Source organism: Leuciscus leuciscus, assembly GCF_965113295.1.
Source record: "Leuciscus leuciscus genome assembly, chromosome: 11".
Classification (NCBI taxonomy): Eukaryota; Metazoa; Chordata; class Actinopteri; order Cypriniformes; family Leuciscidae; genus Leuciscus; species Leuciscus leuciscus.
The window spans coordinates 29,986,625-30,058,713 of record NC_138735.1 but is presented as its reverse complement, the minus strand read 5'-3'; the positions used below and the strand labels follow the sequence as shown (position 1 = coordinate 30,058,713).

The 72,089-nt window shown below is 38.7% G+C and overlaps 4 protein-coding genes and 1 long non-coding RNA gene across 9 annotated transcripts in view; 1 reads left to right on the top strand and 4 right to left on the bottom strand.

Annotated features, from left to right (window-relative positions):
* The window catches only part of slc6a16b (solute carrier family 6 member 16b), a 16,160-nt gene extending 13,276 nt beyond the window's left edge, over positions 1 to 2,884 (bottom strand). The window contains 2 exon segments of the mRNA XM_082183292.1: positions 1,475 to 1,854; positions 2,751 to 2,884. Coding sequence (XP_082039418.1) covers positions 1,475 to 1,477 — 3 coding nt within the window. The 5' untranslated portion in view covers positions 1,478 to 1,854; positions 2,751 to 2,884.
* Positions 2,885 to 2,932: 48 nt separating this feature from the next.
* eps8l1b (EPS8 signaling adaptor L1b) lies at positions 2,933 to 15,118 on the top strand. Of its 3 annotated transcripts, none has more exons than XM_082183456.1 (18): positions 2,933 to 3,812; positions 4,806 to 4,964; positions 5,352 to 5,501; positions 5,618 to 5,679; positions 6,643 to 6,749; positions 6,892 to 6,950; positions 7,736 to 7,865; positions 8,250 to 8,338; positions 8,975 to 9,049; positions 9,217 to 9,365; positions 9,443 to 9,581; positions 10,285 to 10,343; positions 10,818 to 10,914; positions 11,611 to 11,736; positions 11,814 to 11,934; positions 12,666 to 12,828; positions 13,490 to 13,622; positions 14,782 to 15,118. In XM_082183456.1, the coding sequence occupies exons 1-18, from the start codon at positions 3,789 to 3,791 to the stop codon at positions 14,866 to 14,868; spliced, it is 1,929 nt and encodes a 642-aa protein (XP_082039582.1). In that variant the 5' UTR covers positions 2,933 to 3,788; the 3' UTR covers positions 14,869 to 15,118. The 3 variants fall into 3 exon arrangements, with proteins under 3 accessions (XP_082039582.1, XP_082039581.1, XP_082039583.1); XM_082183455.1 differs by having other exon boundaries at positions 2,934 to 3,812; positions 10,818 to 10,926; XM_082183457.1 differs by lacking the exons at positions 2,933 to 3,812; positions 4,806 to 4,964 and having other exon boundaries at positions 5,427 to 5,487; positions 10,818 to 10,926.
* LOC309508987 lies at positions 4,568 to 5,480 on the bottom strand. Its single transcript, XR_014209749.1, has 2 exons — positions 5,342 to 5,480; positions 4,568 to 4,943 (listed from the first exon to the last, which is right to left on the bottom strand). It is a non-coding gene; the product is annotated as an uncharacterized lncRNA (long non-coding RNA).
* A 12,621-nt stretch (positions 15,119 to 27,739) lies between the features above and the next one.
* Positions 27,740 to 59,752, bottom strand: ntn2 (netrin 2). 3 transcript variants are annotated; one of them, XM_082183459.1, is made up of 11 exons: positions 59,315 to 59,752; positions 58,223 to 58,400; positions 56,758 to 56,783; positions 54,762 to 54,882; positions 51,681 to 51,850; positions 49,320 to 50,551; positions 40,213 to 40,401; positions 35,093 to 35,242; positions 34,648 to 34,701; positions 33,528 to 33,602; positions 27,740 to 33,322 (listed from the first exon to the last, which is right to left on the bottom strand). In XM_082183459.1, the coding sequence occupies exons 6-11, from the start codon at positions 50,335 to 50,337 to the stop codon at positions 32,988 to 32,990; spliced, it is 1,821 nt and encodes a 606-aa protein (XP_082039585.1). In that variant the 5' UTR covers positions 50,338 to 50,551; positions 51,681 to 51,850; positions 54,762 to 54,882; positions 56,758 to 56,783; positions 58,223 to 58,400; positions 59,315 to 59,752; the 3' UTR covers positions 27,740 to 32,987. The 3 variants fall into 3 exon arrangements, with proteins under 3 accessions (XP_082039585.1, XP_082039584.1, XP_082039586.1); XM_082183458.1 differs by lacking the exon at positions 54,762 to 54,882; XM_082183460.1 differs by lacking the exons at positions 54,762 to 54,882; positions 56,758 to 56,783.
* A 7,852-nt stretch (positions 59,753 to 67,604) lies between these two features.
* Positions 67,605 to 69,749, bottom strand: nog2 (noggin 2). Its single transcript, XM_082183505.1, has 2 exons — positions 68,224 to 69,749; positions 67,605 to 68,165 (listed from the first exon to the last, which is right to left on the bottom strand). The coding sequence occupies exon 1, from the start codon at positions 68,973 to 68,975 to the stop codon at positions 68,340 to 68,342; it is 636 nt and encodes a 211-aa protein (XP_082039631.1). The 5' UTR covers positions 68,976 to 69,749; the 3' UTR covers positions 67,605 to 68,165; positions 68,224 to 68,339.
* Between the last annotated feature and the right edge of the window lie 2,340 nt (positions 69,750 to 72,089).

Here is a 72,089-nt window from a genome sequence, read left to right as displayed (position 1 = left end):
AACATTCCCTGACATTAAGATAACCATGGTGTGGGTGGGCGAGCGCATGCGCAGTTGACAACAGGAAACATTGCCTAACTGTAGCTTTAAAACCACTCTAAAACAAGTATTCAATTGAATATGTGCATAAATAAGCTCTTTATTGTAATAAGAATCAAAAACCAAACGCTCTGTTTGGTGAGATCTAACACCGCAGAGCCAATAAAGCAGTTTAACCAGTCAAAGATCAGCTGGTGCATCTCATATGCAACTAAAATGAAATAGTTATAAATATATGCGTCCATATTAGCATGTAAATCAATTAAACTTAGTATGAATGTCCTTCATGAATATATAGTAAATATGTGCATTAAATAAATTCTCACCGCTGCTGTTTCGTTCTTTCGGGCTCTCAAACACACGCGCACGTGTCAATGAGTTATGGCGCGCGCTATTGTCACCGGCACACGCGTGCGGCTCAAATCCGTTTATATACTGTCTATGCTCAAATCCTCTTTGAAGAAATCATTTCACAGCTTCGCTAACCGAACCGTACACATACAAACTACTGGAATAATGATTTGGCGTATCGAGAAACGAAGAACAACGCTTATTTTTGCCCGCGTTTTACTCTTCCGTAGTGGTTGTGGGTTTACGGAACCTCAGGCAACGCCCCTTCTCCGCGCGCGCGCCCGCTATAAGGCCCCGCCCACTTGACGCTCGCGGCTTTGTGAGCGCGCGTGCTTTAGCCTCAAATATCACCTCTTTAGTTTTTAGAGAAAGCAAGAGAAAGTATACAAAGTTTTTGAATGTATAGTTGTAAAGTTATAAGATATAAAAATGTATTATAGTTAATCAATTAATACTAAAACTTGTAAAAAGTTTTAGTATTAATCGCGTAAGATTACAAAAATACTTTAGTGTTACTCTTAGTTATTTTTATTTCGTTAGTTATTTCTACACATTTCTCCTGTATCTTCTATCTAATGCACACAACAAAGTTGCATCGAAACAGTTTACCATCAGTCAGATGTTTCTATAGAGTAACCATCTACATCTATAATAGCTGAATTGTTTATTTATATATTTTATTATGGTTTTCCATATGCTAGACCGTTGACATGCGGCTCTGCGTTTCCTTCAGGAAGTTTCACTGATGACTGATGCAATAAACCAGGAAAATTACACCGAGATTTAAAGCACCAACACGTGGCGCTGTCAGCTCATGACGCGCTTAACATCTTATTTCACTGTCAAAGTGACCCAACTGACTCAAAACTATTCTCATATAATGCAAAGAAGCCTTGCCAGGGTAAATAATAGCCTTCAATTATTTCAAATTATTCATAAGACTCATAAGCAACATACAAACTACATAGATATTGTCTGACAATTTTTTACATTTTAAAACTGCGTTTGGCTGCTATGTAGGCCTAAATGTAATACGATTTAATAAGTGAATCACAATAATCAAACCGTCTTTGTTATAACATACCATCCTGTGACTGATAATCTAGCAGATTCCTCTACGAGAACCTCCTCGTTGACCTCTGAAGATCAGACATACAAAGCAAAGAAATTATCCAAGACTTTTAAATTCAGCTGAAATGTCAGGACCCAATGGATCAGTAAAGCAATCAAAATGAGTCGGGACTAAACGATCGTTTACATTTTAAAGTACACTTGCTGTTTCAGCCCAGTAGATAAAGTCCATTCCTCCTCTGGAGTTTATTTTGCCACGTTGTTGAATCCTTCCACATTCCAGCTGTCAATCTCAAGTAAGAACCGCCCAACACCAGACCAAAACACAGCCAGGCCCCGCCCACACTTGTGTGTGCTTCAGGACTCATGCACGGAAAAAGCATGGGGAACAAACTGCACAGAGGTGGGCAGATATGATCTCAAAGCTAACAAACAGACTACAATTTCATTGACTATTTCAACTAAAGGGGATATATAGTAAAACGCAGTGTTAGGGAAAGTTACTGTAAAAAGTAATGCATTACCATTTTGGGTCACTGCCTAAAAAGGTAACATTGCGTTACTTAGTTATTTATGGACAGTAATGCATTTGCTATATTACTTTTCCTCCTGGGCTTGGCTTGCTTGTTTGTTTTTAATAACAAAAAAAGTTATATTTTTGCAAATGTAAAGGCCCTTTCACACCAAAAGTGAAATGAATAAGAATCAGGCTGACGGAAATGCAAATTCACGTCTGTACAGTAGACTAACCTTTCAGTAAGTTCAAAACTTACTTCAGACAGCAAATGTGATGTTCATCTAAAGTCATTTTTGCTTATTCGTATGGTTGAATTGGATCATCGAAGGTCAGCAGCAAATGCATTGCTTAATAAAGTGAGATTAAATACATAAAGTATATTTAATGTAAACATATTTAATTATTGCAGGTTTGCCCAATAAGCTATTCCGAGTTTGCATTTAACTTTTTATTCATTTTGACGAATTATGAATCAGTTTTTGTGCAAGTAAGATGAGTTAATGCATGGCTACAATAACTGTAAAGTTGATACACGATTTCTCTAAACATGGCCAATCAGAGTAACTTGCATTACTTCTTTGAAAAGTAACTCAGATATGTGGCTGTAGATTAAAAAGTAATGTGTTACTTTACTAGTTGCTTGAAAAAAGTAATCTGATTACGTAATGTTACTTGTAATGCATTACCCCAAACACTGGTAAAATGAGAATAAATGAGCCAATAATAATGAATATAAGTTTAGAAATAAAGACGGGCCAGTCAGATCACTTACCCAAGACATTTTTTCCATCTCAGATAACATTCATCTCTTCTGTGATATCTGTGAGAGGAATGTCCGGGCGGGCGGTTAACACACTGTCAAAATACTACTAGTTTTGAGAATACTTGACAGAAGACAGCCGACTAGGAATCAGCTGCAGGTGAGTGTAAGAGCATTTTCCTGTATTATATTTGTTTAAAGGATATTACACATGGATGAAATGATCAGACATGATTTGTTTTGTGAAATTCTTCAATGGAAACATTCATGTGTGTCTCGTTCATGCCACTCCTCTTCTGCCTGTTGGGAGCTGTTCACTTAAAAATGAAAATTCTGTCATCATTTACTCATACATGCCTTCATACTTTCTTCCTCCTATGAATGTAAAAGGAGATGCTGTGAAAAATGTTCATGCTGCATATATACTCACTTAAAATTATTGATTTAGTTTATGCATTTAGTTTGAATATGAACATTCACAATTGGTGGAGGGTGACATTTTTAGCATATATGATCTTCAATTTGGGTCGTTTAATCACATAAAGCTGTCATTGGAATATTGCACATTGATTTTGAGGTGCTTTTTGTAAAAGAGCAGCTTGAACTGTGGATGAACTTCCAATTTTATTATCTCCTCAATATCTCCTTTTGTGTTCCATGGAAGTCATACAGGTTTTGAATAACATTAGGGTGAGTAAACAACGACATGATATTAATTATTGCCTGACCTGTTCCTTAAATGAGTCAGAGTTTCTGTTTATTAAATTTTTTTTATCTGTCTCAATACTTAAAGAGATGCTCATTGTATTTAATTTATTCCTCATAATAAAGATCTGAGATACGGTCTCTGTGCATCAATGTAAAAGTGAAGGTCAGTGCTCACAGACAGGTCGAACAGGAGGAGAAAGACAGGGAAGGTGTAAAAATTACATTCTGAAGCTATTATTGAAACGTCATCAGTCACATGCATTTGAACACCAGCGTCACATATGCACGTTTCATCTGTGATCTGTTTGAGTCTCCACAGGTGTGTGACAGTCGCTGGTCTTGATGGGGGAGCAATACCTGCTTACTGTGAGTGTCATCAAGGGTTGAGTAGTGTTTCCCTATAGAGGTTAGGATGGTTTCGTCCTGTCTGGCGTGAGTCCTTCATGCAAAGTCCAAGTCCAAGAATTTGAGGAACCATTCATGTCTTAGTTTAATACTTGACATTAATGGTTTGTTCAAATCACTATTTTAAAGTGTGAGCAACAGCAATAGTAACTTAAACCCTCTTACCACTATTTCATTTAGCAGTTGCTCTTATCCAGATTGATATGACATTGATGAAATGAGGTGAACAGATCAGTGAGTTATCATGCTGGCTAAAGACATGCGAGATAAACCAATGCAAATATGCACTACCTAATAGGAATGAACAAGTCAATGCAAGACTTTTTCTATGATTGTTCAAACTTCTTGATACAGAGGAGTCTTGAGTCACACCTATAATTCGAGAGGTTGTTTTTACATGCATTTGAAGTGGATTCTTTCATATGGGTGTACAGACAGAAAGTGCTTAATGTGTAGGGGAAACAGGGTGTGTATAGTAGGTATTTAAAGGTGCTCTAAGCGATGTCACACGTTTTTTAGGCCAAATTTTTTTTGTCACAATCAGCAAATATCTCCTCACTATCCGCTAGCTGCCTGTCCCCTGAACACACTGTAAAAAAACACGATCTCTGTAAACAGCCCAGGCTCCACAAACGGCAAGAAAAACAAACTGGCCCAGCCTGGACCACGAAACATAACAAACAGTGTTAAAGCCAATAACCAACAAGAATGATTAGTTGACTTAAATGTGTTATTTATGTGCATAATGGTTCCAGAAAGGGCAATTATCAGTTAAAGCGAATTATCTATAATTAAAGCAATTAAACAACTAGGAAAGTTGTAGAAAAGGCAGTTAAAGAGGTGATTCATGCGTGCTGATGATAACTGTGTGTGCGTTGCCATGTTTTATGTTGATCTTTTTTACAGCCTGATATCAGTGATGCTAATTTTTTTGTTCTTCCTCTATTTATCCAGCAGCTGGTGAGTTTTTCTCTGGGAGATGAGGGTGTGGACACTGTTGAAGAGGCTCTTTCACAGATTGCACTACTTGTTGATTATTATCGGCTGTCCAGTGCCGAGGTGATGCTAGAGGTCCAGACCAACAAAGTCATCCTGAGAGACAGACACAACCAGGTAAGAATGCAACATGGAACAGAGAAACTGATGGCAAAGAACACAAAATAAAGAAACAAGCATGGTCCAAAAGTCTTTAGGGCTTTAGTTGTGCATGCATTTATCATATGCAACAGATAATATGTATTAACTTGAATGGAATGCGATGCAAGTCTCTTTGGGTAAAAGTATCTGCCAAATGCATAAATGTAAAATGTTCTTGCAAATGCACTAAAAAACACCAGCTGATTAAAAGACTGAGATTTCAAAAATGAGACACACATGATCTAATGCGACAAAATTGAGTGTCACTCAATAGCCTAAGGATCATTGAATATTTGTGAAGCATTGCACATTGTACAACTAATGATGAATGTGTTGATTGTTCCATGACTGACCATTGATGAGGAACTGGAGGAGTTTGCCATGTGGTCTCTTCTCCGCTGTGACTGCATAAATTCCCCATCTCTCCGTGATCCAGCTCTTCTCCTGCTGGTGTGTCAGAGCTGCGCCCAGAAGAGGCCGAGTGTGTATTTCTTCAGCTGTGCGTCTGTCAGAGTGAGACATGTTTCAATCCAGCAGCCAATCCTTGATTCAGGTGATACTGTTGTGTTTCTCCAAGCAGAGCTCCACCTCTATGATGACATCACTGTCTACCTGTTTGCACATTTCAGGCGGAACACATAAGAGATTACATCAAACGAGTAGTGTCGCATTACTCAATAAGAGCAAACAGGTACGGATCTTTACAGTCGGGTAATGTTGTCATTTCCACTGTGCTCGCAACCAAGACAGAGAGAGAGAGACAAGAACCTGTTATCGGGCAGATAAACCGGTTTAACCAGTTTCTGCATAGCTTACGAAGGTGTGACTGAGAGTACAGGAGAGACAGGGTTTCCAAGGGAAATAAAGATTCATTCGACCTCGGCTGTTCTTTAGGACACTTACTAACAGGACTGCAGTCAGGTACAGTGTGTTATCTTTATCTGCTCTACGTGCGCTTATCAGTTTCAGAGAATGAGATCGAATGTGTGTGTGTGTGTGTGTGTGTTTCACAGCGAGAGACATGTTGAACTAACCTCAAGGCATCTCAATGTCAAACTGAATGCCAAACATATTTTCCGGTATTATTTATGAATGAGTGTGTGTTGGTTAACCTAGACTTTGTGCACAGAATTGTCACTATAAGTGAGTAAATCTGATTTTTAAAAAAATCTGACATTTTGTGGATGTCTTCTATTTTAAAAATGCAAAAGGTTTTCTTTTAAGGTTTGGGTTACCGTGTAATCAATATAATTATCTTCATATAAAAACAATTGAAGACTATGGTACGTCATAATTTAATGTACTCTGACTCTGATTTAAGTTACTCTGCTTTGTAGTTTTTTAAATACATTTGACTAACTCATTTTCATAGCTTAGTAAATTAACTTAATTCAAAATGGTGTGTAATTAAGTCTTCATTTAAAAGATAATGTCTTATTTAGAAGATAAAAAGCTTTTTTACCATGTGTGTGTTTATATGGGCGTATTGTTGGTGACTCATTATCATTGTGTGTCGGCAATTAAACCACATTTCGATTAAAGCACGTGACGCACATCAACAGCGACTGAAATACTGTACCTTTTCCGCTAGATTACAACACACACTGTCCTTCTGGATAAAGGGTGTGTTGTCATGTGAATGTGTTCGTTTCAGGTTCTCTCAGTCCCGTATGGATATTCAGGGAATTCCGAGCCCTCCGTACACACAAGCCCCAAACCCACCCTCATCCAATCCCCCTCCACCCTACCCGGGCATCAGAGGTGTGTGTGTGTGTGTGTGTGTGTGTGTGTGTGTGTGTGTGTGTGTGTGTGTGTGTGTGTGTGTGTGTGTGTGAACTGTGAATCAATACTATCTATACTTTTTATTTTAAACAGACACAGATTAACACACTCTCATTTCTAGCTAACGGACTAGAAAACGGTCAACCTGATAAGTCATTCCTGAAGGCTCAGATGGAAGTGGTGAGTACCTATAAACATATACACACACACACACACACACACACACACACACACACACACACACAACCGGTGAAATGTTCGGATAAAAAACAACTTCAGGGAAGTCTCTTATGCTCATCAAGGCTGCATTTATTTGATCAAAAATACAGTTACAAATCTGAAAAATGTGATTTATTTATCATAATGTGGTTTATTTCCTGTGATCAAAGCTGAATTTTCAGCATCATTACTCCACACTGTAAAAAATGTATCATCACAACTTGTTTTCTTTTGTCAAATCAACTTAGATAATTAATGTGGTGTAGGCTAATATAGTGAGATTCTGTTGATTAAACCAATCTCCTTCTTTGTATCAACTCAAATTTTTTATTTCAATGAACTAAAAATGTTAAGGCAACCAGGTAACTTACTTTTTTTAAGTTAAACCAAAAGTTTTTTTGTCTTCAGTGTCACATGATCCTTCAGAAATCATTCTGATATGCTGATTTGCTGCTCTAGAAACATTTATTATTATTATCAATGTGCTGCTTAATATTTTTCTGGAAACCGTGGATGCATTTGTCCCCAAAGTATGACTGAATTAGCATGTATTGCTCAGTTAGTTTAGAAGACCGCTGACCTCGAACGCTCTAGTCGACCTTCAGTTTGACCATTAGCATGAACAACACCGTCACACTGATATCACTGTTTACATTAACAACAGTTACAAAGATCAAGAACCACCAAATTAAAGAACTCGGCATGTCTTTTTATTATTAACCGCCTCTCTCTCTCTCTATTTCTAGGATGTGCTTAATCATTGTTTTGATGACATCGAACTGTTCATCGGAAAGCTGCAGCAGTCAGCAGAGGCTCAGATTATCCTCGACCAGAGAAGCAAAAAGAAGAAGAAAAGTCAGAAGAAAAGTGCAGACGGTATGAGTCTATAAGGAGAAATTAAACCTGAATGCGTATCAAAAGAAAGCAAAAAAATAATGTGAATTTCTTAAAGTGATCCCCCAAAACACAAGTGAATTGAACCGTCTGTAAATGGCCTACTGTACTGTAGTGCGCTCTTATCAGTAGATGTGGGTTTGTTATCAGTTCCTGATGGGAAAGCGTTGTGTTAAGGGCCGTCAGCAGGATTCACTCTTCATATTCTCAATCAGAACAATATACCTGCATCATCTTAAACAAATCTGCATTTGTTCCAGGAACATAATGTACTTGGAAATCTTCTCTTACACGTTTCCTTTTCTTTTGTTAATAGCGCACATGATCCGTGTCTTAGAGAGTTTGTTGTGCGTTTCTGTTTTATAGAGGATCTTCTCACGGCTAAAGCCAAACCGCCTCCTGAGAAAGAGTTCGCTGACGCTTTTCAGAAATTCAAATACACCTTGAGCCTGTTGGTGAGTCATGAATTTTTATGTCAATATAAAATAAGTTCAGAACATATTTTGCAGTGTAAATTAATTAATTAATTAATTAATTATATAAGAATACATTTTTATTATATATTTTAATGATTTTAAATTATGATTTAATGAATTATTTATTTATTTAATATTTATCATAATAGTAATAATAATTTATCATTTAATATATTAAAAAAATTATATGTTTAATTGTTTCCCAGAAAATGCTATTTACATCTCTAAAATTATTTAAATTTAAAAAAAATATGTATTACAAAAATGATTTATTATTATTATTATTATTATTGATTTCTTATCTAAAAAAGCATTAAATAAAATTGAAATTATATATATATATATATATATATATATATATATATATAACATTTTATGTATATGTAAAATTCTCTCTATCTATCTATATATCTATATATAAAATATAGTTATTATTTTTACTTTATATTTAATATTTACATTATTAAAATTATTAATGTAGTAATTAACAACATTATTTTATACAGTTATTAATTGCTATTTGAAGAGCTCAATTGTTGAGAAACTCTCATATCCAGGTCATGCAGTAGCATATCTCTCTGTCAGGTTTCAATAAGCGCACTGTTTGTTTTACAGGCACGGTTAAAATCCGTCATCACCAATCCGACGTCCGATGAGCTCGTGCATCACGTCTTCAAACCGCTCGACATGGTGAGTAACGAAGGCTGACCGTGTCTTGAGCAAACGGCAGAGCTTTTAAGGCCTTTGTTGCACTGTGTATTGTTTCAAGTGTGTTCATCAAAAGGGTTTGTACGCTATTGTGCGGAGTGTAAAGTGCACTCAAATGGAGTAATTCACCTTGATTTGTGTGTTTGCAGATCGTGAGGGCAACAGGAGGTCCTGGTTTTGCCGCGTCCGTGTCCAGCCCAGCGATGACGCAAGGAGCCGTGACTCTGCTGCAGAACAACCTGACGGCACAGGAGAATGCATTATGGGTCTCTTTAGGGCCTAACTGGACACACCAAAAGTACATGATGCAGTACTTTTAAAGAGATCTGTCCCTTTAATATGTGCACATGCTGATGTCCGGTTGACTTCATGTAGGTCTGCTCTGCGGAGTCCCGTGGCGCCGTACACACTCGTGTTTCAGGACGGCTGGAAGCCTCCGGGGTCAGACGCCGCTGGCTGGGTCGATCCTGTGGAGTCAGAACACAAACAGGACGCAGAGCTCTCAAAACTAGAGGTAATGTATTATTCACGTCCGATATGTATTATTGTGTCCAATAACGTACAAGAGTTTGGGGTTTAATTTCAATGAACTAAAAATTTTAAGGCAACCAGGTAACTTACTTTTTTTTAAGTTAAACCAACAGTTATTTTTTACAGTGCAGTCTTCAGTGTCACATGATCCTTCAGGAATCATTCTGATATGATGATTTGATGCTCAAGAAACATTTCTGATTATTATTAACGTTGAAAACCGCCTAATATTTTTGTGGAAACCGTGATAAATCTATTTTTTCAGGATTCTTTGATAGGAAGTTCAAGAGAACAGCATTTATTTAAATTAAGACATATTTTGTAACATTATACTGTCACTTTTGATCAATTTTATTTTAATGCATCCTTCCTGAATAAAATATTTAAATTCTTTAAAAAAAAAAATCATATTAACCCCAAACTTTTGATGTGTAATATACATGCTGGATAGGCTTCTTTGATTACAGTCTCTTTAAATTAAAATTGTCTAACTTTTTCTGAGCCGTTTTATTTATTTATAATTCATTTATGCTAACCAAACAGTCAGATGGTGAGGGAGAATTTAAAAACAGAATTAACCATAGGTAAAAACAAACAAATAAAAAATAATAAATGTGATTTCCTTGTCCATTATTGGGAGTTTATGTTATTTTGCTTACATGTTGAATTGTGTCTGTCACACCCAGCTGACACCGACTCACGATTCGGACCGTCACACTGCTCCTGTTCAGACTACAGAAGAACTGTAAGTTTCATTCACATCTGAAGAATCATCCTACAAACAAACACACAGACATATACATTAATACATATATCATTAGTGTATAGATTGTGACCAATCAGGGATCACCTTTCAGCTGATCATCAGAAGCTGTAGCTCTGTAGACAGTCAATCACTTTAGACAAAGATCAATTTCGGACCAATGTGAGGATAAATATAGGCCAGGGTTTGTTCACACAAATAACAAAAGGCTAACAAACGAAAGTTCATTTGTGGTGTCGACTCTCAGGAGTTTCACTTCAGTGTAAATGAAGTACAATGGCTTCAGTGTGAAACAAACCTTCATTCAGTCATTGTCTATTGTCTCTGCTCTTAATGACTCAGAGTTTCTGTCCTTTTTTATCTCAGCAATCAAACTTATTGCTTATTTTGTAACTGCATTTTAAAAATTGTATTTCGTAAAGTTTTAATGTAAACATCTCTGTCTCTCTTCCTCAGTGATGACGGCGTGGAGGAGCGCTTGTATCGATGCAGTTATGATTTTGTTGCGCGGAACAACAGTGAGCTGTCCGTACTTCAAGGAGAGACGCTAGAGGTCATCAGTGATGTCTGTTGTTTAAGCCAATTATAACACTATACAGTACATACTAACCCAATCCCTATCCTAAAGAAAACATATTGCTTTTTTTTATAGTTTTTTATTATTATTTGAAACATCTGGAGATTTTTATTTTATATATACAGTACGTTTATTTATTTTATTCTAAATATACATTTATTTCATGTATGACTTGCCAAATAAAGACATCCTCATATATATATATATTATTTGGCAAGTCATGCATGAAGATATATACACACACACATATATACACACACACACATATATATATATATAATAAATAAATATATCATTTATTCATGGAGATTTCTGGGGATTTATTCATTTATATATATATATATATATATATATATTTTTTTTTTTTTTTTTTTATATATATATTTATTTATTTCATGCATGACTTGCCAAATAAAGACATCCTCATGTATAATTTCATATATTAATAATAATAATATATTTGAATTTTTAAAAAAAAATTTATGGAGACATCTGGGATTTTTATACATTTATTTATGTAGATTTATTATTTTTATTTTATTATAAATATATATTTATTTTATTTAATGCATGACTTTGTATTTCAAGCATAAATCCCCATTATACATACATTCTAAGTAATTATAATAATACAAATAATCCCTTATTTTCCTGTTTTTCTCTGTCATACAGGTGACTGAGTCATCCAAGCGATGGTGGAAGTGTCGTAATAAGTTTAATGAAGTGGGATTCGTGCCGTTTAACATCCTGGAGCCGGTCACACACATCGACAACCCTATGCTGCATAAAACCCCAAAGGTACAAACTCACATCGGTCACTTCGACACATCTCTCTTCTTCTCCTCCTCGTTCTGACATTGACGTCTCTGTTTCAGCCTCCTGCTGCTCCACCGATATCCAACGCCCTTCCCAGCCCGTCCGCCACGACCTCTGACCCCAGACCCCCTCGGCCTCGCAGCATGATTCACGGATCACTGCCTGAGGACACAGAGAAAGGTATGAACACACTATAACAGGAGACCTCAGGCTGAGCAACCTGAACTTCTCACATCAGATCTCCAGTTTCTTCTAGATAGCATTGAGAACGTCTCCTGCTTCCCAAACCAGTGCTGTTATTATTAACTAAAACTGTTCCAAATCCAAAGAACAGCTGAAATAAAATTAAATAGACAGATTAAATTAAGTTAAAGGTTTTAAATAAAATTAAAAATTAAAAACAGAAATATTAAGTACAAAAATTACTAAAACTGAAATAAAAATAAATGAAAGCTAAATAGATTTTTTAAAATAAATATTACAATAGCACATAAAATTATTAAAACAAACTAAATTTAAAATGAGTATTAAATCTGTGTTATTTTAGCAACACTGATATAGTATTATAGTTTCTGTTCATATTTTGAATTAGAATTTATTTTCATATAAGTTTTAGTAAGTTTGTTGTATGTTCTTGTCATTTATTTATTTATTTAAAATCTCTATATAGCTTTAATTAAGTTTTAGTTTTAGTTAATTTAGTACTTCAACTTAAACAAAAATAAGAAATGTTACCTTGGCTGATAGCTGATTTTTTTTATTTGATTTATTTCACGTAATACAATGTTTTTTATGGTTTGAGTTAATAATAATAACGCTGCTAACAAATATTAATTCCAAAATATAATTCTAAATATAAATACTCTAACAGTATGTGATGCTCACGGTGTTCTCGTGCTCATATTGATCAGCGATGCAGGTGAATGATGAGTTACTGCAACGCTTGACCAGCGGGAAGAATCTGTCTCCTCGACTGACGATTCATCGTTCGACGGACACGTCCGCGCCGCTGGATTACAGCTCCCCGCCGGCAGAGGTGGAAAACTGGCTGCAGAAGAAAGGCTTCAGTGAACCGTGAGTCAGGAATCAGTCAGCTATTTACAATAACAATCAGCCTTTAACACCTGGGAAAAAACAGACCCCACGGTCATTTAGTATGATTTTATATTAAAACTATAGTATTTTGCCTATGCATTTATGTTGCATTAGTATTTAGTTATTTGTGTGAACAACAAACCCTATATTTGTCCGAAATTGATATTTGTGCAACGTCCTGACTGGTAAAATGTGATTGACTGTCTATAGAGCAACAAAAAAAGTTAAGCTGATCCCTGATTGGTCACATTCTATAGACTTATAAGTATTAATGCATTTGTCTATTTTTGGGATTTTTGTAAGAGATCTATCTCCTCTATTCTAGTTCAGGGGTTATCAACTGTGCACCTATGTCTACTTTCCTGCAGAGTTTAGCTCCAACCCTGATCAAACACACCTAAACAAGATTATCAAGGTTTTCAGGATTATTAGATAGCAACAATCAGGTGAGTTTGATCAAGGTTGAAGCTACAGTAAACTCTGCATGAAAGCATTTACTTTACTAGTTTAATCCATATTTATGTCCTCAGAGCCGCTTGTAGTCTCTGTTTTGAGGTGTTCTATATAATTGTCCAGATATACAGTAGAGTTTAGTGACTGAAGGGCTGTTGTTGGTGTGTGTGTGTGTGTGTGTGTGTAGGACTGTGCAGTGTCTGCGGGTTCTGAATGGAGCTCAGCTGTTCTCTCTGAATAAAGAAGAGCTGCGTGCTGTTATTCCTGAGGAGGGCGCTAGAGTCTACAGTCAGCTGACCGTACAAAGAGCCCAGATAGAGGTACACCAAACACACGCATTTACTTCATCTAAGTATCATACACTTCTGTTGTTTTATATGAAGCTACATATAACGGTTACGGGATAAAAAATACTACTTCTAATTATAAAACGGATAGTTCCGGTCCTTGATTCTGATTGGTTGAGCCGCATTCACCTGTGACCGGCATATTTACATTAGTATAACTGCGCAATTGCCGTATGTGATTCTTTGTTGCCGCATGTGTTGCTTGGCAACCTCTTTGGAACTACATTGCTTGGCGGAGGAATAAATGTGTAATAACGTTATATTTTTTGTTGCTGGTGTTTATTTTATGAATGAAATAAATATTAGAATGAATATTTTTATGAAGTAACCGTTTTATAAAAGCAATAAGCCCCTTAAAGACGTGTTTTACAGTGAATTTAGAACAGCTAAGGGGCGTTGTTAGGCACGACGCGGACCGAAGCTTTTATAAAACGGTTACTCCATAAAAATATTCATTCTAATATTTATTTCATTCATAAAATAAACATGTTTATTTTAAATATAAACATGTTCTGTTTAAGCATGTTCTGTTAACTGTTCTAAATTCACTGTAAATCACGGCTTTGCGGGGCTTATTGCTTTAATTTATAATGCTTTTAAATAACAACATTCTAATTCAAATGTTCTAAAAGGTCTCAAGACAAAATCCACTCACTCCTGATGTACAGCATCACTTTGGTCTATTACAATGAAAAGAATTGGTACTGAATTAAAGCCTTTAAATTCAAAGTGAAAACATTGGCACTATAGGCCTACCAATACGTTGTAATTGATATTCATCAATGCAATTTTTGAAAATCTGTTTGGTGCCACTCCTTTTGCAGAAATCACACACCATACAGTATTAATATTTATTTCATCTTCTGTATAATGCAGTCAAGATCATTTAAAAAAAAAAAAAAGTTGCCAGTATGTACTGCATAGTGTGAAGTATTGGATCACTAGGCAAAGACTTGAACAAAAGAAGAAAAAATGCATTAAGCACTTGCTTAAACATGGTTCATTACAGATGTGTTAGTCTAGTGGTAAAGTTTTCATTCAGCATGCATGAGGACCCAGATAAATATCCTAACTTAATATGCAATAATCAACCTAATTAAGAAGCATTAAACACACCGTGTGTCTCTCTCAGGACGCTCACAGGGCCACAGAACTGGAGACGGTGATGGAGAAGCAGAAGATGAAGGTGGATTTGAAACTGGAGAGTGGAACTTTATGAAGATCTATTGAATGCGCACGTAGACTAGTGTTCAAATACACACTCTCTGTCTGTATGATGTATACGTATGAGCCTACTTGCACAAGATCATTTACATTATTGTACATGCTTTGTGGCTTGTTTTATTTTCCTGTTTAGCTTTACAGCATGAAATGAGAATTGTAAATCTCCACAATGATGCCTAACATTTAAATTGTCAGTGTAATATGGGTTAATAATATATTCTCAATAAATAAATGTAATGCACAAACTATCAAATCCTCTTTCTCCCCAAGAGGGCGGCAGACACCAGTCTATGCAAGACTAACTTTCGTCTTGTCCACAGTCTGATACAGCGGATATATGGAGCAACTCTTCTAGGACTTCAACCTGCACCCTTTGGGTTACCAGGACTAAAATACACTAATAGAAACGTAATAAAACAAAAAGAGTTCAGAAGTAATCAATGTACGAAAGGTCCATCAATCTTAACATGCACTTTAACAAGAGCAGCAACAGTAACAGTGATGCTTAACTATGCAAATACCAAATACTTACGAATCTAACTAGTTTATATGGGCACATTTAGAAATAATTCAAAGTTTTGGTGTTACTTTTGTTGTTCTGGAACTTCAACCAAAAATCTTTGCCAAAGCAAATGCAAGTATTGCGCCATTGCTTAGTCTGCTATACTACACATTTACATTCATCTGTTTAGTTGCAATAACTTTAAGAACGAAAATACTCGAGTCGAGTGGAATAATTATAAATCTCTAATCTAAATGCAATCCTCAACCAAATAAGTTCACATGAACTAGTAGCCTATCTGCTGTTGTAACCACTGAAGAGTATAACAGAATCCCAACTTACTCTTTTATAAGGATATATACAATCTTGCCTTTTCCCCACATTGAACACACACAAAGATTGTGCTCTCTCTCTCTGTCTGTCTGTCTGTGTGTGTGTGTGTGTGTGTGTGTGTGTGTGTGTGTGTGTGTGTGTGTGTGTGTGTGTCAGCAGCTGCTCGGGTGTCGTGTCAGGTGAGGTGAGGAATGTGAGTTTGTATGTTTGATTAAGACAGCTGCAGAGTTTATGCGCGAGATTCATTAGCTAATTAAACCCACATTATGATTTCACACACACTGAACCTGTACAAACATGAGTTTGATGCTTTAGGCCCGAAACACGACACGAGAGTGTGATGTAGTAGATGTACCCGGAGAGAGCGGTCCGTTAGCATTCGGTCATCAATGGCTTCCTCAACTGATGATGAGCGCTTTCGAAGCTTCGAAACATTGCGAATCTTTTGTTTCGAATCATTGGTTCGGAGCTTGTTGTTTTTTTTGTGTGTGTGTTTTTTTCGGAGCTTGTACAACAATCGATGCTTCGTTACGTCATACTGATTCGAACCTTGATTTCGAAACATTTAAAAGAAAATGAAAAGAAGAAGAAAGAAACATTTAAAAAAAAAAAATCTGATGAGGCAATGAAGTTTAATACTTGCATAAAACAGAAAATAATAATAATATAGACCAAGCCCTGTCTTATAAAACACAAAACTATACATTACACAAGCACTTTACATTAATAAAACAACATACATTTTATAGAACCCCCATTTTTAATGGTATTTATTTATTTGTAGATAGTTGACATTTAATATAATTACACTTCCATGAAAACGTTTGCTATAGTTTTGTAATATAGATGTTTTTTCTGATTTTCGCTTGTCCAGCAGGTGTCGCCAGCCTGTGGTGTTTCAAACGCTTCCAAAGAGGGAAACAATTTGCAAAGCAATTAGTTCAATTGATTCAGTTTAGAAAAGCTGCCTTTCTCCTATCTCTGTAGGGTGTCGTTACAACATCTACCTGCATCTAAACATTCTGCATCTAAATCTAACCATCCTAACCTTAACTTGGGTTTCACATTTTCATTTTGTTGCTTTATGAAAAAAATTAGTTTACAGCATGATTCATAACTCATAATGCAACCAGGTATTTAACCTGAGTGCAAACTAGACAGCCCAGCAAGAAACAAAATGTTGGTCTAGTCAACATTGAACCATAAGTTGAGATAGTTCTTTCTTTATACTTTTATGAGTATATCTGAGTGAAATGGCTTCTCGAACAAGAAAAAATGTAGGGCGGGACTCTATTTTGTCCATCAGGAATTGATTGTCTGGTTGTGGTTTGCTATTGGTGGATCTCATGTGAGTGACAGGTTGTCCCGCCCTCGCGTCAGCAAACACATCATCAGAAGAGAAGCTGCAGGAGGGAGTGGAACTTATTTTGATTAAAGATTATGAGGGCACATTAATTAAAAAAACAAACAAATGATGAGTCTAATTAAAGGTATAGCGGAGGATGTTTTACTTCCTGGTGGGTAACCTATACTATTGGTCCTCCTAATTGTCAATCATTCTGATGAATCAATCAAACTTTTCAAAAAGTGGAGAGGGCGGGTCTTATCTAAAATTTGGAAAGATCCTCCGCTATACCTTTAATCAAATTAAAATCATCATAAAAATGATTCAAATTCTTTGAACTTTTTTTTAACATTTTGATTCTTCAATTAATTGATGCATGGCATGGATATATGTATATGTAAGCATTTGAGATTATGTTGATCTTAACATTTTTATTTATTTGCATTTTGTATTGAAAGTATTTAATTTGTTAAACAAGTTCTGCTCATTTCTAATGTGCAAGTTTCTATCTTGTTTTGCCTCATTTGTATTGGGGTAGCACTTTATTTTACAGTGCTGTTCCCCATGCACATACTAGGTACTTATTATAGTTATTATTTATAATAACTGGGTAATAACTAGGTACTAACCCCTAAACCCAACCTTAACCCATGTCGTTACCCAGTGCTTTCAAGTACACTGTAAATACACACGCAAGTGTACATACTGTAAATAAAGTGAAGAATGCAGCATTACATCGTTGTTATGAATTGCATTCAGACACACATTTCAGAACACGATGCATGAAATGGAGCTTGTGTAGGTAGAAGCGTTTGCTTTATATGTTCTTGAGTAGAGCGACATCCAGATATCCAGGCCTTCGCTTAGAGTTTCTCCTCACAAACTAAAGCCCCCCTCTCCCCCCCTCCCTTCATATCCTGACTGGGAGACGCTCACTGCACCTGTTCAAGATTTGTATTGGTTGATGAGAAATACTCTAGTATGTGTGTGTGTCAATATCCAGACTGGATGTTTCACATGAGAGCAAGAAGATGACCTCTGACCTCTGATCTCTGAGGAGTTCGTGTTTCTGTTGAGTCCCTCAGGTTCTCACGGCCCCTGCAGGTGAACATCATTTCAAACACATTCCAGGATCCTGCACCTGCAGCCCGCGCCGTGTGTGTGTGTGTGCGCGCGCGTCACTCAGCAAGCCGTGATAACAACACAAAGCCTCTTTGGATCCGACCGCTCACTCCGACACCAGTCACAGAGAAGATGATGAAAATTCCGTCACAACATCTTCTCTTTTCAGCCTCTCCATCTGTTTTCCTCCGACACAGAGAAAAGCGAGGGCGGAATAATGAGAAAAATATTAACGGGATAACGCACTGGATTTTGGACAGCCATCTGACACGCTCCAGAAATGTTAATTCTAGCAGAACATCACAAACATTCCACTGGAACATCAGAAACATTCCAATGGAATATCGGGAACATTTTACTGGAAATACACTGTCTTCACCTCAACATTTTCCACCAAAACATCACCAAGAGTTCATTGGAAAACTGCTAGTATTCCATATTAGAATTACTATAGTGAATGTAAAGGGAAACATGGCGCTAGCTCTCTAGAATAGACATACTAAAGTTAATGCGCTTTGTTAATGCAAATGTTTTTTTATATATAGCAAATGATTATTTCAATAGAATAACCAAAACCTTAAAAGAAAATATTTAACTTCTTTTATATGAAAATAAAACAATACATAAATAAATAAAAACCATCATAATCAATAAATAATAATACAAAAATACTTTAACTGCAAAAGTATAAACTGCAATAGTATTCCATATGAGAATTTTCACTTTGAAAGTGAAGCAAAACCCTTTATGATGAAATGCCGTAAATTCCGAGTGTTTTTATATATAAATGGGTTATTATTTTCATTTAATTTAATTATATATATTTTTTTATTTTATATATAAAATGGGTTATTATTACTAGAAACTAACTCAAATCCTAATAGAAAACTTTTTTCACTTTTATATACAAATATGCATCAAATATTAAATAGATAAATAAAGAAAAAGGTAAAATATAATATTTTTTTTTTAATTTTATTAAATTATAAAAAATGTCAAATTATGGATGTCCCTGGATCTTCCCTAAAAAAGCTTAGTTAACTTTTGGAGACAGATATATAGTTTGATCTCCTAACTATAGATAAGTAACTCCTCTCTCTCTCTCTCACACACACACACACACACACACACACTGGGTGGTCTGGACAATGAAGACAGTGTGTGTGTGCATCTTTGATCATGGTGTGTGTGTGTTTGAAAAGTTTTAGGATCATAATCAGTGAACTAAAATGCTTCTTATTTTAAATTAGGCAAGACTTAAACCCAGACTCCACCTAACAAGCCCAATGGGAATACATGAGGAATGTGTGTGTGTGTGTGTGTGTGTGTGTGTGTGTGTGTGTGTGTGTGTGTGTGTCTGGCAGACTTGCCTCTTTTCTTGGCAAAGGAAATGAGGAGCTAAAAATTGATTTCATGCTGTAGAAAGAGCGCTGTAGAGAATGATGAGAGAGGGAGAGAGCCACCTGACCGCTTGATGGATGGTGTGTATGTAGACAATGCCTCACACATACGCGCTCGGGGTTTGAACGAGCTGTCTGCCGCTCTTAAAGCCTTTTGTTGCAGTTCTTCTGTCTGTCCTTCAGATTGTCCAGATTGTTTTCCCATAGCACCGTGGAAGCTCCGCCCCCTGGGCGCCATGGAGACGCGGCTTTGCATCCCCAGAAGACTCTGAACGCACGGATGGACTTTGCTTTGTGAAGACATGAGAATGCAACTTTAAATAATTACTTCTGAAAGCACACTGGTCAGGTGTGGGCGCAGAGAAAAATAATCCCAAAAATCATCAAAACTTAATACATGTTCATAAGGTTACTGTGAACAATTCCATCAGTGCATGTTATTCTAAAGAGAAAACATAATAATTTAATAATAATGATAATAACAATTCTTCAAAATATACTTACTAAACCTCTGAAACAACTTTCCTTTTTATATCTGACGTCATCAGTCACCTTCATATGGATGCTTGTCAACATCCTGTTTTCTCATCGACCATCCTGTTTTATTCAGAAATAGTATGGAAGTCAACCGAGTTAAAAAGAACATAAAACATAAAAAAGTGATTTTAAACGCTTGAAGTTTGAAGGTTTTGAGACCATGCAGTCCATCAGACAGACAGATAGAAAGATAGATAGATAGATAGATAGATAGATAGATAGATAGATAGATAGATAGATAGATAGATAGATAGATAGATAGATAGAGACTGACAGACGGACAGATAGATAGACAGATTATTAAGGTATCCTAGGTGGTTGCTAGGGTGTTGCTATGCAGTTGCCAGGGTGTTCTAGGTGGTTGCTAGGGTGTTGCTATGCAGTTGCCAGGGTGTTCTAGGTGGTTGCTAGGGTATTGCTATGCAGTTTCCAGGGTGTTCTTTGCCAGGGTGTTCTAGGTGGTTGCTAGGCTGTTGCTATGCAGTTGCCAGGGGGTTCTAGGTGGTTGCTAGGGTGTTGGTATGCAGTTGCCAGGGTGTTCTGGGTGGTTGCTAGGGTGTTCTGGGTGGTTGTTTGGCAGTTAATGAGCACACATTCCACAACACGAAATACGTAAAAACAGAGTAAATCTCAAACGTAATCAAACTGTATCTCTCTATCTCAAACTGAATTTCAGACTGCAATCAGAGTTGTGAGTCTCCTCGGGTTTGTCTCGGTGTTTAGTTCATTCTTCTTGGCAGAATGAAAAACTCTCCATCAGGTTGGAAGGAAACTTAAGTTCTTCTACAGATGCTCAGTTGGACTGAACTCAGCGCTGGGACATTAATCTTTTGGTTTTGAGCGACTCTCACGCAAGTTTTATGGCATGTTGTGGGTCATTGTCATGTTGAAAGATCATCTCAGTCCCATGGACGGCATGTTACAGCTTCAATCTTTTTTCCTGCTGTCTTTATGAGTTTTCCAGTGCTTGCCACAGTAAAGAATGTTACCACCACCAGGTCTGACTGTATAGAAGGTTTTCCTGCTGTTATCCTGCGGTCGGCTTGCGCCAAACATCGTGCTAAACATCGAGAACCAAATTTGGTCTTATCGGAGCGTAGAATCTTCCTCCGAACTGTCCAAAAGAGTGTTTCGCGTGCATTTGGGCCGAACACCAGCTGAGATGTGATACAAGTCTGTTTGAAACAAATTCCTTCAAACGTGCCGAGCAAATTGAAAAAAGAAGAAATGGAAGGTTCTGGAATTGCCAAGTCAAATCCCAGACGCTGTGGGGGAAACTGAGGCAGGCAGAACACGCAAGCAAACCTCTAACACAGCACAGCACTTCAAAGCAACACACAACACACAGCGCATCTCGGAGAAACACACACACACACCGTAAAAAAAAAAAGACTTGCTTTAATTTGAAGCACCTGTGAGCTGTTTAATCGCTCACCGCAAGACTCTCTCTTTTACCAGTGTGACCCATGTACCGTAGCGGGTATTTTTAAGAAATATTCCAGTTTAAACAGAACTTAAGCTCTAGATAATGTTGACTCGATCCCTGAGTTTGTAAAAACAAAGAAAAAATAAAGCACTTGCAATGGAAGCCTATAAAGCAAATAAACGGGAGGGTTTAAAAGCAGGATATATACAAAAAAACAATTAACTTTTGTTTAAATTTAGTCCTGAATTCATTTTTTTGTATAGCTTTTTTGGAAGGGTTGGGCTTCCGTATGTTAAAGCCCAATTTTATGTTAAACAACGTAAGGAAATTTCGGAAAGGCCAGCAATAGCAAGCTAGCTTTGTCTCCAAAGCCACACCTCCTCCAGAACACACAAACACACACACAGCAGAGTCTGCAAAGCGTCACGAGAGGTCTCAAAGCACATAACATTACATAACATTACAATAATAATGAATGGAAACAACTTCCAGAGCTCTGACCTGTCCCACCTGACTGCTGCAGTTTCATTTGGGCGAAACAGAGAGAAACAGCTCAAGAACGTTACAGGTTGCCATTTTCTAATTACAGTTATGATGGCGGTGAAAGGGTGTTCTTTAATGCTTTAGTCTCATATGTCTATTGATATAGTTTTAATATCATACATTTAAGGCAATTGTTTAAAATCTGTGCATGTTGTGTTTTGTAAGGCTATTAGAGTGTGATAATCAAGTTCACTAATCGTTCTAATAAAGTTCATTGGCTGTTACTGTCGTTATATTGCTTCATAATTCAGCACATCCGTTTACCTCAAAGGAGGGGGTTGGGCAGAAAATAGAAAATAACATATCTGGAGCTGAATTGAATTGAACCAATTTTGTGATTGGCTGTTATGTGGTGTGGGGCCAGGGTGGGCCAAGCTTCTGATTGGGTGGGCAAAGCAAAGGGAGATATTTGCTTTTAAAGAAATTGCTTTTTAAGGACTACAACAAACGGCTGGTAGAGACTACACAACATTCCTCCCGGGTTAGTGACATCACCAACCCTAGGATTTACATAAACCCCGCCCCCTGAACACGACTTATAGATATTATCATGACAGAATATGCTAATCAATGACTAGAAGATAACTAGACATACGCTACATAAATTCATCAACTAACCATTCAGAAATGTCCTGTTGCTTCTTCATGTTGTCACTTCTTCTTGAGTCTCTCCATCTTTCTGACTTCGGTTTGAACATAAAAGGCTAAAAGTTTTTGAAATTTTCAGTGCATGTGTGTGTGAGGTAAAATGACACAAGCTGTTGAAGCTCCGCCCACTGTGCCGGGAGCAGCAGCTCATTTGCATTTAAAGGAACAGACACAAAACGGTGCGTTTTGACAACTTTAACATGCTATATACAAATATCTGTGGGGTATTTTGAGCTAAAACTTCACATACACACTCTGGGGACATCAGAGACTTATTTTACATCTTGTGAAAAGGGCATTACACCACCCCTTTAAACTGGGATACAAGAAAATGTGTCCTCAAATCTTTAAGTTTAACATGGGGCCAGTTGCATAGACTAAAAATAGCCATTATGTTACGACTGTGTCTTTGGTACTAGTATGACCAACTACTAGAGATTAGTCAGTCTTACTTTTTGGTTTCAAATTAGACCAATCTTCTTTTTATGTAGCCTAACTGACTTATGAACAGTCTTAAAGAAAAAAATATGATGACTAACTTGTAAGACTACTAGCAGTGTATGCAACTGGCCCCTTATGTAATGTAAATCTTTGTTTCTGTAATTCAACTACTTTAAAAAACTTTTTAAAAGTACACAGATTTGAGCTCCTTGCCTACTTTTGTTTGATCTAAAGCCAGAACAAAACATGAAAACGGTGAGTAAAATAGCTACACATGCGAGACATGGTTTCAAGGGTCCTCGCGTCTCTTTCACTAAAAGTGTTGAGGTGATTAGAGCCGCATGCTGTCTCTCTTCACCAGCTAATGAGATACGCAAACTCGGGATGGAGAGAGACTAAATTTCTAATTGTAGTGCCTCAGTGTTAGTGTGTGTGTGCTTTGGTAATCCTCAAGACGTGGTTTAATTGATTTGTGTTGAAATAAAGGATGAAGTTTCCAATTTAAACCCGGTAACTTGAGAGAGAGAGAGAGAGAGAGAGAGAGAGAGAGAGAGAGAGAGAGAGAGAGAGAGAGAGATTGGGTTGGTATGTGTGGAAGTTCTTGTATCACAACCCCAAAAACTGTCTGTGTGTAATGACAGAGGTTAAAGAAGAGAGAAGCGTGTTAAGAGAAAAACCCTAAAAATACATGAGTGGAAATTTGCTGCCGTCGTCTTCATGCTTCAGACCTTTGTGTTCTCATTCAACTCCAGCAAACTCAGACTAATGAATTTACTGAGATGATGTTACAGCACTTTGAGGGGCTATTTCACCTTAAATGCTTGGCTTTTAGCAGGCGCTTTGTATCTTAAATGACCTACAGTACGCTAATTGCAGGTTCTGTCCCTCTGGAGCGGCCTGGAGTTAAATGTCTTGCTGAAGGGTACAATGGTGACAGAGAGCGATTGTAATCTATGTTACTCTCCAGGTCCTGGGTCGCCCCTGTATACTTGGATGTGAAACCGCAACCTTTGTGTTTGCAGCCCAGATCCTGAACTTGGCACACATATACTGTACACTCTTCAAAAGAAAGGCTCCAAGCAGATTTGCATTTCCTCAAGGAAATAGCAGTGGACGCAGCGTAGAAAAAGAACAGTGTTGTGGCATTAGGTTTTAGGCTTTGGTTCTGTGCAAATGAAACGAGCGCATCGGAGCGACCTCAGGCCTGAAACATGCGCTACATATGAATACAAATGCACCGGCTCTATTTGACGTGTACATGACGTGCTCATAATGCTATTCAATTCAACCATGGCTCCAGCAGGCGTAATAATATGACGCAGCGCCTGAAAATAGGACTAATAGGTTAGACAAACTTAGTCCCGGTCACGTTGGAAGTTACCGAGCTGGGGACTATTTTCAGGCGCTGCGTCATATCATTACGCCTGCTGGACTCATGGTACGGCAGCAAAGTTTCTTGATTATTACGCAGGAATGAGAGTATAGTTCCTAGCCATATCAGCCTAGAAAATCGCAACTTTTCATTTTCCGTCGGTCTTAGTACACGATGTAACTACAGAAGAGTCAAGTTTTAAATAGGAAAAATATCGAAACTCTTTGGTCATTTTTTTTGAGAGAGATGCTAATGGTCCTGTCCGATTCAATGATCTATGCTAAGCTATGCTAAAAGTGGTACCGCCAGACCCGGAGTTCGGCTGAATGGATTCGAAAACGGTAAAACTCAACTGTTTAACTCTGGGGGAGTTGTAAAATGAGCCTATTTCCAAAAAAAAGTGGAGTATCCCTTTAAACTTGCAGTTGTCACAACACTCAACATGCATCTTGTTTTCCGTTAGTATCCAAATAATGCAAGACACAATACCAACCACAATACTATAAAAATAAACAAAACAATCAAATTAATTAATTTGATAAAATATTACATTATATAAAAAATATTCTTAATGAGTATTTTCTAGTTTATTTCAGTTTAAATAAAAATCCTTAAAAAATATAAATAATTGGCTTGCCATTTATATAAACGAGCCAAAAACAAGTGATGTTAGATGTTAAAAACAAGTGATTTTAAGACCAAATGCAATTATATTAAAAAGATACATTCTCTGAAATCAGGTGTAAATATCTTCTGCAGTGTTTCATATTTTTTCAGGTTTTTTTAGATATATTTACTGGGAAACAAGTAAAAATCCACAAAAGTTCCACAAATAACTGAACCTATGTTCTGATGTTTTAAAGCCAAAACACTAATTTGAGCAAAAAAAATAAAAAAATCTCTTCCAAGCAGCCGAAAAGTGTTTTTGATAATATGATTCAGTGCTGAATATAAAAAGCTTCACAGATCCTTTGAAGAGTTTAGCATTCTTATGAAGCTTACAGATTCTTAACAAGCTATTTTAAGTCATTAATTAATCATCAGCTGGTTGCTGAAACACACAGGAAGTGTCAGATGAGTTTCCTCTCCGCTGGTGTAAAGCCAGAGCGGTGTGTGTGTTTGTGTTGTACAGAGCGCTCAGCCAGTCTAAGCAGAGTCATTCTCTAAGATCAACAGCGAAAACACCTGAGAAAACACAGTAATAGCACCTAAATTCTCCAAACTCCCCGTACGCACTGGTGTATAAATATTAAGACATGTCAGTCTAATGTATACAGCCCAACAGAAACCTGCTCGTGTTTATATACATTTGAACCTGTGTGTTATTAAGCGGCTCGTTCTGTGTGTGCGTGTGCCAGAAGCGACTCGAGTCACGATGTGTCCCCAATGCACCTTTACACACGATCAGGTTATTTAGTTTGAACCCAACCTGAGCGAATAATGTCTAAGATCTGTTATAGATTGATTTAGAAGTCATCAGAACAACCCATAGAAATGCAGTGAGCAATAATGACACGAGCTGATCTCAATTAAAGAGCATTTTGCAATGGTTCTGTTTGTTTTCTTCATCTTCTTTCTAACTGACTCTGAAAGGATTCTGCCAGTGTAGATGTAGCTTTATTTCTCTCTCACATGTGCTTTTTATTATTCTACATCTGCTTTGACCCTCCAAACCATGTCGGAAAGTTACCAAAAATCACTCACTCTGGCTTTACAGAACACATACACATGCACAAACACACAAGCTCAGAGCTGTTCAGAGAATGGGAATCTTCTCTTTCTTGTGGTTCTTTTTGCAGCTTCCATAGCCAACGTTCTGGCAAGGTTATCTCAATGTTATGAACAAATCTTCGACCAGTAATGTTAATAGAATACCAGTTTGTTAAAAGTTATATGGTCTTTAAAGGGGTGGCGTAATGCCCTTTTCACAAGATGTAAAATAAGTCTCTGATGTCCCCAGAGTGTGTGTGTGTGTGAAGTTTTAGCTCAGAATACCCCACAGATATTTATATATAGCATGTTAAAGTTCTCACTTTTTGAGGGTGAGCAAAAACACACAGTTTTGTGTCTGTTCCTTTAAATGCAAATGAGCTGCTGCTCCCGGCACAGGGGGCGGAGCTACAACAGCTTGCACTCACACAGACATGCACTGAAAATTTCAAAAACTTTTAGCCTTTTATGTTCAAACCGGAGTCAGACAATGATGGAGAGACTCAAGAAGAAGTGACAACATGTAGAGCAACAGGACATTTCTGAATGGTTAGTTGATGAATTTATGTAGCGTATGTGTAGTTATCTTCTAGTCATTGATTAGCATATTCTGTCATGATAATCTATAAATCGTGTTCAGGGGGCGGGGTTTATGTAAATTCTAGGGTTGGTGATGTCACTAACCCGGGAGGAATGTGGTGTAGTCTCTACCAGTCGTTTGTTGTAGTCCTTAAAAAGCCATTTCTTTAAAAGCAAATATCTCCCTTTGCTTTGAACTCTGAGCTTCATAACTTTGCAGATGTTGTTTATGTTCAAACAGCAACATTACACACTAACTAAAGTTAGAAAAGTCAAATCATAATCAACCACCCCTTTAATAATGTTCTCAAAATGATAGCAAAAAAAGAACATTCTTTTTTCAGAATGTTCAGAGAAAAAAGTAACAATGTTTGAAGAATGGAAGTGAGTCCATGTGTTAAAAAACTGGATGTTTTGAACTTTGAGAGAACATTCAGGAAAAACTTTTTATAACTTAAAGGGAATGTTAATAATACATTCTATATTTTTTGTTGCATGGATTTATGTGATTCACAGAGAATTGAAGAATTGGCTCCTTTTCAACTGAATTGGCCACAACACACAGGAAGTTGAACTTGAATGACAGGAAGAGGAATTTTTCTGAACTGCAATTCAAAGAAATGCAACACATGTGATGAATTCTGGGAAAATGAATATGTGAATAATATATGACATGGTTCAGTTTTCAGGAAATGCATGAACTGATTAAATGAATGCAATGTCACTTTGAATAAAAGCATCTGCCAAATGCATGACTGTAAATAAAAACTAAATATACATTTCTATAGGTTTCAAACTTCTATCTATCCAAAAAGCATTCTCTATTCAATTCTGAATGTCATTTGACACCATTAGACATCAATTAAAGTGATACAGAATTACAGCTGATAAATACCAGGACAAAGACATACATCAACTAATAATTTATTTGTATATTTGATTAATTCAGTGGTCATTGCAGTTACAGAGACAGCAAATAAAACGGGTGATGAGAAGGAGAGAAACTCTCCCAGTACGTTAGACGGAAGAATATTCCTCACGTGGAAACAAAGTCCATCATCAAACTGCACATTTACTCATGTATGTACATCTTCATACAGACACACATCACATTCAGTCTAATGGATGTACAAATACATACACATATTCATTCATACACAGATATGAAAAATATACAGTCGTGTGCAAATGCCTGTGGCTAATCTAAACGTTCGGTTTATTTCTGCTCATTTTAATGCAGAAAAGCTGTTTATTTGCTGCAAGTCTTCAAAGCTGGTTTAGCACACGCTCAGTCGGGATGGCAGTAAAATGTTCTTGCCAAAATGAATCAACCAAACATGAATTGTGGGAACTGTGCCCTAACTTTTGCACACAACTATAAACACAAATACATTCGCACAAGCAGAAACATTCTGCACACGTCTGCCGAATCCCTCCAGAAACAGAATTCAGTCTTTTTCTAAAATTGTTCATTTATTTAATGACATCAGGGTCATTAAAATCTGTAATCTGCACCGCTCATGCAGCAGGAAAGCTTTTATATGTTTATAGTCTCTCATCCAAACCACGTCCAGGAGTAAAATGAAAATGGAAATTGCTGTGGAAATGGCATTTCCTTCTGCATCTCCACAGCCTCGGCTAAGTTCAGGAGGGAATAATAGCGTACTAGTCAATGTTTGCACTACTTGAGTTGTTGTATTACTCTGATTTGCCACTTATATAAAATATTCAGCTTTTTAAAAATAGTATGTGAAACATTATGCAACAATAAGCATTTAGTATGCAAAGACATGATCATCACATGACCCCATAAAGTTGCATGTTTAACTCGTCCCGTCTTGTAAATATGGTTGTTTTGCAATTTCAATCCAATTTTGTGCAAAAAGTTCTTAACTTTTGGCAGTCAGATCACAAAAAAAAAACCTGTTGATAGTAATTCCTGTGCATTTGTCACACTGCAAATGGAAGGTCAAGTCGAGTGCATTGCATTGTGGGATACAGTGTTGCACGCAGAGCACTTGGCAACGTTTGGAATGGAGTATTATCATATTGCTTATCATGCAGTAAACACTGCATACTGTTTATTAATAAGAAAAGTATGTGAAATAGTATGCAGTATGGATGATAAACCATACGCTAGTATGCTAATAGTATTCCATTCCGTACATATCCCCAGTCCAAGATTCTGAAGTATGTGAATATAATGATTTATTTGCCACGTTCTGTGGTCGGTGTGCGTCATGATGTGTGTGAGAGTTTACCATAGTGTATCCACGGATGCTGGTAAAAAGTATTAACATTTTAACACTACTTCAGTTAACTCTCCTGTTAGTTTAACAAAAAAGCAAACATTGGCATACAAAAGACTAGTTATGGCATAAACACAGACATCTATCAACATAAAATACTCAAACAATAGAAATCATGTTATAAACATTCTGTCATCATTCACTCATTCATTTCTCTCTTCCGTGGAACAGAATATGAGACGTTGGTTAGGGCGGTGATTTGTTTTTTGACCAATAAAAGGGTTGTTTACTTCTTTAATGTGGCAAAGAGACAGTGTAAAACAAACGTTTGGACTGAAATTCATTTCAACATGATCAGAGCTATTTCATCTCAATTTAATCCTTCACTGTGATTCCTTCATTTCACTGAAAAATGAATGATATTTGACAAAGCAGATACACTGAGGTCCCAAAGTTTGAAAGCCTGAAAATCTGCTATTTTTATTTATTTGTTTTAAAGCTAGAAACAAACAAAGAAGTTTTAAGTGTAAAAATAACATATAGAGCCAAGTTATGGTGTAAAATGTTGCCGCTATTTCTAGTGATAGACTGATATTTGGGGCCATTATTAGTCAAATAATACTGGGAACATGATCTTGGTTGTTCATGTCAACTGCTGCACCAAATACCACCAAACTTTAAAGTGCCCCTATTATGCTTTTTCAGATGTTACATTTGATGTAGAGTGTAATAGAGCTGTTTGTGAATGTAAAAGGTCTGCAAAGTGTCAAAGATAAATGGAGTTATTGTCTCCCGAAAGAAAAAATTGATTCTGAATCTGAACCGCCTGAAACGAGTCGTCAGTAATTCCAGTCTCACTTCCTGCTCGAACCTACGAAGAGTTGTAACACATTTGCATAATGTCAGCCTGTGGTCATTAACTGCCCGCGAACAACATCTACTTTTTGTAGCTGAGACCAGAAGAGTTTGGTTCGTGTTATCGTCATATCGAGAAGATGCTGTTTTTTGCGCTATGAAAGCAAATCAACTTTGATGCACTTCCTAAGAATGAGGACTCAGGCTCAAATTGATATGGTAAAACCGACGCCATCGTTACAGTTCGTATTACTGTGTATCAAGTGCTGAGGAAGAGTAGAAATTCAGATATGGTAATGGATGTTTGGTTTCCGATGTTTTGGTAGACCAATCACAACAGACTGAGCCGTCTGACCAATCAGAGCAGAGTAGACCAATCACAACAGACTGAGCCGTCTGACCAATCAGAGCAGAGTAGACCAATCACAACAGACTGAGCCATCTGACCGATCAGAGCAGAGTAGACCAATCACAACAGACTGGGCCATCTGACCAACCAGAGCAGAGTAGACCAATCACAACAGACTGGGCCATCTGACCAACCAGAGCAGAGTAGACCAATCACAACAGACTGGGCCATCTGACCAATCAGAGCAGAGTAGACCAATCACAACAGACTGGGCCATCTGACCAATCAGAGCAGAGTAGACCAATCATAACAGACTGGGCCATCTGACCAATCAAAGCAGAGTAGACCAATCACAACAGACTGAGCCATCTGACCAATCAGAGCAGAGTAGACCAATCACAACAGACTGAGCCATCTGACCAATCAGAGCAGAGTAGACCAATCATAACAGACTGGGCCATCTGACCAATCAAAGCAGAGTTGACCAATCACAACAGACTGGGCCATCTGACCAATCAGAGAAGAGGAGACCAATCACAACAGACTGGGCCATCTGACCAATCAGAGAAGAGGAGACCAGTCACAACAGACTGGGCCATCTGACCAATCAGAGCAGAGTTGACTAATTAAAACAGACTGGGCCGTCTGACCAATCAGAGCAGAGCAGCTCTCGGAAAGCTGGGGTTTAGAGAGAATGAATCCTTTATCAAACCCATTCAGACACTGTGAAAAAAGAGCTGATACTGCAATGTATATTCTGAGAAAATTAAAGTGTTTTTCTTTCTTTTTTTTAACCTTTGATGCATATAAACTTATTATAGTAGACCTCAAAAACAACATTTGGAACCTTTAAAATAGCATAATATGGACACTTTAATGTCAATTTTCAATGCAAATTGTTAATGCTGATAAAGCATTGGTCTCAGACTTTAAGACCGCACTGCATATGTGTGTCTGTTTGACACACTTTCTCACAGTAAGAGATGCAAACAAGAACAACACACGCCATTATTCTCGTCTTTGTCTTGTCTTTTAAATGGTCAGACGGCAGATAAAAACCGAGACGTTCAGTAGTAGAAGAGAAAGAGTGACAGACATCAGGACAGAGCATTAGCCCTGAAACATGCTCTACAAATGTATGCAAACACTCTCAGCAAAGCTCAATTTCAATCGTTGTTAGATTCAGAAACGTACCAGAATGCAATTCACGAAGCTGTGCAGGTACACACTGCATTCTCGTCACGGCCACAAGAGGCGTTAGGATAAAAGTCTTCTACAATGAATTTTCTATTACAGATGGACTACTGTACACGGCTGGAAGACACTACACAATTTTTCCCCGATTTACAGTCTGGAGGAGTCGACGCTAGTTGCCTAAAATCTGTAGATTCCGGAAATTTCACAGAAAATCATGTAGTGTATGACGGGCACAGATTTATTTAGCTTCAAATTATGAATCCGTCCAGTTGGAGGAGATCAAACATGATTAGCTGCGTCCCAATTCAGAGGCTGCATCCTTCAAAGGCTGATTGCGTCACATGTTCGAAATGTCTTGAAAGTCTTTTAAACGTCGTGTAGTGTATTCCAACCTTAAGTTTAGTTAAACTGTTGACTATATATGCTAGTATTTTCCATGAAAACAAACAGATTTTTTGAATAAATCAGTAGTGACCACGGCTAAACCACTACAAAAGCAGTCCAAACAACTCATGGACTATAATCATGAATATCTGACACCATTTGATGACTTTAATTAGTCAATATTCACTGATATTCTCCTCTCAGTTGTGCTCTGATTTAATTCAGAGTTCATGTGGATTACTTTCATAGTGATTTTTGTCATTTTCGTGGAGCTTAATCCGTATTTATATGGAAAAGAAGGCAATTTTCCTCTTGCATCCCACAGAATAAAACACTATGGGCTTTTGAAATAACATTAGTGTGAGTAAATGAAGAAAAAATATTCATTTTTGGGTGAATTTTGAGTGAACCATCACTGGAATGACAGACATTTGTTCCCACCACAGTAACTCAGTAAGCATGTTAAGTATGCCCAGTGAAACCATGTTTGCCACGCATTCATGCATTTGCATACTTGTACAGAGTGTTTCTTTCGATAGGACTGTTAATGGACATTTCTGCACTATAAAAAAATCCTTCAGAATCAAAGTAGACATCCACACGTACGGCACACAACCCACAGCTATGAGAAGGCTTAATAATGTCTTCAAACGTGAAATTATCCAGGCTGACGATGATGACGATGAAGATTTTGAGGTTTTCAGAACTGAAGCGAGCAGCATGTGGTGAACACCAGTGTGACCAACGGATGAAGGCCACAAAGACGAGAAGAACCGAACCAGATGCGGACAGAATCGTTCTGCTGATTTGTAATTTGAGGACGTATTTCATATTTGATTGATTAAATTGTGGCTTTGAGAGGAAATGGAATCAGTCCGTGTGCTGTGTGTGTGTGTGTGTGTGTGTGTGTGTGTGTGTGTGTGTGTGTGTGTGAGAGAGAGAGATTCAGTGGTGTGTGATTAGAAACAGTCTTTTTAACGGTCCCTTTAGAAGGCTGACCAACAGGACGACATATCAAATAACGCACTGGAAACGTACAGACGACAACACGCAGAGTTCGGTCTCGCAGTCTCCCGCGTACGCAGGACAGTGGTCAATAATAAAGAGTTCCCTGCAATCCCATCACGCTTTGCTGCACTTGCCTTTCTTCTCTTTGCGCTGGAACTTGCGCAGTCGTCGAGTCCAAATGTCCCTCCACTGAATGACCAGGCTGTTTTTGTCGGCCTGCAGTCCCGGGCGCTCGGGGTTCGTGCCGCCCTCAGTAGTGCCCAGGATGAGGAAGCGTTTGCCCATGTGTATTCGTGGACATTTGCAGGCCAGATCCTTCATATGGACCCACAGCACGTGATCGCCTCTCTTCAGCGGCTCTCCACGACTCTTGTACACGGACATCAAATTCACGGCAAATTTAGCCCAGTCGCCGACGGTCTCCATGTCCAACACACTGACCTGGACAGCTACACACACACACACACACACACACATATATGAGAACGCTACACCAGATACGGTTAACAATAAGGCTGTTTTTTGCATTGAATCAAATACTTCTTAAATAAAAAGCATAGTGATCTGTACATTACAAATGAAATTGAGAGATTTTCCCAGTGACTGAAAGGTAAGAACGGAATCTTTAAAAATAACATGATAAAGGAATTGTACCGTAGTCCTTTTTGCAGTATTTCTTCATGTTTATCTTGAGATTTCCCTTCAGTGGTTTACAGTACGAGTCACAATCTGACAACACAGACATTTGTAATTAGAATTAAAACATACTGTGAAAAATAACAATCTACAACGTCTAAAACACGACAATCCATCTATCTATCTATCTATCTATATATCTATCTATCTATCTATCTATCTATCATATTTATGCTGGTTCAGGCTGGTTTATGCTGGTTTGGCTGGTGGACCAGCATTGCCACACTGTGTAATTGGTGAAGTTGGTTGACCAAGGACCTCTTGCTGGTTAAGCTAGTTAGGAAGCCTGGCCTGGTGTTTTCAACATAGTATTGTGAGTGTTTAAAGTCCCCCTGTGGTGAAAATCAAGTTTGAACAACATGAGGGTGAGTAATTACTGACAGAATTAAAATTTTCGGGTGAACTAACCCTTTAAAACTGCAGGGAACCAAAGACAGTCTCAAAAACACGCTTTGAAATCGCTTGTGTTTCTGACGTCACAAACTACCTTGTAACCAATCAGATCAACGTGTGATCGTCAACGAGTGGATCTCTGAGCTGAGTGAGTGAGTGGAGGCGGGGCTCATTTGCATATTCACAGAACCGCGTATACTAAATGAGGCAAGGGTGTCGAGTTACATTCGAGCAATTTTAAGGCACAAATAAAAAAAAATTCAAGGAAATAAACATTTAAATGTCATTTTGGTGATCAAAGATGAGTTTTAAAGGATAAAATTATTGACTACAGGGGGACTTTAAGAGTGTGTGCAAGAGTTGTCATGACATTAGTGTGTGAGTGAGTGTCGGTTTCAGGCATCGCTCACACTGTGTGAAGTGTTCAATGAACCAGAAGAGCTGTTGAAAACGCACACAATTCCTTCAATTCTCTGCATTCACACACACCTCTGTTTCACTTTCACTCGTGACAAGGACAGATTGCGAGTTCTCCGCCCCTTTCCACCAGTGTTACAAAGCGGAACAGCAGAGAAAACTAAGCATTACTTCCTCTGTCCGTCTCTAATCTCTGTCCTGAACGTGTGTGTGTGTGTGTGTGTGTGTGTGTGTGTGTGTGTGTGTGTGTGTGTGTGTGTGCACTAACTTGCAGGCTCCTCTGTAGTGCTGATCACAGCTGTCGGCTTTATAACAGGGATTTCTGAAAGACACAGTACAGTATGACGTCAGTGTTTAGACCAGTAGCTCAAACAGTAGATTTGACGATTCTCGGGAAATGCAACAAATAAAACTATATAGACATATTTAAAATTATATTCACTTTTTTTTTTAAAGACAAAAATGCACAACAAAATGACTAAAACTAACTTAAATAAAAAATGTAAACTGAAAATATAAAAACGAATTCAAAATATAAATAAAAACTCTCAATGACAAAAAAAACACTGGTGTGAGTGTATATACTTAGTTATACTTTGGGTGTCCTGATTAAAAAAATTATATATAAATAAAGTGTTTTTTTAATGCAAAAAGTTTTCTGGAGTGTATGTCTGAAAAATAAACGTGTGTGTGTGTGTGTGTGTGTCACTCACTAATGCATGGGGCGACGGGTGATCGGCTCTGCTGATACCCTTTAGCACAGCGGTTGCAGGTGATGCCGGTCACCCCGTCTTTACATGGGCACTGACCCGTCGTCTGGTTACACGTTTTACCTGCAGCTCCCACCGGATGGCAGTCACATGCTGGAGAGAGAGAGAGAGAGGGAGAGAGAGAGAGAGAGAGAGAGAGAGAGAGAGAATTAAAATTTTAACAAAACATTTATTTTACAATTCTTATACACCACTCAACACAATTCCAATATAATAATAACCACAATAATACACATTACATTAGTAATACTCATTGTAACACAAGAAAAAAATAAAAGTTCATCTATAACAGAGCAAACTGCATCATTATAACACCACTGGTTTGAAAAAAACATCAAGTCCTTCATCATCTTATAAAATTTTAAATCAATCCACACTCTTGATTTTATCCTTTTTTTTTTATAGATATAACTTCACATCCTTCTGACCCTTCAATTGCCATTTTGGCTTCACCTATAATGAAATTATAAGAGAGAGAGAGCGAGAGAGAGAGTGAGAGAGAGAGAGAGCGAGAGAGAGAGAGAGAGCGAGAGAGAGAGAGAGAGAGCGAGAGAGAGAGAGAGAGAGAGAGAGAGAGAGAGCGAGAGAGAGAGCGAGAGAGAGAGAGAGAGAGAGAGAGAGCGAGAGAGAGAGCGAGAGAGAGCGAGAGAGAGCGAGAGAGAGCGAGAGAGAGAGAGAGAGAGAGAGAGAGAGAGAGGGATGATCAGCTCTGGCACAGGCGCAGAAGGGAAGTCCAAATAATGGCCTTAGTCCCCGTCTGGACCTGTAAACATTGCCATGACACTCAATCTGTTACACACACTTCCCGTAACCACACACACACACACACTACTCTATCTCATTTAAAGTCACATGGCTCAATGATATTATATTAAAATATGGGCTGTATTTCAGGAATTACACATAGTAACCAGCGTTTCAGGCAACAACAAACAAAGAGTCACAGCATGGAAAACAGGTTTCATGAACTGCGTGACACACTTGAATACTCACACTCCACTGAAAATAAAGTGCAAAAAAACGGCTTGTTCAGAAATCATGTAATAATTCCACAACAAAGATCTACTTATACTACCAGTCAAAAGTTTGTGCGTATCTGCTTATTCTTTATTATGACTATTTTTCACATATTATAATAATAGTAAAGTTATTCAAACTATGACATGACAAAAAAAGTATGGGAATTATATAGCAACAATAAAATAAAATAAAATAAAATAAAATAAAATAAAATAAAATAAAATAAAATAAAATAAAATAAAATAAAATAAAATAAAATAAAATAAAATAAAATAAAATAAAATAAAATAAAATAAAATAAAATTAAATTAAATTAAATTAAATTAAAATGTATTATAATGTCCAGTAAAACATCTTAGTGGTTATTAATATTGAGCTTTCACCAGCAACTGTGGCTGATGGGCAGAAAAAATTAACTTTTATAATTATAATGATGGTTTTGTGTGTATTAGAGTTGTCCATAGTAGTGCTTGAGCATGTATGTGCGATTCCTCTCAGTGTTGAGACTCTCAATGCACACACACACACACACAGAGAGAGAGAGATAAGGTTTGAACAGCTGTGGCATCTGCAGGTGAGAGCTGGAAGTCCACAGTTCCAGAAGAGATTGAGCCGTGACTTCATCTGTGTGTGTGTGTGTGTGTGTGTGTGTGTGTGTGTGTGTGTGTGTGTGTGTGTGTGTGTGTGTGTGTGTGTGTGTGTGTGTGTGTGTGTGTGTGTGTGTGTGTGTGTGTGTGTGTGTGTGTGTGTGTGGAATTTAAGGAATTCTCAGGTGCTGTATCACAGTAACGCTGATAAGAGGTCTCAGCGCTCAACATGGGCGTTATCAAATTAACACTGACAGCACTACAAAAGAGCTCCTGATTGACACACACACACACACACACACACACACACACACACACACACACATCCATCCATTCAGTACAAATGTCAGGAAGCCACAAACATTTGCACCAGTAGTACTGGTTGTAGTTACCAACACACTAAACCTAATGCTATTTGGTTCATTTCAAACCAGCAGAGAGCAGCAGAAACAACTAGATTTTTACATTTGGAAACTCTTTATTTTGATGGTCCTCTTTAGACATTCTGTTGACGATAAGTAAAGTTGAACCTACATGTCAACTAACTCTCATTAGAGGATTAGTAGAGTATTAGTAGACTGTCTGCGTAATATCTGCTAACACTTCATTGTATCCCAACAGACATTCTACAGACTATAAGTAACTTTGCAAGCACATGTCAACTTATTCTACTAACTCTAAGAGTGAACTAATACTAATAAATCATTTATGTCTGTAGCACAAACACTGCAGGACCACACACACACACACACACACACACACACACACACACACACACACACACACACACACCACTAATAATAATGATCTTTCATAGATATTTCTCGTTATACTTGAATACTTAACCAATGCACCGGTTCTTATTTTGCACTGTCCACAATCTTTAGCACTGTGACTATCATCTACCATGTCTACCTCCTTCACAACCAGAGCATCTTCTGAAGTAGTAGTAGAAGTAGAAGAGATTTTAATGACATGTCAGAAGTTGAGGCTATTTTCATGTCAAGAGCTGAGCTACAAGATACACAAGAGTGCATATATTAAATACATTCAATTTCGGTTTGTTTTCCACCAAACCCTATCATATACCCCCAGAACACTTGGAATATATTACACGTCACATGGGATCATTATGTTATACTTTTGCATCTTTTTTAAAGGAACACGCCGACTTTTTGGGACTTTAGCTTATTCACTGTATCCCCCAGAGTTAGATAAGTCCACACACACCCTTCTCATCTCCGTGCGTGCCGTAACTCTGTCTGACGCACCCACCGCTAGCCTAGCTTAGCACAAAGACTGGAGGTAAATGGCTCCAGCTAGCATACTGCTTCCAATAGTGACAAAATAACGCCCCGTGGTGTAAATCACTCCGCAGAAGTAGCAGTGCTTCGCCTTCTGAGAATATAGTTCCCAGTATGTATACGGTTAGAAGATGGCTGTGTCTCATGTGACCTTGTTATTTGTACACGCTGTGACTAAATATACAAATCACAACATGTAAATAGGAAATGTTGGCGTTATTTTGTCACTTATTGGGAGCAGTATGCTAGCTGGAGCCATTTACCTCCAGTCTTTGTGCTAAGCTAAGCTAGCGGTGGGTGCGTCAGACAGAGTTACGGCACGCACGGAGATGAGAAGGGTATGTATGGACTTATCTAACTCTGGGGGATACGGTCAATAAGCTAAAGTCCCAAAAAGTTGGCATGTTCCTTTAAAGCTTGATGCTGGTCGCTATACACTGCCATTATATGAATGAGCGCGAGTGGGACATTTTTGAAAAATTCTCCATTTGTGGTCCGAAAAAGAAAGAAGGGCAGAGTAAATAATGAGTTCATTTTCATTTCAGGGTGAACTATCCCTTTAAGTGAGCTTCCTAAACAAACATGTTGTCTGCTAGCATTAAAAGCAGGACAGTCCGAGTATATCTCCTGTATATACTGTATATCCATCTTTACACTGACTGGTCTACCATCGGCATCTTAAATGCACTTTAGCATAAATTATATAAAACTTACACAAACACACAGGCACACAAACACTTTATCACTGTTAAATACTGCACATATAAACCATGTCACATATCCAAATAAATACATTTCAGCTCTTGGCACAGAAAATGCCGTTTTTGACAGCAGAATTATTGAGCGTTTTGTAGGAAGCAGACATTTTATGCAGCTTGTAATTTAACTTATAGAAAACCCTCTACATATGGATTGCCTTTTCCTTCCAGAAATGCTCAACTTACAAGACATCTTTTATCCAAACACTTGAATATTTCTCAAACTCTGATGTGTGTTTTCTTACAGTGCTGTGTTTGCTTTGGCTGGAGTGACGGCAGCAGATATATGAGCTTCATGTACAGGCTGCTCCCAATGCACTGTGGTTTTATTGAACTCTATACTATTTTTAGATTTTAATTTATATATATGTGTGTGCTACTGATTTTATGTGGAAGCTTTCAAACTGGAAAATACAGAGCATAAAATATTTTACACACATAAATACATTTTAACTCATAAAAAACTACTGAGTCACAGTCAGAAAATAAACATGAGTGTCTCTTATGTAACGGAGCAAGTTATAAAATCATATCTAAACACATCATTCCAGCAGTTTTCAAGGTCCAAAATTAAATTGGTCCGTAAATGGTGGTAAAAGACTAGACCAGGGATTCACAAACCTTTTTTGTCAGCTGAACCCCCTTGAACTGAGATATTGCCCTTAATATTTAAATAATTTAACGACATATTCGCATGTTCAAGGTTCTCTGATGTCAGTTAATGGTCAAATGACATGCAGACAAACAAGTAAAATATTTAATATTTTTAGTAAGTGTTTTATTTTTATTATATATATATATATAGTATTTTTTATAATATATTATAATTCATTATTTTATATTTTTATGATTTAATTAGCTTTTCATATACTCACGATCCCCCTGCACGAACAATAATACATAAATTATCATCCAAAAATCGTCATGCTGTTCCTCAATACCATCATTTGTAAGTACTTTAAACAGCTGTAAGATATATTTTTTAGAAGACAACACATAACAGATGTCCTCAGAAATCTCACTTGAATTTCAAAGTTTTTATTTGTATACTTGTCTCTTTGTGACAGCTCTTGTAAAACATTATCTGACAGAAACATTGCCCTGCTTATTTGAGCGGTTGCAAATGGATTGAGTCTGGACTTTCTGTTTGTATGAGCAATAGAGGACAGGGGAAAATCTGTTTGGAAACAGTCATTATTTTTGTGATTCCGAGTGTTGCCACTAGGGGCGCAGAAATGACACACAGCTAATGTAAATGAGGTGATGCCAACACTTGCACTATTTTAACTCATTGGGGATTAGAGATGAAGGAATACAAATAAAAATCTCTCATTGAAGATAAAGATCTAAACATCTGATGTCAACCTGCCAGTAAATGAAATGTAGTGTGGTACCTTTGCAGGCTCGGCGGTGTGTGATGGGTTTGGCCATGTCCCGGTAGAATCCCTCTTTACAGTAATGGCAGTGTCGTCCAGCGGTGTTGTGTCTGCAGTTCATACACACTCCTCCGCTCTTACGGCCCGAGAGCTTATATAACTCCATGTTAAAGCGGCAGCGTCGCGCGTGCAGGTTACAGTTACACGCTATAAAGAAAGAGAGGGTGAACACGTTATTGACGAAAGCTACCTGTTTTTTATGGATATGCATATGGTGTTTTTTCTCAAAAATACAATATCACTAAAAGGGTTTATAGGAGAAGCTTTACAGCTCCACAAAGAACATCATATTCTCCTGTTCTTTAGTTCTCTAGCTTTAAAGAAACTAAAAAGAAAACCACTGATCTGCAGAACCTGTAATGAAACAATCTATTAGTCTCCAAAGAACCATACAGCAACCCTGTACACCTGAAACACTCATCTTTACTGATCCTTTATTTTCAAGTCAACATGAAACAAGATTTGCGATGGATTTTAAAGTGTTTTTAGATTGTTAGACTAAATAATACGATTTGAATATTTGTTCAAATTAACCACCAGCCAACATGGCCTAGATGTTAATTTTAGCTAGCTATTTTTTTTCATAAGTTATTACATTTTGATGAAATAAAAAAAATTAAAAAAAATTAAAAAAAAGAAATGCACTGATCAACCGGTCATCAATAGGAACCAGACGTTTTGTTGCTCCAAACACATGATCGGCAAACTTTTTTTTTTTATGGCCGATCTCTGTTCCGGACTTGCACACAAACTGCATTGGAATAATTTCCCAAAAATTATTGGCCAGAGATGTAGCATGTCAGCGTGTCAATATATGGACGCAAAAATAAAGAGAGCACAGACGTGCCAGCAGAGAAAATACTGTACACAGCAAAGCTCACTGTTCCCGATGTTTGAAATATTGGAAGGAAAATATAAATATTGAATTGAGGGTGAGGGTTCATATGAATGTAAGGGAACTGACTGTCTTCAGAAAAGTTTTGATGGCATTTTCTTTTCCTCTTACCTCCGTACCATCGGTTAAACGCCACAGCCTACCTGAGTATTGTAGTTGACCATGTCCATCTGTAAACCTCACTCCCTTGATCTCAAGACGTGTGCTAGCGACTGACACTAGAGGCTGTGGTCTTTAGTGTCCTAGTTAGCGCACTAACCTCCCATGCCGGAGACGCCTGTTCGAATCCCGCTCAGAGTGGGTTGAGTAGGACCGGTTACAATTGGTGCCGTGACCCGGATGGGAGTGAGTGTAAAGGAGGCCAGCCAGTTAGAGCTGTGCAGGTAAACCTCACTCCCCTGATCTTAAGAGGTGCACTAGCGACTGATGCTAGAGGCTGTGGTCTTTAGCGTCCCTGTTAGTGCATCCGCCTCCCATGCCGGAGACGCTGGATCGAATCCCACTCAGAGCCCTGTCGAATATGACCACAGTGTACCATTTTCTGATGGCTACTTCCAGCAGGATAACGCACCATGTCACAAAGCTCAAATCATCTCAAACTGGTTTCCTGAACATGATGAGTTCACTAACCGCCTCCACAACCACCAGATCTCAATCCAATAGAGCAGCTTTGGGATGTTTAGGAACGGGAGATCTTGGTTGTGCAGCTGACAAATCTGCAGCAACTGTGGGATCTGCTTTAAAAAGTAAATTTAGTTTTTTAAATGCATACCTGTTTCATCGTGAAGCGTTTGATTTTGTCCGTGTGCATGTGTGTGTGTCTGTTATTACAGGGCCAATTTGTATGGAATTCTGTGGTTAATGAAACCTGCTCGGGCCATTCCCTAACACACACACCATCTGCTGCTCTGTGTGAGTGTGTGTGTGTGTGTGATGGGGGTCATGAACAGGGGGTGTAATTTCGGGGGGATTCTGGGCTAAAGTCAACAGGGTGAGATTACAGCAAATTCAGCTCAATAAACGTCTGCAGGCGATGTGTGTGTGTGTGTGTGTGAGCGCGGTAAGGGTGTGTGCATTTCTCTAAATGAAATTCCAAACGTGTGACAAAAAGCACACACAGATTCACACCCAAATAGAAAGCTACAGTCTCACAAACGCACAAGACGGAGATTGAATTATTAAAGCACGCAGTCCAGTCTAAATGTGAACCGTTTCTAGGGCGTTTCCAGATGAGGGTCTGATTTGAGCAAGAAGGAAAAGAGTGCAGGTTTTCTGATATCTCTCAGCGCTGCGTTTGTGCCTTGAGCATGGTACTTAATCTAAAGTTGTTCCAAGGGTCTTTCTCAATGGCACCGTTCCTCTATTACAAGAGCTTTCCAAACACAGCTGAAAGCACTCAAACCTATTAACCTGAGGTTAGAGCAAACCCAGAGCTCCAAATTCATTTCTGTAGAGCAGGAACGTTAGTTTGATGGAGCGAGCTCTACAGGTATGCACTGAACTACACCCAAAAACACATTTCTGGAAATGCCATACATCTTGTACTTCGTGTATGATAGGCACGGTGCATTTTGCAAAAATTAGAACTTATGTTTCGGATTATGATGTCTAAATCTTAAAATGATATCTTAATATTACAATCAAGCAATATGAAAACACTAACAGTGTACATCTCGCCACAATGATGTGATGGCCAGAGCGTTGCAATTAGGTTGATAGTCTCTTCTCAACAAGCTGCACAATTTAAGACATGATTCATGTCCATATAGAACAAATGGTGAAGGATATAATTGTGCTGTTTAATATCTAAAGTTACTAGTTTGTTCAAATCACTAACAAAGCATGGGCAACAGTGATAGTGATGCTCTTCTTAGTGAACACCACTAATAAAAAAAAGAGCAAAACCACAGAATAACACCTTTCACAGAACATCACCTGTGCGCTTTAACACACATATGTTTTATCAACTAAGAATAACAGCTCATTAAAAATTCCATCCCTGGTTTTATGTGAGCATAAATATCAGAACATTTGGCTCACAGGTGTTTCTAATTGATTAGGCGTTTCCTGTTGCGTAGATTGTTCACACATGAAAGAGTCGCGAAGTTTTCACGGCTCTGTTCAAATCTTTTGTTTTTGCCTGCGAGAGAAAAGCGAGTGATTTGGGATTCTGGAAGAATTAGGAAAATTGGCATAACACAAGAGTTGGGTGTAGTCAAAACAGCAATTTGGCAGTGAGGCAACTCTGAAACTGAAGCTGGTAAAGCTACAAGCTACTCATAATTTAAATTACAAACAAGCTTACTTACAAGAAAAAATGGCTTACTACTCTGAAATGATTTTAAACAGACAATATTTTTGTAATTGTATAACTGCAAACAGAACCTGTGAATCTGATTCATTTTAGTGAATTCAGATGATCGTCTGAACAAAAAAAGTGTTCACGTTAGTCGAGTGTTTTACAAAATTGATTTAAATAAAATGTGCGAATGAAGAGATTCACTAAAAGAGAAAGAGGACAGTTTAAGATCCCAGGTTTCAACATTCAAATAAACATTTGTCAATAAAATGAGCAACAGTCTCCAGAACACTGTACGAAACCTGCCAGGATTTGTTGGCTAGCCCTTCAAAAACAAACCAGGATGATGATTCAAAACAACCAGAAAACAGGAAAATGTAGGATTAGTCCGTTAGCGGACATGTTTTTAATCTTGTAAGTTCTATTCAACTGAACAGGCATTTCACTGGCTGAAGAGTGACTAACCCCGAAACTCCCAGAAACAGGCAACAGCTGGAAGTTTCTCCTCTGAAGGTTTGGCACAAGACGAGAGCGCAAGACCAGCGACGTTGATGAGTTACAGACACTCAAGCTGGAGATCTCGGACTATTTTATAAGCTTTATATTTGTTTTGAAATGTCACGATACTTACGCTCACATAAAATGGAGTAATAGGGTGCTGAGAATGCTTTTATTTATTAATTTACTTAATTGGTTACATGTGTTTAGACGAGCCAAACATAAAAGGTGGCATTTAGTATTTTTGGTTTACAGGCATCTTTCAGACTGTTTAGATACTGCTGGAGTGAGCAGGAAATATAGAAATCCAGTCCAAATTTCTAGATGGCTTTGGTTTTACACAAGAGCACAAACCAAGTACTTCGACAAATGTGTCCTTTGAATCGTAGCACGCAAAGAAACAAAACGACAAGCTAGTTCAATTGTTGGCAGACTAACAAATAAACAGGAAGATAAACACATCTCTACAAGGTTTCTCTGCAGCATCACAGCTTTATATCATTAACGCTCTGTGTGGCGTTTTTTCCCTCGGAAGCAGCATGTTTTGGTTTGTGACGTATAGGAAATCTAAGGCAGTAAAAGTGGGCTTGTGTGTGTGTTTAATGAGGATATGGTTAGTACTCATACTTCCAGTGTCCTGTGCAGGTGGCCGTGACTAGCAATAATACACACATACGGCTGCGTCCCAAATCACACACTCTCTTGAGTAGGTACTTATTTTGAATAAGTAATTACTTTGCAACTTAAAAAGTGTGTTCTATGTAGTATGAATGTGTGTAGAATTAATGTAATCTGGATGTACTACATTTCCCATGCTGTCATTAGGCTTGTGTTGCTTCACTGTCATTCACAGATCCTCTCCTGTGGCCTCATGGGATAGTAAAGTGTCCACCGAATGCACACTTCAGAATCTGGCCAGAAGTATTAGGTCATCCGGGGACTTTTTGCCTTCTCTATAATGAGTACTGTGAATTCGGACATACTTATTTTGTTACGTACTGTTTTTCCGAATACTATAGTAGGGAACTAGGGCTGATAGACTATATTATATCGAGATCTTGATCAAATTTACGTCCATGACAGTGATAAGCTCTGGACATTTTTACTCGATTTGGATTAATCTAACAGCCTATCACACAGCAGAAATAAACACGACAACAGCCAGTCAGTGCATGTCGCTAATAAGTGATTTCTGCGTGTCTGTGTGTGAATTAGTAATGGGTCCATCATTAGTTAATTTTGAACGAATCTTTAATATGACTCTGGAACAACGAGTTGCCTCAGAGAATCAGAGAGTGATTCATTCATTTTGTGTTGATCGCACATCCGAAACATCCTACAGGTTCTGTACCGGAAACAGAAATGATTAGTTCACCTCCCGAGTCTTAGGGTCTGAGGCCTTGTCCCAAATGAAACCCTAAGCCCTTGCGGTCTTCCTCCGAATCCACACTTTCATGACATAACGCCGCTTTGACTGTCGGGTAGAGGTCTCTGCAGAGCCACCCTTCTGAAGTACCCTTCTGTAACCTAAAAAGACAAATGGGACACCCTATGGTCTTGTGGACTTAACGCACAATCATCCTCGGCGGCCATTGTAAGTCCACAAGATCGCAAGTGTATATGAAGTGTGTTATTTGGGACAGGGCCTGAGTCGTTCGTTCATTTGTTACGTGACTTGACAGCCGAATTGGATACAATAATTCCCAACTTCCTTGCGCGTAGGTATTTATTTATTATTATTATTATTATTATTATTTTTACTCTTACAATGTGCTGCGTTTCTGGTCTCAAATTGTAGCTTATTCCTTACAATTTATAAATTTGTAAATTTCTATCATGATGGTTCTTTTCCATAACAGCGAATGTCGAAATAAAGAGATGGTCAATGCTTTAAACTTTATCCGTATAATAAATATAATACATACAGTCAGTCAATAATACTATCGTAATGTTGTAAGATACTGAGAAAGGAAGCGGTCACGTGACAAAAGAACGAACGACACAGACGCGAAGACTCGAGAGGTCAACTAATCATTTCTGTTTTCCTGAGTTATATTAACAGACTACATGGCCTGAAGACCCAGATAAGCATAATTTCTGTTTGTCATAATTTGGCCTTGGCTGCATTATAGTTTTCTTTTTCGAAATGTGATTAACGATTAGTTTTGTGATAACAAAATTAATTAATATTTTTTCAAGTAATTTGGTTCATTTGGTTATTCTGCTGAAATTAACCAAAGATTAATTAATTTTGATTAACGAGATTCAAAGAGCCAAATCTGTAATGATCCATCACTGAATGAATGAACGGAACGGAGTATTTTCGTCTGATACACAAACTCACACACATGTGAAGTTCACGGTGTTTTCAGCATCTGTAGTCTCAATATGAGGCCATGAAACACATGACCTTCAGCAGAGCTTCTTCTGAAAGTCACTTCACGAGCTTCAATGTTTCATGAAACTACCGTCAAATACACACTGAAACATAGATCTTCACGACAAACCGTCAAAATAAAAGTTCGGTTTAACCTCACGAAAATAAATCACTACTGTAAATGTATAAATGTACTCCTCAAAGTAATAATAATAATACTGTTATTCTAAGGAATATCATACAACCAACCAAGATATTTTTGTATCCATGTTTTAAGTTTATACAGTTCTGTTGTGCAGCATAAAAAAAAAAAAAATTGTAAATGTAAATTAAGATAGGTTTTCATTTGATTACATTTTAAAAGCTTTATTAAATTTGTTTAATTTATATAAATTTGTATTAAATCACAAAACACAGAATTACTGTGTGATAATTAATAGATAAAAAAAAAAAAGTGTGATAATTAATATTTTTGGCCATTTCGTCCAGCTCTATAGGGAACTGCTATATAGTTGAACTTAATTTAACTGTCAGACCCTCCATTGTGGTCCGCCACTCATTAGTCTGTTATACCTCTGCTAATCTCTTTGTCCTTGTTCTCTCAGCTGAATGGGGGATGATTTTAACGAGATCACACTGAACGACTGCCAGGTCGGGCACAAAATCTGCGGGAGTCCTTGGCGTGTGTTGAGGCGAGAAAACGAGGGAGTCGAGCGTGTACTGGGGGTCATTTGGAGACGGGGCCACCAAACCAGAGCAGATGGCATGAGAAGAGGCAGAGCGAGAGGTGAGAGGAAAACGCACAGAGCTCCGAACTAAATTCTGGGTTTCATTACACGAAAGAAAACGAAACTATCGGCAAACTCTCATCTGACAGAGTGGACAGGAAGAATTAGACGAGGCAGAGAGATTTATGGGAGACATTAGCGATACTAATGGAGTGTCAGGACTGCCCGACTGGAGCATTTGGACACGATATATCTTTCCTGACACAAAGATTAATGCATTTACACTATTCAGCTAATTTTTCGTTTAGCAATAATACTGCTGTCTGATAAGATAAGATAAATATCTGCAGCTGCTACTGATCTTCAACATATGGATATATGTATGTACATCTATAAATATTAGTTAGAATCCCTAAAAAAACTACAGCGTTATGGTACAATAATGGTATATTACCATGGTACTTTGTTTTCTGTAATTTAATTGCACTTCCTTCTGATGTAATTACACTAAATACTAAAATATATATAAATATATGGAACAATTCTATACAAAAAACAATAGTATCAAAAGTTAACGTCTAATGTTAAATGTACATTTTTATTGTACCCTTCTCTCTTTATAAGCTTTGCTCAGTTCAATCAAGAATAATTTATGAAATTTTGCATTTATTTGAAAGAATTAAAAGAGTAGTTTCATGCCTTTCCTATTATTGTTCAACTGGTCGAGATTGATATGGGATTTAGAAAGTAATTAGTAATAAGTAATCCAATACTTTTAAGAGAGAGTAATTAGTACAGTAATTTAACTACACCGATGAAGATGTAATTACTTTTTTAGAGTAACTTACCCAACACTGTTAACTATATTTAACATAAATTAATGACATTTTTACATAAGCTGTAGCTATAAACTGCTTAAATCAACTGGATTAAGTCAAATTCACTGAACAGAAAGTGTTTGTGTTGCTTTATAAGACCCTATATTGCAAAAGTCTGTTGATAAATCGATGCATTTTCTGCAGGGTCTAGCATATTATGTCCATCAAAAATGCGTTCGCACCTATGCGTCTGCTACACGGCGCAGCCAGTGTGAATTCAGCGTTAATATGGCCGCCAAAAGAAATAAACGTTGTTTTCGTGTGCGGTGTGAAACGCCTAGTACTCTCATTCTGCTGTCAGCAGCGTTCTGCTCTGAGCGTCGACTGTTCAGACATGTCCTGAGAGAAGAGGTTTATGTAAAGATTAACATACTGCAAGACAGACATACGCAAACACAAATCTCTGTCCTGCACTCGTGTGTGTGTCAGTCTGTATGTATTCTATGGAACGCATCCAGAATTAATACAGATACACCCGAAGTAATCCAAACCCAATAAATCAAGTTCAGACGTGAGATGCGATGAGAATTAACCTTCACGTTTTTGCCAAGTGATCGTTTCATAACACCACACTGTGGCTCTGTTTCAGATGTAGGGAGATGCTTTAGAAACTGTACCTTATTTTGGCCAAATTTGATGCAAATGTAAAGTGCTAACCTAACCCAGTGACAAACTCCAGTGGGAAAAGTCCATTCAGCATGGCAGACATTGAAGAAATGCTGATTAACGGCTCCAGTCCTCTTATTTAGTTGGCCAAGTGATAGTTGCTGATATTTAGCATAACATTTCATTCAATATTAAAATGTAGCAAAAAATATAGACAATTTAACCTATTTTAAGCCAGATTTGTGTACTTAAGAGAATCACGTCATTAGTTTAGCAAAATACTACCTTCAAACTATTGTGAGTCACGATTTCAGTCGAGTTTGGACGGTAGTATTTTGCTAAACTGCATATGAAGAGCGTACAAATCATTCACACCAAGAACGATAGCTATAAAGATACTGATAACTACATTAGTGTCCACACCAACGCACGATAACGTTTATTATAAGCGCGTCTGCTGCTTTAAATGCTCTAGCTCTTTAAAGCCGAGTGGATTCTGATTGGCTGTCAATGTTTTTAATCATTCATCAACTGGAAAAAAATCGTTTTGAATCGTTCCTCTGTGTCGTTATCGTTATAGCTGTGGTGTGGACATATGAGAATATGTTTATTGTTATCGCTATTAGTTGTAGTTTAAAAGACACTTAATATTCAGAACTATTATTGACTAAATTGAGCTTAATAATGACACAATCTGTATCATTGACTAATCTTACTAGGTGTGAACATGCATTTAATGATGCCTGTAGTCAACTAATGAGGATTGAACAACATTTTAACTCACGTAAACACTCGTTGGCTTCTTTCGCAGTGGCGCGCTGCCAGGGCCGGTCGTAATGAAACGGTTTGCAGCGGTCACACTCCGGACCCTCTGTGTTGTGTTTGCATTCGCACACCAGCTTTCCGTCCTTCTCTCGCACACACCTGGAGGCGTGGCCGTTACATTTACACCTCCCGCCCACTTGGAAGTCGCCAACCGCGTAATAATACGTAGCGGGCGGCCCGAGCGGGTCTTCGCTCTCGCGTCCCGACATGGGCAGCGCTCTGAGGTGCTGCGGGCGACTGAAGACCACACGAATATCAGTGACCGTAACCCAGTCCTGTAGAACAGGACTCGAGTCGAAGTCCTTCCCTGATGGGCGTCCGTCTAGCGTGCTGAAAGCGATAAGGCCGCCGGAAAGCGGGTAGAGATCAGTGTGTCCGTCCGTGCACAAAGCCTCCTGCTCGTTCTGCTTGGTGATCGCCGCTTTGTTGGGTCGGTTGTACATGCGACGGCATTGCGACGAGTAGAATTGGTAGGGCGTCCAAGTGCGGCCGTAGTCCATGCTCTTAAAGATGGCCAGGGATTCGGGACGAGGGGAACAGAACTGCAGGCTGACATACGTGATTTCAAACTTCTTCCCGAGCGACAGTGTGAGCGTCACGTTGAGCGGCGAGCCCTGCAGGTTCTCCGACTGCCAGCACGTGAGGTTGTGGGCAGAGTTCAGGTCGGTGAGGTAGTTGGGAGGGTGTGCGTTGCGAGGGTCCGATGCGTCGCAGACTTGGCACGAGCGCACGGCGGGACGGTCGTCGCGTTCAACTAAACTGCACGAGCGAGACGCCGGCCGCCCGCAGACACTCGACACGCTGACCTCCTGACCGAACGCTGCATTGATGAACTCTGGGATACATCGGCGGGCGGCACCCGTCTCGTCATAGCAGGGGTCCGTCGGTGTCGCCTGAGGCCCGGCGAATGGGTTGGGACTGTGGCTTGAGGCTTGAAACACAGTTAGCAGAGAAAGCAAGTTCCGAAAACTCCACATGATGTCACGGGAGAGAATGATGAATGTGGGATGGGGAGAAACGTATCCAGATGGATGGGTAGAGAGGGGGAAGTCAAATAAACAAATATGGTTGTAGCGTCTCCTCAGACTGGCGGGGTCTGGCGTACGTGTGAGATCTCAGAACGACAACTCCAGCCAGAAAACGTCCAGTAGATAGACGACTCTCCTGGAGTCAACCCTCGGCAGTGTGCGTCTGGAAATGGAACGGCAACACAATGTTAATAAATCAAACTAAACTCAGTTAATCAACTATATTCACTCACCGTAAGATTTATATAGTAAAGACCATGTCCAAAAATGAATGGAATTACAATGATACCACAGCATAATTGATGTGCATAAAAGAAAATGCCAAAAAAAATAAAACAGGTCTAATAATACCAAACAGAGCCTGAAAAGAAACTTATTTTTCCAATAAATGGTCAGTAAAAAAATGGAGCTTAACCTTTATATAATGCAACTTATCTATAATAATATATATGAGCAGTTAGAAGACTACATTTAAAAATAAATAAATAAACAAGCAAAATATCCCAGAACGGGTAAGTACAGCATTCATCTAAATTAAGCCGTCACTTAATAATAGGGGCTAGGTGGTTTGGACCAAATGTTGGTTGGTTTGTAGTTATTAATAAACTCACAGCAGTAACTCAAATACAGTAAATATGCTAAATATATGCAGCTGCTTGATATTTAAGTTGTTTAGTAGTTTTAAATCCTAGCTTCAACATATTTGCAATCATTTGTGAAATGTGCTGCCATGATGCTAGTGGGTCGGCAGAGCGTCGCTATGCAGTTGCAGAGGTGTTCTAATGAGATTTTAGTGCTCTGCTATTCGGTTCCTAGGGTGATTGCTAAGTGCTTGCTTACAGACCCAAATCAAAAGTGTCTAGATGTGCTCGGGTTCCTCCTTCGACGCGCACCCGTTTCACGCTTCAGCAGGTGAAAGCGGTGATCACTTAGTTAAGTAACAGCACACTCTCCTCAACAACACATGAGACTTGAGGACTCGCTGCGGGACGATGCACACACACTGAACTAGAAGAGTTAAAGGAATGAGCAACTTGTGCAAGTGTGTTTTAGAAATACTCATTAATAGGCATTTCAACCAAAAGAGCCATTTTAGGAAAGCCACACATGCAGAAATACACCGCAGATGGGTTAATTTGGTCTTGGTAAACACATGCTGAGATTCCTAATGTTTTTCGTGGGGGCCGTTGGGGATTTTGAAAGAGAGCGTTTAATGTAATGTTGCTTTGCTCAGATGCTTTTCTATGAAATGGTGATATTTATCGTGTTTTAAAACAAAGAAAGCGTACTACCTCGACTGCTGGAGGAATCTGCGGTCACAGTCCGTTCCACGTCCTACGAGCCATGATCCGGACAGACACCGAACGTATAAAACTGGATACTCTCAAACTCTCCTGATGCTTGGATCCGCAGGTCGACGCACATATGATCCGCCGGGGGGGAATCTGATGAGATCCGCACGCTGTTTAGAGTTAATGAGAAACAGTTTGACATGAGCGTGTATCTGAGCCCAATCACACTTCTACAGCACTACAAAGAGCAATGAACCATGAAACCAGAGTAAAACTCCTCTCTTAGGACCTGTCACTGTGTGTGTGTGATGTGAATATCAATGCGGCTCTTTCTGCTCGGGCCCCTTTGCAACGGTACAGCCGGACCCTCAAATAATGACTGTAAAAGCACGTTATACACATCTGCTGAATTCTGTCAAATAAACTATACTTCATTTAAACGCAAGCCAGATAAATTCATCATTATTATAGTGCTGAAGACTAGATGAAACGCTCAGATTCCTACAGGTTTCACGTCACAGCTGTTACTACATCATGCTCTTCCCATGCAACGACAATGAAGCTGTCAGGCATCAAAAAGCGCACAAAAGCACTCCTGAAATTCTCCTGAAACCATTCCATAGCTATGTGTGAGAAACAAACGAAACGTGGTGTCATTTACTGGCAATATTGAGAATCAGACATGTCCGATTCATGAATCATCTTTCCAATGATTCAGTTGATTCAGTTCACAGATTCATTTAACTAACTCAATCAATAATCCACAAAGCTACAGTGCACTACTTTAATTACATTTTTTATGGTGCTTTTGTGTCCTTTTTCAAGTTTTTGGGCAAGCAAATGATAGCATTAGTATTATGAAGCTACAAAGCCTGACAGTTGTGTGTTTGTGAAGAGATTGTAGAGCATTTGTTAGATATTTGAAGACACTAGCCCTAAAATGGTCCTTTTTTTCTCTGTTTCTGCCACCTTAAACTCACACATCTCTCTCTCTCTCTCTCCACACACACACACACACACACACACACATCTCTTCAGTCACACATCATCAAACACCAAACAGAGAATTAAGCTCATTATTTGACCCTCACGCTGTCAGTCGAACTCTCTCACCCCACCTCTCTCTTTCTCTCCCTCGCTCGCTCACTCTAGCATAAACACACAGACGTACACGTATAAGGGTCTGAGACCACTACTGAAAACACTTCTATTTTGCATTATTTTCTAATTCAGTTCAAAAATGTAAGTTATCGACACAACAATTTGACAAAAAACAATGAGATTGTGATTTAAAAAAAACTGATGATCAATGTCTCCAGCATTATTTGAGAATGTTCCATCATTTTGTGCTTCAATGGGAGCAAAAATGTAAGCTATTTTACACAATTTTGTCTTGAACAAAATGACTTTTATATATTTAGATCTAATATATATATTACAGAAATACATGTGTGTGTGTATATATATAGTATGTGTGTATATATATATATATGCTCGACTGTTTGAGCTACAGAAAAGCCACAATTTCACAATTTCAAGTCCTAAAACTTTACTTATTTTCCAGAATTAAATGAAAAAAATAATGTCAGTGCGGTCTCAGACGTTTTCCCCATTGTATGTATACACACATATTCTCATTGTGTGGTCTTTTTGTGTTTACACAGTGTGTGTGTCCACACCGCAACATCATTTACTGACGGATCTGTCTGATTCGGAGGAAAAAATACACATGCCTCTGATTCACACACACACACATCAAGAGCATGAGACAGAAATAGGTGAAAGGTTTGAGACAAAAAGAGGGACAAATATGGACAGAACCGAGGACAGGGACGATATGTGGGAGGATAGAAAAGATAGATAGTGGCTGAAGATAAAGGACGTCAAAGTAGAGATTAAATATATATATATGAGAGAGAGAGAGAGAGAGAGAGAGAGATGGATCATAATGAAGAATGGACATCTCTTACAGAATGACTAAATATGGAGAGTTGAGTTTCTCCACCGAGTCTGTGTGTGTGTGTGTGTGTGTGTGTGTGTGTGTGTGTGTGTGTGTGTGTGTGTGTGTGTGTGTGTGTGTGTGTGTGTGTGTGTGTGTGTGTGTGTGTGTGTGTGTGTGTGTGTGTGTGCATTTATCAGAACTGAGACATACACACATAACACAAGTGCACAAGCTCAGATGACAACTGAATGCACTTCAGATTTAAAGGTGAATTGTATTTTTTTTTTCATGCTAAAATACCTTCTTGTATCCCAGTGTAAAGATAACATCTGTCTTTATAATATTTCGTCAAATTATAACTTGGCTGCATGTACAGGCTGATGGATAATGTTAACTAAAAACCGAGTAAATATTTAAACATTTCTTTAGCAAACTCACATTCAGGTCCAGGGATATTGTTGTTAACTAAATTTAAAACTATTTTTAAAAAAATGTGTTAACTGAAATAAAATATAAATATTAGATGAAAAACTGTTTGTTTTTTCTACAAAAAATAGATTAATATTTTCCGTTAATAAGTAGAAGTACTAAAACAGGAAATAAAACTAAAACGCAACTAAGTCTAGTAAAAATAAATTAAACGTACTATAGATAGTCTTTTTTTTTTTTAAACTAATAAAAAATGACAAAAGCGCAAAAAGATTTAATTTAAATAAAAAGTGATTAAAAACTATAATAGTAAATAAATAATACTAAAATAACGGTTCAGGTTTGACTCCAGTCTGAATGAAACGCCCACTTCTCTGTCAATTCCCGATGGATACAATTTTCTTCCTGAATATCCTCTTTCATTTGGAAACACATCACAATTATGGGAGTAAAATGAGTTGCGAATGTTCATGTTGATTGTAATGGGGAGAGAGAGAGAGAAATCGGTCTGGACAAACTAATCCAGAGCGTCTCAACCCAGAACAATCACGTGTGCTTCGCTCTCGCTCTTCATCTGACTCCCTTCTTCAATACCAAATTTTCCTTTAAGAACTTAAAGATTGCAATAACCAGATATAACAGAGAGGTGTGTTTGCTGTCAACATGAATTACTCAACAGAAAATGGAGGATCGGTGTTGATTTTACGTACATTAGTGTTGATAACCGTGGACCTGCTCTGTTGTGTTTATGGAGTCTCGGGTCCGTCCTAGGATTTGTTTTTTCACCTGTTGTATCGTTTCATCAGCAGGTGAAAATGGAGCATCTGATCACTTAATAAAGTAACAACAGGACATTATTTGAGGAATCTGGGAAGCAAAACTGATGCAAGTCATAAAACAGCAAAATGCACGACTACTAATGTGCGAGTGGAAAGAAATCCGCCTGGTTAAAGAATGCAGCCACTGCGACCAGACCCTTCCTTCACACACACGGACCAAACCCAGCCCTTACTAAAACAGCAGAACCTGATCCTTAACCACACACACACACACACACACACTCACAGAAACACACATGACCACCGGCTCATGCATTGATTGCTGATTTGAAAATAATTTGAAGATTTTTTGAGAATCTGTGCAGTAATACATCATGTGTTGCTTCACAGTTGTGCAATTTTACTTTAGGGACAGAAATTCTGCCAGAGGTTCACTAAAACTAATCTAGCAAAACCTTTCTTTAGAGACGTCCAAATACAATAGAGATATATATATATATACAAATATATATATAAAAACAATAGAAGACTATGGCATGTCCTCATTTAGATATATATGCAAACATGTGTGTGGTTTAGGCTGGTGTTGGGGGTTTATTGCACGGGTGTTGTGTAATATAACATGCAAACTCACACATAAGTACACACACACACACACACACACACACACATCTTTTTCCAGTTGACAACAAAAATTGCACCGCTAGGCATCACCAGCTTTGAACTCAGGAGGGAAACCACAAATAATTTTATGAAGTGTTCAAATACTGACAAACACATTTTGTGCACCACTCTTACTCGCGCACACACACACACACACACACACACACACACACACACACACACACACGCACACACACACGCACACACACACACACACACACACACAAAGTCTTAAGGTGCCAAGGCTACAACAGATTGAATCATTTAACGCCGCTCTCCGACTGGACACACTCTGTATGTGTATGTGTGTGTGTGTGTGTGTGTGTGTGTGTGTGTTTAGGCACACCCCAAAAGTTACAGCGCAGGAGTTGCACGGCATAGAATAACTACAAGCGCACACACTCCCACAATTACACTTTTACGGCTGTCACCTGCTATTTTATGACCCCTGACCTCTTGACATGCTTAAAATCACATGCATAAACAGACAGACAAAAGCAGGAGCAATGCACAACTCTTAAAGAGGTCATATCACACATTATTCACACATACAAAAATATTTCATATAATAATGTTTTTATCCTAAGATACACTCTAGTGTAAGTAAACCGAAAACAGTCATTTTGTGGTTAAATGTGTCTGTTTCCCACATTTTACTCTTTACATTATGCAATATGGATGGTCATATGCTCAAATTTATTTACCTGTCTGACATTAGAGAGTTTTGGAAGTTTGCAACACTTTAATAAATGTTCCTAAAAGTTCTAAAAGTTGTTTTCAAAGTACATCAAACTCTTTTATCTTGAAAGATCATCATTTGATTCATGATACGACCCTTTTAAGAGGTAAGTCCAGTAAAGCAGTAAAAGTTAGTGGAGGGGCTTTTTTTGTTGGCGACAAAAGAGAAAAGGGTGTCATGCACACACACACACACACACACACACACACACAGATGAAGCTTCCTGTGCTGGAAGAGGAGGAGAGTGAAATATAGGCCATGTTGACTTTAGCTGCTAAGGTGGACCGAGCCAAGGCTGTGTCAGATCCAAACCTTTCACTGAAGTTGAAAAACGCTCTAATGTTGCCCAGCGCTGAAAATACGGCCCAATTATGTCTTAAAATGCAGGAGAACAGGAACATAACGCTAAAACGGGATCACACATGGCACACATCATATGCATTCAGTGCATCGTCACGGAAGAGTATGATGTGTGCGAATTAAAGAAATAGTTCACCCAGAAATAGAAATTTTGAATTTACTCACCCTCATACCGTGGGAATTTCGTCCTTCTGTGGGATACAAAAGGAGATGTTTAGGAGAATGTACAAGCTGCTCTTTTCATACAATGAACGCATATGGTGACCAGGGGAAGTGGAACTACGAAACAGACAAAAAACAATATAATAAAGTAGTCTAGTCGACCAAGTCTTCTGGAAATAAAATGACAGTTTTTTTGTGAGAAAGCAGTCACTTAAGGAAATATTCTATCTTTTTCAAAACATTTTAATATCCGTCACATGATCTGTGAGAACTGAGGGTATTCAGCATCACTTTCATAAACATTTAAATATGCGCAAATACAAATAAGATTTAAGCGCTATGACAGTAGGGAAGCTTTTCAGTGAAAAAAAGGTGCTTTTTTTTTTTAGGTGCTTTTTGTATATTTGATTCATTGTATGGAAAAGAGGAGCATAAACATTGTGCTAAATATCTCCTTTTGTGTTCCACAGGAGAAGAAACTCATACGGCTTTGAAACAACATGAGGATGAGTACACGATGACAGAGTTTTGATGGGTTTTGGTAGTAAGTAGGTCAAGAATCAAACCAACACACGGTTTGCTACACCTTTGACTTTACTGGTAAACAGAGCTTTTCGTTTTGACAGCTCTTGAAACGTCTGATTTTTTTTCCCTTTTCTTGAGGGCCAGCAGTGGGCAGGATCAGTAAACTGAGCTGGCGTAAATGTTTTTCCCAAAGTTTAACTCTACAGTTCATCTGTGACCTCAGGGAAACCAGAGAGGGGCTTCACTGCAATAAAAATCACAGGAATCCACACAAACACACACACAAACGTGTGTGTGCCACGTCCATCAGGGGAAGCAGAAATCTTGACGGTGTCACGCATACCTAAGAAGACTCGTGTAGAGTTGCTTTGCTTGGCATCGCTCGTGGACCGGGAAGGAAACCCAGTTTGGAGCGCTCTGTTAAATCACCATTAAAAAAAGAGAAATTCTCGCTCACCTGTCAGAGAATATGAGCAGTGCACAGTGCCGCCCTCATTATTGTTTAATCAATATTATTCATATCTATATAAATACAACAGAACACACTTAATGAACACTGGCTGATTAAATATCATTCACTGCATTTGAAATTCATTTTAGTAGTCACTTATTTACAACAGTAAAATCTTAATAAATTCAAAGAAAACATTGTTAAAAGCTTTCAGAATAATTGTTTTATATTAATATCACACCAACAAAGATTTACTGTAGTAACAATCACTAGTATATAGAGTATATAGTATGTATGGGGAACAATGGTAACCAAGCTGAATTTTCATAATGCAATGCATTCAATGTAATTAGATGAGCTGGTTGTGATCTGCAAAGCTCTCACTCACCTGACTTAACAAATCACATGCTTAACTATACTATATGATGCTACATATATCTCCAATTATGATTGCAAAATGCATGATGCACTTGAAGTGTTTTGATAACTCACCTGAATCTGTGAATCCCGTCTGAACCTCTAAACCTCATTCAAGAGCGGGTGTGTGGGGAAATAAATCCAGATCGATTGGTTTAGTCCCGTTGTCTGTTGGTGAATGAATGTTACTCACAGATCCAGCAGCGGTCAGTTCCGTTCATGAGACAGACACACACTGACACACGCTCGCGCACTGAGAGAGGGAGAGAGAGAGAGAGAGGAGGGGTGACGGAGAGAGAGCCAAGGTGAGAAACTCGACTGAGCCCCCCTCAAACACACACAATTCCAGACACAAACTGTATTAGAGAGGGAGGCTCTGTTTCAAACCCTAGTAAGCCGCCTACCTAGACGGCATTTGTGGGCATCATATGCGGCGGCGCGTGGTGTTTTGGGTAATAGTGCAACATCTTTGCCCGTCAAATGAGCACACAGGATTTTGTGGATTCACGCGCGCCAATTATACCACAAAAATGCTGTCTTAGCAGCAACTCGCTTTGTCTTCAGACGCGTCCAGTGGGTGGTCGTGGGTCTTACATCTGGCAGAGTCGCGTACTGCATTTTTTTGAGCATCATAGTGGCAGACAGCATTTTTGTTTCGCATGTATTTTTAGCAAACGCTTTATAAGCGACTTACAAATGATAAACAAGCAATTTATCTTACAAGTGCTGCAATATTAGCGTCTCCAGATGCGCCTGTCGACTCCGTTACGCGCCTGTAACACACGTGAATGACACAGGCACCTATGATGCTGTCTAGGTAGGTAACTTGGTTTGGAGACGCCGTGTGTGGTCGGGGGTCTAGCACTATGCGAATTATACTTAGAATTTAGGGTGTGGAATTTCGCCTTTATAGAGAATCTGTGAAATATTACACGTGAATACAAATGTAATTTTCGAGGCGCAGTCTGTGAGGTTCGTCTCGCGCTTTTATAAACTACTTTGGCTGTACATTCACAGTCAGCTAACCGTTAATTATCTTTTAAACAAAACATTTTATATATATATATATATATATATATATATATATATATATATATATATATATATATATATATATATATATATATATTAGTGATATGAAAACCTATAGATATAGTAGCTACTCACCTCCTCAGACTTACGATAGCGTCTGTTTTTCAACTAGTGAAAATAAATTGTAATCTAACATGGGATAGTTCACCCAAAATGTTTAATTCCGTCATCATTTACTGATCCACAAAGTTGTTTCAAAGCTGTATGGATTTATTTGTTCTGCTGAACACAAAAGAAGATATTTAATAAAAGTTGATGGACCCCATTGACTTCTTCCACAGTATTTTCTTTTTTAATACTAAGTCAGTGGGTCCCATCAACCGTTTGGTTACCCAAAATATCTTCTTTTGCGTTCAGCAGAACAAAGAAATGAATACAGGTTTGGAACAACTTGTGGATCAGTAAATGATGACAGAATTTTCATTTCTGGGTGAACGGTCCCTTTAATACTGAGACGTTTTAAATCCTTGAGAAACAACTAAGCCCTATATCTAGTAACTTTTTCTAAAGACCGCTCGACCTCTTGCTGTGCGTTGTGAAGGGGGTGTAGCGGGTGAGGAGGTCAGACTCCAAACATTCGCACCCTCTGGCTGCAGCAGACGTCTTTGCGCATGCGTGTTAGTGCTCTGCTGATGTTCCGGCGCTCAATTGCCACACTAATGTTTATTTATTCCACGATACTATCTCATGGAGTCATTCCAGAGTCTTTGATTCCGGTAAATCATCGGAAACAATCGGCGTGTGTGTGAGATGAAGAATCCAGATGGAGCGCGTAATGAGAACACGGAACAAACTCAAGGCAGATGCAGTGTGTGTGTGTTTGTCCTAAACAGATCAATTATTATAATCATCCCGCACCGTCCGAGTAGGAAACCGTGATGCATCACAGAATTCCAGAACTGAACCTAAAACACATGAGGATGAATCGCACATCACGTGATCGAGATCCTTTAACGAGGGCGTCTAGGTGATAATATCTATAAATAAATAAAAGAGACACCGTGCTTATTAAAACAACTTTTATTGTGTTTCATCATGCAGCTCAAGAAAGATCTTGTTTTCATACTCTCGAATGACCTATAAAGCAACATACTCTTCTCGTCAGGTTACAAAACGAAGACATTTAACATTATACTGCGCATCTTCCAAGGAAACATTCATCACGAGAACTTTCTAAACTGATCAAGACAGTCTTCTGAAAAATACTAGCCCTGGAATTTTCCAAACAGTGATTCCTCCACCTCAAAGCACTGAAAAGAACATCATTAAAAAGATGTGGAACAGCTACAGTTCTGCCCAGGACTGGCCATCCTCCAGATCCGAGTGTGTGTGTGTGTGTGTGCAGGACGACAACTGTACACCAGGCAACTGTTTAAATACTATCAAATATTTCAACTACAACAACTGATGAAAATCCTGGCATCACTTACTCTCCCTCATGACGTTCCAAACCTGTATGATGTTCTTTCTTCTGAGGAAGACTGAAGATATCTAGTTTTCATCTTATATTACAGGCATCAAGATGATCAATGATGCCTGAAGTCACTGGTTTTGTGGGTCTACTAATAATAATTGTGAGGCACAAATCAGACTAGAAAGCTGTGGAGGGGAATATTCTCAGATGATAATGACATGATTTAACTTTATGGAAAATAGATTCTGTCTAACATTTTTTTGTGTGTTTGACGGAAGAATGAAAATGAGATGTATGGAATAATTTTATTTTGGGGGTGAATTATTCCTTTAATAAATCTGGCTTGCAAAAAAAGGCAGCAGAAAGTTCTCGACTGGATGCAAGACAATAATCTGATCAGCCAAAAGATGAACTATTTTTCATTTTCTGCAACACAACCCTCAGACAACACCATTCCTCCAGTGAAGCATCACGCTTGTGTTGATATTTCTCTGCGGCACAGACTGGAAAACTTGAAGAAAAAATGATTGGAACTGGGGAAGAGAAGAAAAAAAAGTCTCCTGGAGGAGAACGTGTCGAGCTCTGGGAGCGGGAGGATGATTCTCCTTTCAACACAACAGTAAACTAAAACACACAGCCAAAACCACACTGAAGTGGAGAGCCCAGTCCAACCAAACATCTGGGGGATTCACTTATTCAAATACTTTGTTTTAGATTTAATTTCATAGTTCTTAGTGTTGATGAGTGGGGAAACTCTCACATGCTTTCATGCTGACACACAATAAATAATTGCTGAATGGTTTTTAACATCACTGTATGGCAAACTGGTGTGTGCGGTTGGTTTTAGGGGGACTGGTACCACTGGTGCGGATCACAGACTCAAAAGATTTAGGATCACGCATGTGGCAACAGCAAAAATCCAAATATTTTTCCTAATGTGCCGAAAAATAAAGTAATTTCTCAATGAATAGCGTCCATGTGTGTGTGTGTTGACGTGTGTGGGAGTTTCTCAGGCCTGTGTAAGCTTCTCAACATTCCTGTGGTATTTATGGCACCGTTCAGTGGCGTTTTACTCTGATGAGTGTGTCACATGTGTGAGAGGTCAAGAAATAAAAGAGCCGTCTCCTCCTGCCCCACACAAGCACTTCACACACTCATACAAACCTTTCAGGACGATCTGTCAGTGCCATCTACAGAAACCCCACTCACAGGAGTGTGTGTGTGTGTGTGTGTGTGTGAGAGAGAGAGAGGACAGTGTGGAACCTGTGTAGAAGAAATCTGAGTCAATGGCGCCCCCTGCTGTCTGTCTGGCATTCTTACACTTCAAGATTGAGTCCTTCATGAGTGTGTTAACCTTTCATTATCATGTGGGAGGGGAAATAGTCATTCTGCAGCAGTAAAACCGTTAACACCAGAGCAGTGAGATATTTATCTAAACTACAGAGGGGTTTATTAACACAAGAGGAGGATTTAAGGTTCTGGGTCAGTATTTGTTTTCTCTATAGCAGTGTCTCATTTGCTGGTTTCAAGTCATAAATCATTCTGTTCCTCAAACTAAATGTACATATTTATAACTTTATAAAGTGTGTTGCATAACCAGCTAAAACCACTCTGACGTGCATGAGGACAAAAAGCACTAATGACGGCAGATCTGAACTGAAACCTTGAAATATGTTCACAGGTTTATAATTATATACAATTCATTAATTACAATTCAATTTATTGTACAAGTGATTGATAGATTGTTTACTTTTTTCTTTTTAGAACTTTATATACTGTTTATCAACGGCTGAAAATTCATTACAATATAACATAAACTAAGTTCATATAAAAAAATCCATCCAGATCTCTCTCTCTCTCTCTCTCTCTCTCTCTCTCTCACTCTCACACACACGGTTTATTTTAAGGTGTCTGTGTTGCAGTGTAATTATACATTTAAGTACTGAGTAATAATAATTAACTACATGTACTTAGGAATAGGGGTCGATTTAGGGTTAGTTTAAATTTGTAGTTGCATGTAATTATGCATAATTTATAGTTATTACTACAGTGACTACGTACAACATGTGTAACAAGGACAATGTTAAATAAAGTGTTACCATACATATACATATATATATATATAAACATATATATGTTTTATGTGGGGTATGTTTTGTGACAACATACCCCACTAGACCCAACATGCATTAAACATATCTTTCTTTTTCCATAGCAATAACATTGAGAATGTTTAATATTTGTCAACATATGTGTCTAAAAACATATGTGTACACTTCCAAAAAATGACACCTATAATATAGAAATATATGCAATATACAAGTGGAAACTGAGTATGAAAGTGAAATATGAAATAGTGACATAACAAATTAATATATTTGTAGACAGTGCATGAAATTCTGAGCTGTCAACCCTGCTTCACATCCACAGGCCAACAGCAACACATGAGCTTCTCACACTCATCATGATTCACTCCAACAGTGTCAGGAATGGAGGAGACCACACCTGTGCATCTATAAGCCATATGTCTGCAAGATATGGAGAGAAAAATGAGGAAAGATTCCAGTCTCATGCTCTACCGGTACAAATACACACAATGTGTGTGTCAGTGTGATGGACAGAGAGTGTCGAAATTATTTACGCTTTCATTTTAAACTTTAAATTCCTTAAAACAACAACTTATATGTATGTATGTGGCCTTTAATATAGACCTGAATATTCTGTTTAATAACGTGATTCTGTCACATCTCATGAATCGTATAGTTTAACATAAATACAGTGATAACTTCTAGTGTTTATTATTTATCGTGGCAATCTAGGTAGCCAGTAGGGGGCAGTGCAGCATGTTAAATATTCTCTTCATCAAGCAGAATATGATCTATGCATGCATTCAAACTAATGACTAATTACCAGTGACCCATAAAGGAAATAGACGGCCACTATGACAACCAATAAAATTGATGAATCAAGAGCAAATGAAACATTTTAACCGTTCAAGGTACGTTTGAGTCACACAAGCAGAATTATGAATTATGCATGATGCTTCTGCTCGTCATGGAGAGCACATGAGACTGGCAAAGACAGATAAATAAATAACCATCAAAGTGCTCAGAGAAGACAGCACTTCATAGGGAACACTTGACTTTGTAGCATTAGATGCACAAATCCCATTTTGAAAACGATTAGGCCACATTTTGGACCCTATAAATGGAAAGTGACAGACATGAGCATTAGAATATACAGAAATCCTTTATAGGAGAAAAATAGCTATTTTTCACTGATTTATATTTGCATATATACATTTTTTTTAAATGTTTTTGAAATAAGTCTGTTAATTTTAACAACAATATAGTAAACGCAGTAATATTGTGAATTATTATTACAATTTAAAAGAACTGTTTTCTATGTGATTATTTGATTAAATTGTTGATGAGTAGAAAGTCCAAAAGAACAGCAAGAGTAGCATTAACATTATAAATGTCTTTAATGTCACTTTTGATGCATCTTTGCTGTATAATAGTAGTTTACTGACCCCAAACTTCAGAATGATAGTGTAAGCTTTGTTTAATTGTTGGAGTTCTTCATCTGGTATCGGTCCACAAAAAAGACAGATCTACTCCTGACTCCCACAATAGGTTCCCTGATCGCCTGAATTCTCTCCTTGGACATCAGATCTTGTGTTTCAGCACTACAGCATTAAGACATGCCCGTCCGTTCCTCAGTAAACACTGCAGGAGTGTGTCGTGCTTCTGAACTCCAATCACACAGCAAGAGTCGACACACTCCTTCCTGGAGTCTCGCATCGTCCTCATTACATCCCGAGTGGATCTGCCTGTCCAGCATCCCTTTATCTGTAACTTCCAACACATGGGCTGATTAAGAACTTAAATGCTTTGCCAATATTGTAATGGTCTACTTGTGAATACACACCTGTATCACAAACACCTGATATCCTGCAGCACAGAAACCTTAAAAGAGTTTATTTAGACACTTAATAAGATCAAATATCTGTTTGTCTGAATTGCTGATGTCTCTTTTCTTCATCATTCATCATAAGGAAATAGGAAACACTTAATTTCAATGGTTTACTTCAGACATTCAGTAACTTTGCAACTACATGTCAACTTATTCTACTAACCTGAAATAGCCTAACATGAGTTAGTTGACATGTAGTTGCAAAGTTAGAACGTCTAAAGTGACTATTACCAAATACTAGTCAAGTCACCTTTATTTCTATAGCGCTTTATACAATACAGATTGTTTCAAAGCAGCTTTACAGTGATAGACAGGAAAATAACGATTCAATTGTGCTGTAAAGCAACTCTAAAAAGCCAGTCAGCAGTCATCATTAAACTGAAATCAGTTCAGTGTTGATTCAGTTCAGTTCAATAACTGTGTAAAGGTATCAAAGTCTTTATATTTAATTCAATGTTACTTGCGTTCCGTCATAATTATTCGTTGGAATTTACTAGCAATGTCTGAGTAAAAAGTATTTCAATTAGTTTCAGATATGTGTTGAGTGCTGTTGAAGTCCTCAGCTGGTGTTTCTGTGGTTTTAGTGGCGGAATGAAGTCATTTCTCCTGAAGTTCAGAGGAACCGCAGGTGTAGAGAATCACGTGACATATTCCACTAACACCACTATAACGTCACGACCGCGTCACACACACTCTCTTGATAAATAATGATTACTTCACGACTGCTAAAAGAGTGTAGTGTGACTGTGTATAAATGTCAGTTTGTCGCTTCACTGTCATACACAGATCCTCTCCCGTGGCCTCATGGGAAAGTGTCCATCGTATCACACTTCAGAATCTCACCGGAAGTAGTAGGTCATCCGGGGACTTCTGCCCTACACTTTTATGAGCTTTGTAAATTCAGACACTGCTCTCGTCACATACAATTTTTTTTTTTTTTTTTTGTTTGCCTACTATATAGTAGGAAAGTGTGGATGCACTATTTCGCATCTGTCATTTTGCTTGCAAATTGATTGTGCATTTTTATGTCATGTGTATTTTGTATGTCTAGAGGTAAAACAGCTAGACAACTTTATTCCTGATCAAGTCCTAAAAGGTGCATGTTAGTACCTTAGAGTATAACTACTATAATAACTTATATGTACTACTATAACCCTAACAAGGTTCACATTTCTCTGAGAGTGAACTTAAGTGTGATTTTAATGACTTTTTTGATGCCACTGCATGCAATGAGTCAACACTCACTGTGATGCTGTGAGATCATGGAAAACTAAATGTTGTAAATACTCATATGCATGTTTGCATTTGTTTGCTCAGACCAGCAAAATATGAATTCACTTTGAAGGGTTCAGATTCAAATCTTATTGAGATTCAGATCAGTTCGGATGTTATTTACCATGTTACAAATCACGCTGATATAACTGAAGTTCCCAAGTCTTACCGTTGTACCATCTCGGATGTGGAAATAAAGATGCAGACATGTGCAACATTCTCAGCTCTGCATCAGAAATCTGTTTTATTAGAGCAGATTATGAGGAATAATATCACTTGAACTCACTATTAAAAAGAAGCAGATTTTGGGATTCGGAACTCAAACACATGCATATACTTTGACTCACACAGACTGTAGTAACCACACACACACACACACACACACACACACGAGTTAAGGCAACTGTTGGTGGTCCCCAAAGCACAGTATGAATGTCACCCACAAGACTAATGGAAGCGTTTCGTCACACACACGCGCGCGCGCGCACACACACACACACACTACACCAAAACATCTAACAAATCAAAATCACAAGCTTTCTCCATCGCAGCACTATTTAGAGTCACGCAGATGATCGATTATTACATTTCTACATCGGTTCTTATAGCTGTAATTCACCCAGATAAGTGAGTTGTTTTGCTTTTGTTTCCCGAGCGCAGTCTCCATGCACACACTGCACATTAGAGCATTTACTTCATTCGGTATCTCATTGGCCTCTGCCAAGGACAGAAAACATTGTGTTTAACTTTGGTCTCAAAGAACTCCCTGATTCACTCCAGCTTGGGTCATATTTTTAATGATGAATACACCCCCCCTCACAGAAGGCTGAAGTGCTCCGCCAGTCTGACGGCTGTGTGTTTTGAGGGCTAGTTTGTCGGGGATTGGCTTTCACACACACAGGCTGAAAGGGTTACTGTTCAATCTATTCTGCGCTCGCCAGAGTGCGCGGCCGAGTGGCGCCGGCGCGTCACACACACACACACACACACACACACACACACACACACACACACACACACACACACACACACACTCTCTCTCTCTCTCTCAGCCTCCTCCAAAAAGCTCTAGACATCATCAAGAAACAGAGCTGACAACTGCCCCCACCCTGCGCCAAAACACAGCAGCAGCAGTGTATCTGTCACAATAACCTCAGCAATAACACGCACTTTCCCTCGCAGTGACAGGCGCGCGTCTCGGGAACACGGAGAGCCGCTGTGCGCGTGAAGTCGCGTTTTTACGAGTCTCGCATCTCTTGAACTCGCAGACAGTGTGTTTGCTGACTAATTAACAGTCTGGTACCGTCAGCATCAGTTCACAGTCATTGTAGAGGGGTTGCAGTGTTTCTCACGCCGAGACTTTTGGACAAGAATCGGGCTCAGATTTCTGTCTCTCAGACTCCCCCCCACCCCCTCCTCTCTTCCCCCTCTTCCCCTTTCCAGAAGCTGTACGCCAGGAGCTGCTGGCTCTCCCTGCTCTATTTCACCAATGACAGTGTTTGAAAATGGCTGCATCATATTTTAGCGCTGTGTTAACATCAGCGCGCTTTTACGCACAGCGTTTCCATGCGGCCCGTGTCGAGTATTTCCACAGCGTTATAAGAGCAGGAACGGCACAGAATTTCACAGGAGAGAACGATCTGCATTCATTCTGCAACATATGCATCATTCAATATTTTTCTTTCTCAGATCCTTCACACTCAGTCCAAGTTTAACAGATTTTATTGCTAAAACCATGGCATTTACATTGACATGTTTATTATTATTATTATTAATATTCTCTTAAATTCATTTTTAGAAGTTTTCAAGTAGAATTTCTGGTATATTCTATTCTCTTCTCTTTATCTATACATACTCACAACAGTTAAAACAATAAATAAAACGTACACATTTGTTTTTGTTTTTTTACTAAAATACTATATGATTTTCAAAAGAAAGAAAAGGCTGAGTTCACGTGTATAATTTTCAGCCCAGCCTTTTTCTTCTTCTTTTTTTTAAAATCTTCATTATTGATATTAATATTTGTACAAAACTTCTAGGCATCAACGTAGTGTTCTTCTTCAGTCTCTATAAATAGAGTTCAGTGAGGAAAGTGAAGTTCTCTCTTGCGTCTTCGCAATAATTTCATAAAAATAACCACGAGCTGAAGTGCTCCTCGTGAGAATATATGGTCCTGATCCTTTAATAAAAATAGCTGCATTCTTCTTCGTCTTCTTCCCTTGACTTAAATATGTACATATATGTCATATACTTTGAATTAAAAAGCTATATATATATATATATATATATATATATATATATATATATATATATATATATATACACATATATACATATACATACATATATTTAAAAAAATAGATTCGCTATGTGGCGCCACACATCCCTGTCCGTGGGTAAACAGTGCAATCATTGAGAATCGATCCACCCTCTCGCTGCTCAGCACGAGCACTTGCACTCGGAGATGATCGGGTACTGCACCGGTATCCACGTGCAGAACTTCTGCCTCAGGAACCCCTGGCAGTACCAGCGCAGGAAGGTCTTGGTCACCGACTTGACCGGCTTGCAGGACATGCCCTCGGGGAAGGAGCACGAGCGCTCGCTGAAGCAGTTCCCCTCCTTGATGTGGCGCGGCCAGAAGCGCGCGCCCAGGTCCTTCCAAGTGTACAAAACCGGGCAGTGCGTGTACATCCACAGCCACTGCAGGAACTTCCTCCGCGCCTTCTTGCCCAGCTTGACGCGCCTGCCGTACGGCGTCTCCGCGAGGTCCAGCTTCTTGAGCTCGGGCGGTATGGGCATGCGCGGGAGCTCCGGGGGCGCGCTGGTGTTCAGCTGCGCGGGCAGGTGGATGGACATGAAGTTGGGGTCGAAGTGGCTCCCCAGCTTCTTGCGCAGCGTCTTCTCAGAGAGGTCCTGCTCACGCGGGTCGTACTCCGGGTCGGGCTCCTCGATGAGGCCCGGGACGGGCAGGTGTTCGCTGGGCGAGGGCCTCAGGCGCAGGTAGTGCTGGGCCGCGGTGCCGTGCGCGCACAGGAGCAGCAGTAGTAGCGGGAGCGCGCGGGTGATGCTGCCCATGACTTGTCTTCTGTGTGTCTATGGAGTGGAGTTGGCCCTCACTGCGCCCTCGTGCATAAATAGTCCGAGCGACAGCACGAGCGAGATCTTTTAATAGACGGCCGCGTGGCCCGGAATGACATGGGCTGTTTTTTTTCCTTCTTCTTTCTTTCACAGGGTTACTCGCTCAGGTGAGGCGTGCCAAGTGCGAAAGGTTCAAAAGCGTATCCTCATCGGACTTTCCTCTAGCGAAGCTGTTGGCGTGTCACCATGGCAACGGGATAGGATGGGATGGCACCGTTTCTACAGCCTGCTCGGGTTTTGTTGCCGGGTGCCACCCAAACTGGCGTTTGAAATGTCAGCGCGCCCGCGGAATGGAGCGCGTCTTAGCCAATGTTATTTTTACGCTCTCGCTCTCTCTCTCCCTCTCTCTCCCTCTGAGCGCACAGGCTCCAGTCCGTCCCGCCGAACCGGCGCTGCTGACCCGGGACGAGAGCCGCTCAGTTTCTCCTCAGAGCGGGCAGATCCTGCAGAACTCCGCGCGCAATCAGAACCTCAACCCGCGTCTAGAACATGTTCGGCATTAGTCCCGTATAAAATCAGACTCTTGACAGTTCCGAGCAGTCCTTTACACGTCACGCGTTCCCGCGAATATCTGCTGCATGTTCTTCATATCCCCGCGGTGTCAGAAATCCGTCCGAAAACTCGCCTGGTCCTGATCTGGGACAGAGGAGAATGAGCGCGTCTGGAGGAGAACGCCTCTCTTTCCCAAGTTAAATATCCCCTCCCATTCCCTCCCCCCTCAACTCCAAGAGCGCGCGCGTGTGTGTGTGTGTGTGTGTGCGCGGGGCCAGCTCACCAAGAACCCTCACTCTGACTGACAGCAGAACACACACACACACACACACACACACACACACACACACACACACACACCACAACAGCTCTAGATTTATCACAGGCTGTTACAGAACAGCAACCAGAAAACACACATTTGGGATTTTCCATATCTTGCACATTCCGTGACACTTAACCCACCTATTATGATGGTCTTGCACAAATAATGTTCAAGTGGAAACCTTATAATTCATTCATACCACATTCAAATTACACTCTGTGCTGGATGCATCGGTCATCTGGGGCTTTGGCACATATTAGCATGATGCATATTGTGTATTTATTTAAAGAATAATTATTTTAATGCTTTTCTTTCCCCTAATAAAGCCTCGTTTTTTTTAGTAGTCTGACATGGCTAGTTGTGCCACACACACACAGGCAACATCACTTTTCCCAAGGAAAAAGAAAAACAAAGTGAAGTGCTTAGGAATCCAATAATTGGTCCATTAAAGCGCCTCTGGTTTGTGTGGAGGTTTGTGGATTCGGCTTCGACCTTTGCTCTTGCCACCGGCAGAAACCAACGCGCATGAACTCTCGGGGTCACCACATAAACGGCCACAATTAAGTGTTTCAACAGGCCACATAGCGAGACGTGTCACCTCTCACGGTGCCTGATATCCAAACGACAAGAAAAAATGCAGCACCACCATCACTATCATCCAGAAGCCGAGCAGCTCTCAGGTGAAGAGGCGAGTCAACGTTCAAATCTCGCCAATTAAATTGTGCACGAAAAATGCATGTGTAAAACTTTACAATAACTAGTCATTAACAATATAAAAAAATGTCAAAATATTTGAATGCACATTAATTCATCATTAAACTTTAGCATTATTTAATAACTATTTAATAATGCTCAAAAGATGTGATATTATTGGTTAATATTCTTAATGAGCGTGTTATTTGAAATGTCTGTGGTGATTGCAGAGGCTGGAGGGATCTCCCTCTGTGAGCTGTGGGCTTCATGACATGAGGAGTGTGAAGAGTGTGAGGCATGTAAAGCAGGGCCCCAGCAGTCTGTGGATGTGTGGATGTGTGTGTCGGTGGCAGACTGTCTGGCTGCGGTTCTTTGGTTCTGTGGTTCAGCTGCCGGGGTCACGGCGCATATTGACCGCTAGAGGGCGCTAACGAGAGCGGCGCACTGATGCTGCACAGGAACTCACTAACACACCATCAGCAACATTCAAACAGCTAAACATGTCCTGCAATTTTAGTTAAAGGGTAACTAAACCCCTGGTCAGAGCCTGACTCCACCCACTGGCAATATTTGAAAAATGCTGGAAAAGTAGGCAGAGCCCAGTGGAGAAGGGGCGTGCATCTGTGACGTATCTCTCTGCAGGCAAGGGCATGGTTAGTTGGTACCCTCTGACGTCAGAGGGTACCACAACTTCCAATAGGAAAATTCAACTGCAGTAGCCACTGTTCAACCTGAAGAGGGCAGCACTCAGACGTTTTTACACCATATTTTGTAAAATTAAAACACTTTAAACACAAATGTCAAAAAAAAAACTACTTGAATCAATGAACAGCACTATTAAAGCCCCATTCTTACAGATCATTAACTAAAAAAAGTTGGTTTAGGGTTTAGTTACCCTTTAAAGTATTTGCATATTCAAATTTGAACGAATGAGCTTCTGATGTTATGCAATAAATAATGATCTGAAAATGAATGTTGTTGTAAAGTGTTAAAAAAAAAATTGATGTAGCTAAACCCAATCAGGTCCATCAGTTTCATTCTTGCGAACTAATTCACATAGTTTGATTAAAAAAATATTATCAAGAATATATCTCAACTGCATCAAACCACTTTTAATCTGGCAGTATCTCAACAGACGTATGGTAGAATTCACTTAAAAAATGATTCAAGAATTAAAATAATAAAGATAGACCCATATAGACCCTCAAATACTGCAAATATATGAGTATCTAGAGACAGAACTAGAAACTAGAACGATGGATGGATGGACAGAAAGATGGACACATAGACGCACAGGTATATAGATAGATGGATGGATGGATAGATGGATGGACACAGACAGACAGATGAGATAGATAGATGGATGGACAGATGAGATAGATAGATGGATGGATGGACAGATGAGATAGATGGATGGATGGACAGATAGACATAGATGGACTGATGAGATGGATAGATAGAACGATAGATAGATAGATCTGAAGATATTCAGAATAAACAAATATAAAAATAGGCTATATAGCGTAGCTAGCCTATAATATTGT

Excerpts from the sequence above, each read along its gene's own strand:
- eps8l1b (XM_082183455.1), top strand. The coding sequence starts at position 3,789 with ATGGGGGAGCAATACCTGCTTACT. Across the intron at positions 5,502-5,617 it reads TCAGCTGTGCGTCTGTCAGA|GCGGAACACATAAGAGATTA; the intron begins GTGAGACATGTT and ends TGCACATTTCAG. Across the intron at positions 11,935-12,665 it reads GCCTGAGGACACAGAGAAAG|CGATGCAGGTGAATGATGAG; the intron begins GTATGAACACAC and ends CATATTGATCAG.
- ntn2 (XM_082183459.1), bottom strand. The coding sequence starts at position 50,337 with ATGTGGAGTTTTCGGAACTTGCTTTCTCTGCTAACTGTGTTTCAAGCC. Across the intron at positions 40,402-49,319 it reads AGAAGCCAACGAGTGTTTAC|CGTGTAACTGTAACCTGCAC; the intron begins GTGAGTTAAAAT and ends CTTTCTTTATAG. Across the intron at positions 35,243-40,212 it reads ACACCGCCGAGCCTGCAAAG|CATGTGACTGCCATCCGGTG; the intron begins GTACCACACTAC and ends CTCTCTCTCCAG.
- nog2 (XM_082183505.1), bottom strand. The coding sequence starts at position 68,975 with ATGGGCAGCATCACCCGCGCGCTCCCGCTACTACTGCTGCTCCTGTGC.